Genomic DNA, 72,089 nt, shown 5'->3' on the forward strand with positions numbered 1-72,089 from the left:
TAAAGAATTACAACATCATCCCTTGAAGTATCATTAATAACACAAGTACCCTTCAAGTATGTAGTGATTATCAGAAACTGCTACTTTCTCCAAAACATCAATTCCTACAACACATCATCCCTTGAAGTATCATTAATAACACAAGCACCCTTCAGGTATGTAGTGATTGTTAGGAACTACTGCTTTTTTTCCAGAACATCAATTCCTACACATATATGGGGCGGAGATTGACTGCGTGCAGCAGTTGGAACGTGTCAGGACCCTAAGTGGGGGAGAGTTGGTGAATCAAGGAGAGAGGCTATAGTGTGGACCAGCTTTGTGTTCGGCAGCGAGGGTTAGACGCTAACTCCAATAGGGTTGCGAGGGTATGTTGCCTACATTATGGATACCCAGGATGCGGGTAAGGCAACCGTGAGTGATGTGTCAGTTGTGCGAGAGTACCCAGATGTATTTCCAGAGGAGTTGTCTGGGATACCTCCAGAGAGACAAGTGGAGTTCAGGATCGACCTAGTCCCTGGTGCGGTTTCGATAGCCAAGGCACCATATCGGTTGGCTCCTCTCGAGATGCAGGAGTTGTCTACATAGCTGCAGGAGCTGTTAGACAAGGGATTCATTAGGCAGAGCAGTTCGCCTTTATGATCCCCGATCTTGTTTGTGAAGAAGAAAGGCGGGTCGCACCAGATGTGTATAGATCACTAGGAGCTGAACAAGGTAATGGTTAAGAACCGTTACCCACTCCCGAGGATTGATGATCTCTTCAACCGGCTACAGGGGGCATCTTGGTTTTCCAAGATATATTTGTGTTCAGGCTACCATCAGATGAGGGTCAGAGACGAGGATGTGTAGAAGATTTCTTTTCGAACTCGTTACGGTCATTACGAGTTCGTGGTGATGCCCTTTAGCTCACGAATGCTCCTGCCGCATTCATGGATATCATGAACCGCGTATGCAGACCGATGTTGGATCGGTCTGTGATAGTCTTTATCGATAGCATCTTGGTTTACTCCAAGACGCAGGAGCAGCACGAGGAACTCTTGTGGGAGGTGTCGGATACCCTGAGGAAGGAGAGCTTGTACGCCAAGTTCTCCAAGTGTGAGTTTTGGTTGCGCGAAGTGCAGTTTCTGGGGCACCTTGTCAACCAGAACGATATTTTGGTTGACCCGGCCAAAGTGGATGGTGGTTGTTGAGGCCAACACAAATAATAACCCTAAATATTACACACTAAAATAGTGTATAGCGGTAAAGGGATCGAATCCACAGAGATTGGTTCGATTTGATAACTCTATGAAAAATCTCTTTGTAAAAATACTTGGAATATGACAATAAATTAAAAATGGGGGTTTTGATGTTTTGAAATACTTGAAACAAACTAGAATTAACTATGATTTAAATAGACAATTGTAACACAAATAAGAGTTTGATGTAAAATCAATAAGAGAAGGATGATTGACTTAAGGTTTCCTCACTTTGACTTTTGATGAACATATCATTAGAATTTAATAGTGCAATACTTGTTTTAAATCCTCAATTTGGCTATAGTAATCCAAGAAGCTTGAGATTACCTAGACTTTTCTTAGTTGTTAAAATGGTTAGAGAAGCTCATAACAATTTCCTTAGTCAAAGTCACAATTTCCATTAAGCATGTAATTAGTGAAAGTCAACTAGCATTAAGAACCAAAAAGTCACCAAATCCAAGAGGGGTCAAATGCTTTCACCACATGTTGGAAGAAATGTTTTTATGATTGTGTGAAGCAAAAACAACACAAAAATTATTTGTTGCTTGCTAATTTGAGGATCCTTTACTTAATCAAGAAATTAGCCAACTAATCACCACAAACACATTTAAACTCATGAACTAAAAACATACTAGTAGTGATAATATGATAAAACACAAAATATTTCCATAAAGATTTAAGAACAAGTTCATGGATTCTTCAACATTCAAAAAAAGTTCAAAGGATTCAACAAAAGTCAACCAAGATTAGTTTAGCCAAGCATGGCTAAACTCAAAGAAATTAAACAAAGTTAGAGAAGATTGTACCAAACATTAAGCAAGAATCAAGAGGTAAAAAGATGATGTTCTTGAGGTGTTCTTGGCCTTGAAAAGTCTTCAAAACTCCAGAGAGAATCTTCAAAAATCGGATGTCCAAGAGTATGCAAAAGATAGGCACTAACCTTCCCCATATAGCTTAAAACATGAATTCCTAGAAATGCCCCTGCAGGGGGTTGAGCGACCCGCGTGCTGTTGCGCGGGTGGGTTGCGCGGGTGGTCCCTGTATGTAGCATCTTTGAGGTCTTGGGCCTCCATAGCTTAGCCCACTTGGCCCAGATCGAATCCAATCACCTCCTAGCCCATTTTCTTCAAGTTTTTCTTCATTTTAAGCCTAATTTGACCTCTCCAAATCCTCCAAAACTCGTGCACTCTCCCGATTAACAATCTACGCACGCTTGAATAAACTCCCACATCTTGCAAATTTAAAGTTTATTTCTCTCCAAGCCTTCCAATAATCATCAAGCTGGCTCCATGCATCATCTCCACAATCACCAAGCCTAATATCCTTTTTGTATACCAAATCCCATCGCTTCCCATACGTCCCGAACACTCCCGCTCCGCTAGACCCGAAAACCTGTAATTATGCTCACAAGATTCGAAAGTACCCGAAATAGTCATAAAATAACAAAAAGGAAAATATGCATGGAAATTATCTAAATTATGAATGAAATATGTTAAAATAAACTATAAAAAGTAGTAAACAAAACTAACTATCAGTGGATGTCATAATACTAGCAGATGTGCTTATAGGATAATCCTGGCAGTTATTGTCTTAATGCCAAATAAAAAACCCTGACAACTGTTGTCTTAGTGCCAAATAAAGAACCCTGTTAGCTACTGTCTTAGTGCTAAATAAAGAACCCTAGCAGCTATTATCTTAGTGCCAAATAAAGAACCCTGACAGCTACTGTCTTAGTGCCAAATAAAACCCTGGCAGCTACTGTCTTAGTGCCAAATAAAGAACCCTGGCAGCTACTGTCTTAGTGCCAAATAAAGAACATTGGCAACTATTGTCTTAGTGCCAAATAAAGAATCATGGCAGCTATTGTCTTAGTGCCCAATAAAGAATCTGGGCAGCTATTGTCTTAGTACCTAATACGGAGTGAACGAATAGATGATTCTTAGGGTAGACCCTTAAGAGTAAGGAAGATAATGGGGATAAGTAATTGGGTTGATTGTTTGATGATTAAATATAATAATTATATTATTGTGGGTTGAAAACCCTATATGCTCACCAGGCTCCCAAGCCTGACTGTCATAACCTAGAAATTTTTGTGCCTTGTAGATTACAACAATTAAACCAAAGTGTGAATCAAAGACTCAAGAGCATGTATGATGCATACTCTATGACAATAAAATTTCAATCAAACACATCATACAAGCACTACAAATAGTCAACAAGCAATTGGAAACCCTAGAAGTCCTTGTTTAAGTCTATTTTGGACTAGGACTTCCTTATTGGGCCCAATGGACCAATAAGCTTCCAATTTGACCATCTTGGGCTTAGAACTCTTAAATGGGCTCTAATTGGACCCACTTTCATTTATTTTACCATGTTGGGCCATATTGGGCCTAGAATGAAATAAATTATTTAAATGAACCAAATTGGGCCATGAGGCACCCTAGGAGTCCAATGGGCCGAAAAACAATCAACATGGGCCCATGATTTGGATTTAAGCACCAAAGGCCCAAGTCTCCATCTCTCCCCTCTATCTCTCGGTCCAAGTAGAAAAAAAAAGAATTTGAGAATTAAGGAGGATTAGCCACCTCCTTAATACCTATGGGATATCCAAGCATATCTCACATGTATCCATGAATATCCTCTCACTTCTCTCTCTCTCTCTTCTTCTATTACTCTCGGCCGAGAGTATCACACACCCACACATAATCATTCACTTAAACACTCTCAAGAACACACCACAAATCCCTTCACTTTCCCTTCAAAATTTTTGAGATTTAAGGACTTTGCAAGGAGGATTCTTCACAAAAATCATCATCTTAGGTAAGTTGATGCTTGGATCCACACTCTAGACTCTTTGTTCTATCAAAAATCTCCTCTTAACTCATATGAATTCATGATCTTGTATCTTAAAACCCTCTAAGTTCGAGATCCATTCAAGAAACTTGCTAGGGTCGAAAATAGCAACAAACTCTTCTCTTTTCTTCTTCAAATCGAAACCACAACTCAAGGTGAGCTTCATACCCCCTCTTTTTCGATTTTTATAAGTTTTACAGGGGAGAATACAAGCAAATGTGTAGATCTATGAGTATATGTATGCCTTGTGTGATTTTTATGCTTATATGTATGATCTTGTGTGATTGTGATGTTTAAACTAGCCACACGAACCTAAAAACCGAGATCTACTATATGAAGAATGAAATAAGTATAACTTATACCATTTCACACTAATCAAGTCTAGAAAAATAATCTAGTTGGTTAATATGAACATTTTTGGACTTAAAAAGCCATTTTTGGGCTCAAAATGCTAAAAATACAAAACTAAGGGGGCCAAAACGACAAAATATAAATTCCGAAGGTTGAGATGAGTCTAAACAGTTTCTAATATGTATTTTCTGAATATTAACACTTTTGAAGGGTTAAAAATGTGAATTTTAAACATAATGGGCCAAAATGGACCTTTCGGCCCAATAAAGCCCCAAATTGCGAGAATTTTGATTTGGAGGGGTTGAAACTGCACATTTATGTAAAACAGAGGATTACTAGTGTACCAAATCTATTTCAAGGATCAAAAATGCTTTTCAAATTAAAAAGGGACCAAAGATGCAAAGATTTTCCATTTTGGGTCAAAATTGTAAAAGTTGTGAAAATGGAGGTTTCAACTGAGAAAATTTCATTTTTGAAGGACTTAAGCTGTTATCAAGTAAATTTGTGCTAAGAATGTCTTTCCAATAAGTTTTGATACTAAAGTGTCAAGAAAAATAGTTTACGGACTAAACCGGAAATTCTTTTATACATAAAGGGTTAAAAGTGTAAATTTTATCCGAGAAAAGGGCTTAAGAAGATAAACTCACATTCTTAAAACAATAGACCCCTTAAAATAAAAATACGAGTATTACGTCTACCGGCGAAACGTAATAATAAATACACCTTCAACACCAAAATCGTTACCAAACGAATTGATTCGGTCTCGAATCAATAACGAATTAAAAATCAATAATCAATGATACTTCAATACACACGCGGAAATTTACGAGAAGTCAATACACCATCTTTGGGGTCGAAAGTTTCAAATCGTGCTTGTTGTGCCTAGCTAGCCCAATGACATGATCTTTAGGCCCGAAGGGAACGCGCTTACATGTTATTGGGCCATAAATGACCTAATTCCGTGTAAAAGGACTTTCAATAACTTTATTGTGTTGTTGGGCCCCAAGGGTCCTTTGGTACTGCTAGCAAAGTCGAGAAGTTAAATGCGAGTCGGGCCAAGTGCCTTTCGCATTCACGATAGCCTTGAACGACTTATGGAAATAACGGGGGCTTTGCACCCTCTTTTCTCCTCGGTTGTGGGGCTATGAGAAGACAGGGTGGTTGGATTAAGTGAGTAGTACGGACGACGCCTAAGGGATCGTTTGTATAGTTGTAAACTAGTCATTTTCATTAATGTGTGATTATAACGACTCACAACGCATAATTAATCCAATGTCACCTGGAATTATAGAAAACAACGTCGTATCGGGACAATACTAACTAAGCCACGTAATTTGATGTATTGGGGAAAACATCGGGTTTTCCCTGGGGAATTCAACACTCTTAACTATGTGATATATACAAAGTCTAAAAATTATTCACGTTTATAATAATCAACAAGCATACTTACGGATCTTCACACTTTTTCTTATATACAACACTTTTTTTTAGAAAATATCGAATTTTCTGTGGTTTTCAAAATTATACAAATCATTTCTTTTCAAACCATACTTATGAACTCACCAACATTTCATATGTTGACGTTTTTCCAAAATACTTGTATTCTCATGTAACAGGTAAATCGAAGCAAAATGTTGATGTCATAATGTTTGTTTAATTAGTATCGAACGGTTTATGTTTTGGAAAATTGAATGCTTTAGACAATGTACTGAATGTAAACAATATCGGTTGTGATATTTCAATGCATGGTGGTGAATGATGTTATGATTCATGTATATTCATTGTAATGGTATTCAATTAAGTCACAATAGCCCTCGGACGTTTCCGCCGTCTGGTTCGAGGGTGTGACACTAACCCACTCAATTTTCTTTGCATTACAGGTAATGGCACAAGAGTATAAGTTGGTGGACTTAACGAGAGATTTTGGATTATAGATCAGTAGTTATAAATAACTATTGTAAGGTCTATTTTATACTGTTTATGCTTTTGGTCTGTATCGGAACATGATAAGTTGATATTAAAGAAAATTGTATATTTTTAACACCTTCCCTCAACCTATACTTGAAAAGGATTATGTAAATTTAGTTTATTACAAAAGAAATTATGTTGATTAATTCCAAGTGACTTGAGCAATATACTAGTCACTTGATCATCTTAATCAACTTTTACCACCTTTACCACTCCATCTGAAATTATGTCATGAATATCAACTTCAATATGCTTAGTCCTTTCACAGAAAGGATTTTCCGTGCACAAGTTTCTATCATGGAACAACAACAACAAATGGAAGAACAAAATGGAAATGGTTATAAGAATGATAAAATATATCTGGAAATCAACCCTGTGGTTCCCCCGATAATCCACCCGAGGACAATTGATATGTATTTTGGAGCAACTGAATTTGTAAACACTTGTACTGTTTGCTTGTTTTGTTATGCTTAATTTGTATGGTATCTGAGACATTTGAATGGTATTTTGAGACAATGGAATGGAATATATCAAAGTTGATATTAGGGACATTTTTGGTGTATTTTGGACAAATTAAATTGATATATGGTATTTGATAAAAAATGGAAATTTATAAATTTTTAAAATTTTATTTTTTGATAAAATGAAATTAGCTACAGAAATCCGTCGCTAAATAGGTCCGTAGGTATTCCGTATGAAAAAAGTCAAATTTAGTCAAACTTGAATTCCATCGTTAATTCATTGGAAATCTGTAGGTAAACAGTTCCGTTGCTATTCCGTAGAAAAAAAAAATCAATTTTGGTCAAACTCGACTCGCGTAGGTAATCCGTAGGAAATTCGTAGCCATGTGATTCTGTAGCTATTCCGTAGGAAAACAGTTTCGTCAGCAAGACGTTATGTATTCCATAGCAATTCGTGTCATAGCTAATATGTAGGTATTATACCTACGGAATTGGCCATAGCTATTCCGTAGAAAATATGCAGGTATAAATTTCTCACGATCATTTATGCTACAAGGTATTTTCCGTAGCAAATCCATAGGTATCGTGTTAAACCTATTGAATACCTACGAATTATGCCGTATGGTGATAAGTTAGTGGCGCATAGATTGGAGGGAGACGACGGATTACTTGCATGTCTATTGTTGGGTCCATCAAGAGTTTCCTCAATTGGGGGTTGAAGGTGTTTCTTACATTATTTGATGATTTTCATAAATGGATGACGCGGATTTCCATCATGAAGCATAAAAGTGGGTCAAATGAGATTTCAAAAGTTTAAAGATTGTTCAAGCATTACTTGCATTTTTCATCTTTGAAATAAATTTTGCATCCACTTTGACAATTCTTAGTAAAAACATACAACTTATTAGGCTCTTTAGCTGATCATATTTTCAGTTAACTAATGGTTAGCTTTCAAAATCTTTCAACGATTGGGTTTTATTGTATCAGGATGGGCCTGGGCCTACTTAGAAAGCATGCAATATAGTAGACAATATAAGCAAGTTAAAAAATGGAGAGCTCTTGTAGTCTTTTCATATATATAATAACGAATACAAAATTTCAGATGAGGAAAAGCTTTAAAACACAACAAATTGTCTTTCTAAAAGACAAACTCTGCATGTTTTTCTTCCCACACCATTTTCAAAACCATACCTACATTTCTTTCTCTAAGTTTCACAAAGCTATAAAGAAACTTCAAGTGCAAGGGCCCTCCAAGCAAAATATTTAAGCTCCCGAATGTTGCATAAGCTCAAACCACTGCAATTGAGTAGGTAAGATAACATGGTGGTTAATAAAATTTTCCAAAAATGAGAATCTATAAGATAAATAAATAAATAAAAGATTATATAACAATTATGGCTTACTTGTCTTAATAAATCAGCAAGAGTTCTTGGAAGAGTTTCGATATCCTTCAAGATGACAAAATATGGGAACGGGAAAGAATCCATGTATTTACCTGTCTCCAGCTTCCCATCTTCAAATGTCGCTTCCTGAAAAAAGGAAAAAATAAATCTTACATTTTACATCCCAACTTTTTACAAATTTGCCCTTCATTTATATTTTCCTCACTTTTTTTCCCTGAAAGTTAAATATATCTCCAATGGACACGTATAAAAAAAGGTGTAAACCTTTTTAAAAAAGACACTTTGCCCCCATTTTATAGTTTTTTATCAACTTATTCAATTCTCATACCACACCTTTCATATCCAGCAAAAATACCATGGGGGTGTAAATGGTAAATATTAAAAAAAAAAGGGGGGGGAGGGAGTGTGATTAAATAATTAATTACCAGAACTTGTGTTATTGATTCGGCTGGGTTGTTATCCAAAATGAGAAAAGCAACCATTCGTTTTTTGCTCAAAAGATCTCTAACACAACGCTTGAGCTTCTCCTTCTCATGGAAAAGGCCATCAGCTATGATCAAAACAAGCTGCTCTAATGGATTTTGTCCAGATGGCAATCTTGCATTCATTACAGCAGAATCCAACGTGTTGTTTATGTATTTCAGTAAATCAGCCATGGGCTCATCCTCTATCGTGTTCTCTTGCTTGAATGTCAGACTCGAAAGCATCTGATTCACTCAACAAAGCATGGAATAATATTAATATTAAATAAGTTGTATATCCTAATATTGATTGATTATTAAGTGAAAAACGAACCTTGACTCCAGATTCACCAGTGAAGGGGTGATCAAAGTCGTGTAACAATTGAATATTTCCCTTTTTCCCAAAACTTGCAACTGCTAAATTCCCAACTTCCAATTGAGACATGGCACGACAAACAGTGACCAAAGCTTCAATAGCAACATTCCCACAGTTGTTCTCTGACATGCTGCGGGAATCATCCACAGCAATCATGACTTGATAGTTTCGTTTGTTAGGTCGTGTTCGCCTCAACCATATTTTATCTTTCCTATAATGACTCGCAATGTATGGAATCACCTGTCATAACATATCAACCACCAAAATAAATATCTATATAGTCGTTTTACTTACGGGACCACATTTGCAAAAGTCAGCTACAGTCAGGTACCAAAAATGTAAAAAAATCATTATTATACCTTTTTCATGTTGATTCGTTTTCCGGTTTTATAATCCCCTTGAAGCTTGCTAGCAAGAGTAGGTTCCATCACCAAACGCAACTGTTCAGCCAACTCCTGTGACAATCTTGTTGTCTGCAGTTCATATTTTCTCCATAAAGCAGTGGCAGAATCTTTCATATCATGAGAAACATCTTTGAGTTCATGTGCAATCCCCATATCATCATCTCCAACACAAAGTTTACTGAGTTGATTTATGCCTTCTGTCATATAAGATCTTTTCATAACCACCGAACTCTCTGTTTCCCTACTGTCATCATGTTCACCATGGCTATCAACTTCTAGGGTTTCATCTGGAATCTCGGTTTCTTCAACTTGTGTTTTCTCATTTATAATATTCCCAATGCTTAAAAGATTCTTGATGGGTCGAGCTGAATCAACATGCTGTTCTTCTTCGATCTCCATTTCAGAATCATCTTTCTTGTCTGTAACCTCCCCATCTGTGTTTTTTCCATCATTGGGTTCTTTTCCATCCATGTTTTTATCAATTTGGTCTGCGGTTGCGGGTCCCAGCGCTTGAGCGGATCCTTTTTCCAACCCGGAAGTAAACCCGTATTCGTCTGCATCTATATCTGCATTTTCATCATCCATGGCTTCATCCTTCTTTTCTTCCAAGTCAATTGACACTTTTGCCCTTTCTTTCCACCCATCAAGTGCATCGCCAATGTTACGAAACGGGTTCGGTTGACTTTTTTGACTAGATGAAGGGTCAACCTCTGGCAGTTGACTTATATGTTCATCATTTAGTTTCCCGCCTTTTGAAGAATCAGCTACAGTGACTTCGTTTTCTGAAGAGTTAGGTAAACCGCGTATAGGCGCCATGTCACTTTGCATATCATTGCTGTTTAACCATGTGGCTTCTGGTGCAACATCTCCCATGGATGCCCCGTTTGACCCTCCGTTTGCCTGAGTGGCAGAGTCTGCGTTTGGTTGGATTTCATTGCCAAAATCAGTGGTGACAGGTGTACTGTTGGCATCTTTCTTTTGTTCATCCACGTCAGCATCGCCATTCTTTTCTTGGTTTTCTTCTTCAGCATCCATGTCAGCATTTTCTTCAACTGAATTTGTGTTTTCATCTTCACCATTGTTGATCTCATCTGACTCATCAACTGTTTCCGTTTCACCATCTTCATTCTGATCATCATCTCTCTCTTGTTGATCCATGTCAATATCTTCATCAGAATTGACATTAGTTTCATCTGGTTTTAGACCTGTAGGTTCAGAAAATGCTTCGTCTTTATCTATATTCATATCTTCAACCTCATCAGTATCATCAGGGACGTTATCGTCATTTTCATCCTTCTTTTTGTTGGATTCATCAGGATCTAATTCTCCAGGCTCATCATCACCATTGTTGACATCATCATCCTCATCTTCCTTAGCTCTAAGCTCTCTTCCACTCTCATCATTGTCCTTAACAGAAGGTCCAGTTTCATATTTCTCATTCTTCTTTTCATTTTCGACATCTTCATCATCTTTATTATCACGAAGCTTCTCATCAACAACTTCACTGTCATCTCCAGTCTCTCCCATGGCAGAATCCAGCTGTGGCTCTTCGTTTTCATCATCGTTCTCATCATCACTTGAATCCTCACTAACACTGAATGTGTCAGCTGTGAAATCCTGTTCCATTTCTATGCCTTTATCATTTTTACTTGGATCATCATTCGAGGCATCTAGTTCTTCACCCTAACAACATAAAAAGAAATTATAAGTCAGACAAAAAGGGAAACAAGATGACAAGGTAAGGGCATATTTGGAAATTGACTAGGTACCTTTTCAGTTCCAAGTAGTTGATCTTCATCTTCTATCTGTTCACTGACATCTTTAATCCCAGCACCCTCACCCATACCAGTTCCAGTAGTATCTTTTGTATCATCACCACCATTTTCTTCCTCTTGGGTTTCTGTGGGGCCTCCAAAACCTTGGGAGTATAATGAAGCAAAAATCTCCGCAAGAGCATGAGTAACCATAGACAACTGTTCCAAATGTAAACGATCATTATAGTTTCTTAAAGGGATAAATCCTATATGCAAGAAATAGCAATACACTTTCAAATTCTTTCTTATTAAGACATTATTCTATGAATTATCTATCAACCCAATTTATAGAAATGCCCAACCCTGTTACATTTTTCAAAGTGCAATGCCCAAATAAGAAAAAAACTCATAGAAGATCAAACTTACAGTTCTGTTAGCCACCATAAAGTCCTTAAGAAGACCATTGCCAAAGGTTATCATTAGGTCCAATAGTGAATATAGATGCTTCAGTTGTGCCTCAACAATACATACATTCGTCTCTCCATTCCCATAGAGGTCCACAAGTTGTCCCTGGGTAAATATATTAAATTAGATTAGTGCCTTGAAAAAATGAAAAAATGTGATCCAAATTAAGAATAAAAAAGAAACAAGACACTTACAGCAAACTCGAGTGTTTTCACTAATTCATCATGTATGCAGTTCAACTGGAGATTCTCTACTCTAGAAGCAAACAAAGTTTGCCATGTATTGATATTTCCCAAGTAATCTTCCGTAGAATCAAGATTGTTATTCACCGAGTTGACTCGATCAAAACCATCAACAATATGTTTGCATGTTTTCCTAAGGGACTCGGTGAACTCAGTTTCAGCTTTCGAAACATCATCGACATCTTGAATGTGAACCCTTGCTTCCATAGCAGAATTATAGTATTCATCTAACAGGTTACCCTGAAAAGTGGCAGAAAAAGTATGTTACTTAAACTGTACCCAAAAAAGTCAATATAACTAAAAAATACAAAACATACCTTGGCGAAGATCTCCTCAAAATGGTCAAGAAGAACATCTTTAGCTAATCCTGAAGTCACATCCTGCTTACGAATAGCGTTTAATTGCTCCTTAAAATCCTTAACTAACAAAAGGTTTTGTTGGACAAACTGTTCCATTTGCTTGGTGATGCCATGAGGATGAAGTACAACTTCAGTGCTTAATACACCACCACAATCACCAAAAAGATAACCATCCAACAATTCCTTCGATTTCTTGAACTCAGGAACAAATTTCTCTAGGAAAAGACGAATTTGCCCAGCACCCACTCTAACATTTGAGCAATTGTTTAGATGGTTGTTTTCAACAGTCTTTAGCAACAAGCATTCATCGTTTAACGTATCACACATAGCATCAAACAGTTGCTGCAACAGTAAAATTCAAATATTAGCATCATTCATATAAAGATTCGATAGTAAGCATTGCATGATAAAAAAAAATTAAAAATTAAAAATTAAAAACAACCTTTTGTCGCCACATGCATTTGGAAATGATGTCCTGATTGTGAGAAAATGAGCTTGAGGAAAGATTCTGTAGTGGAACACTTTGCTTCTTTAAGCGATCCAAGCCATTGTAGAAGTCATAGGCTGCAGCTCTATGAGATTTTTGTATCTCAACAAGATGATCAAGGTAAGAAATAGACCTACCAACCTACAAACAAAATAACAATCATTCATGTGGTTAAAATGAAAATATGAGTAAAATTAATTAACAAAGTGGAATCGAACATTACCTGTTCAGTTGTAAAATCTTTGTGAAAGTTTACGCTGACTTGTCGAAGATGGTTTAGGGAAGATATGCTTTTGAAGAAGTATTCATTTGGTGTTTTCCAGTCCGTTTCTAGATTATTATTATCCATGGGAAGCTTTTGGACCTTCTCTAAAGCTTTGACATCAAGGTCCTCAGAGGGTAATCTACTTTCATTAAGTAGCAAATGCTCAATCACATATGATGGTTGGAGAGACCATGCTTTATCCTATATTGTGCAACCACCAGAATAATAAACATTAGATACAGATACAGCATTGTACTTTCAATGTCTTTCTTAATAAGACAATGTTGTAATAAACAAATAAATCAAAGTAAATTGCTATTTCCTGCATTTAACCCTATAAAATACTCAGATTTCAACATGGACAAAGGACAAGGGAAGTATTATTCCAAACTAGAAAAGCAAAACGCATTTAGAAAAATAGCCAGTATTTGTGAAGATATGATACCTCCATGGATGTAGATCTATGCTTAGACAACCCAAAACTATCCAACATCTTTAGTAGTTCAGAGAGAGCCCTTCTCTTTCCTAAACTCTTCTTTTTTTCATCCTTCCAAAGTTCTCCACAATAAACAAGATTTGTGCTGATCTTTTTAAATGTGTGCCTCACTTGTCTCCACTCTTCCTTAGTAACACCACTCAATGATTCTAAACCTATCAACTTGCTCACAATATCTATATTGCCTGCAAAAGCAAAAACAAAAACATGAATACAAAAAAAAACATGTGAAGATGGGTAATTACAGTGTAAGAGAAGAAATGAACCTTGAGCTTCCTCCAATGGGACACATGGGTAGTCAGAGTTTATAATACACTTTGCAAAACGTATATCTCCCAATGCAAGATCCACTTTATTTCTCCAAGTGGAAGGCCATATGAACCTCTTTTTGTTTTTAAACTGAGTTTCATTGCAAGAAACATCAAGAACTTGCTTGTATTTCTCAAAAGAATCGCTAAATGAAGCAGAAGTATGAACTGCTATTGTTTTTATTCCACTTCGAGCAGCTTCTTGTGTAAGTATAAGCACCACAGGTTGCTTTAGAACATCCTGTGATTTCAAACACGCTATTGATTCTTAAAAATGCACAAATAAGAAAGAAAAAAAATTATAACAAAAAATCCACAATCGTCACTCACAGTATACTTCTGAATCAACTTCTTAAATTTCTCACGTGTCCGTTTTGATGTTTCCATTGTCATAAACCACTCATTACGTTCCCATTTACACAGCTTCATGAGTTCACTCAACTCCACCTGAATGCTCTTTCTGTTATCTGCTAACCTCTCCAGAATACTAAAACACAATGAAACATTGATCGTTTAACACAAAACATAATTTAATAAATAACATATAGCTAAATAATATAATAATATGTTAGAAGTGCACTTACATAGGCAGAAACTGAATGTGGAATCCGAATGTATTGTACAAAATCCTCACATTGTCCTCATGGCCACGACTGTGTATAATAAAAGAATGCATAAGGTAAAACCACATACAATAATAGAATAAAGCAAATTTACAGAAAGAGAGAAGAACCTTAAATTTGATCCCTGACTAATGCCAGTGCTGATGTGGCCATGGAAAGCAGAGACAAGTTGAAGACGCTTTCTGAATTCACCAATGCTGGAAGTCCGAATAAAATCGTCCAAGCTGTATTAAAAAGTAGATATGTTTAAAAATCTTTTGATTTATTTATAATATATATATACTTTTTATTAAATTACAAGCACTTGCCTCGCAATGGTGGATTGACTATAGTCATCAGTATCTGTAGACTGACTTTGCCTAAGAACCGAGTACAGTGGAAACCATAACTGAAATGGAATTCAAAAAGAGTGTCAATTTGGTCTTTTTACTTATATCTTTGTAAATCATAATTGTTTCCAAAAAATGAAGATATTTTACCTGGGCAGCATTAGTATCAAATCCAGCTTGAACTTCATCAAGTAAAGCAGGCCATGATTCAAACTCCAATTTTTGCCATGAGGACACAAGACCAATAATCGGATCCAACTGATCTGCAAATTGCAAAAGGTAGCGGAAATTGAATAGAAAATTAGAAATTAATGATATAAATATGTTCTTTATGTAAATCTAAAAGAAGTAAATCAAATATTTACCAGAAAGGGGAAACTTTGAAACAGTTTCTTGAAGGTTCCGGACCCTGTTAAGTAAGAACTGCAAGGCTGACAAAGCCTACAAAAGAACAAAAACAATGTACACATATATGAGAAGATGTAGTAGAAGTTAAATTATATTATTTATAACCCTGATTATCAGTTAAATGAAGAAAAAAGTGTATGACCTTAGCAAGAGGGGTGTTCATAGGTATAGACAAGATCATATCAATCACATCCACAATTTTCTGAAGAGCAGGATGATCATCCCATTCGCTTAGAAGATGACGAATCCGATTTTGAAGATTCATAACTGGATCCACCATCTTGGCCAACATGGAAGCATTTGAATCCTATATCACCACCAAGAGAAGTTAATTAACAACTAAAAAGTAAAACATATAATCTAACAAACAAAAAAATGAAATAGAACACAAGACCTTGTAGAAATTGTAAGAATTTTTCGGTAGATGAGATGACATTGATTTCCGATCATGCTCCAAGGAAAGGCGTAGTACATGTTCTGGAATAAGCTTGGAGTCCAAATTCCAACATAATAAGCCCTCCATATCTGAAAATAGTAATAAAAATATGAGATTTGTAATTGTGTATCTTAAAAAGGAAACCCTATAATCCGAAAAAACAATCACCTTTAATTACTCTTGTACCCATGGCATAAGAGTCCGAGAAAGAACCTAGCCTATCAGAATCAGCTACTTGAACAAATCCAGCCTGAATAAAAGAAACAAAAATTAGAACTACATGAAGAATATATACAAGAGAACTCAGAAGAAAAAGTCAAATAAGTCAACTGACAGGTTGAAGGAGATCTGTCGAGCCAAATACTGTAGTATAGACATTGATCATGTCATTCAATGCGGATTCCAGCAGTAGACTCCAATCTTTCTCTAACATTTCATCCTCTTCTTCAGTATTTTTCTACAAGAAGCAACTTCTTCCATTAGTACAACTGAATTAACAAATTTTACCAAGGGGAATGCTTCTATCATATAGAAATCATACCTTTTCACTTTCAACAGATGCTTCTTCTGAAGCCAACTCCTGCCACTCTGAGAAAGCTTCATTGGCAATCGAACTTTCGAGGGTAGATACGTCCATTTCAATGACATTTTTAATGTCAAAAGCACGAGGTCTAAATATGTACTGTTTTGAATCAAGCTCTTCTTTGGTTCTAACTTGAATCTTCATTTTCATCCAGAGATTTGCAAATTCATCAAACATCCTATCCATGAGCTGATGTTGAGAAACATAAAATAGTAAGTACACAAGAATGTTGCACATGTCCTAATGTAAGAGTTCTTTAAAATATTTACACTCCATCAACAAGAAATTATTACCTTAAAAGATACATCATCAAGAAAATGGGCTTGGGCAACATAATGCAACACGCGATGAAGAATATTTTGATGAATTGAAGCTTTTAGTTTCAAAGCAGATGCCTGTTACAACATGAAACATGCATTTGTCATTTTAGATTCCATGGAAAAAATAAATTAGATTGTACATTATACTACTGTAAGATGTATATAATAAAAGACATTAACAGACCACTTCATCACTATTATTGTCTTTAGCAGAAGTAACCAAGGTTTCCACCATGGCCATGTCAGCTTCCCCAATGTAAGTAGGGAAGGCTTTATCAAAGGATGAAAGCTTGGCATGGAAACTGTCGTCTACACAAGAATCAACTTTTCCAGATATGCCCCTAGGGAACCTCATAAACGAATAAATTGCCCCCTGACATTCATGAAGTCAGTATCAAGAATCAAAAGACCAATTATGTCAATAATATTGTTTTGACAAATGTGATAAAAGATTTATATATTACCAAAACAACATCAATATCTTTCTGGCCAACTCTATCCAAAAACTGATCACTTAGGCTGTTTGAAAGAACCAATGATAAGCCTAATTTCATCTCATATATTGCAATCTGAACAGGTTGAACAATATCAACATACTCCGAGTATTCATTGGATAATCGATCCACAAAACGTGTTGCAGTTTCCTACAAAAAATAGGAGATTGACATATACATAAGAAAAATTCCATAGTGGTGGATGTTGATTCACCTTTACAAGTAAATTACATTCAGATAAGTCATCAATACCTGCCAATTATGCACTTGGTCAGCAACCCGTTGCATACTCAAATTCCCAATGTTCTTTAAAAGATCAAATGGTGTTGCGACCAATTTCATAAATTCATCACATTCGGATCTCAGCTTCTTAAATTTCCTAGGATCAGATCGAAACACAACCTGAAGATAAAAAAGCACCACATCATGCAAATGTATGAGCATATTTATATACAGATGGAGAAAATTTTGAAAAACAACTAAACATTACCTGTTTTTGGAGTCTGTTTCTTTCAGCTTTTAGATCGTTTAGTAATTCTGTTCTTTCCTTGTCAGCCTCGCTCAAAGAGAAACATCCTGCCAGCTGGACACACTCCTTACGCACCTGTATGAAGTTGAACATTGTAAAATATCTGAAAATAAAATGACTAATATCATATTAAGTTATGCAAGAAAAAAAAAGTACTTCTATATCAAGTTCAAGTGATGCAATCCTCTCTGTCAGTTGAAAATATTTCAAATTTTTCTTGACAGCTGGATCCACATCATCACAGCATAGTAGAAGATGATAACGTAAACCCCCAATACGTAGCCAAGCACACCCAAGATCAAACAAGGAATCTACACACACAAAAAAATGGTTAAGTAATGGACTAATATAATAGAGCACAAATCAATTAATTATTATCTATTTACCTGTAGAATTCTTGACATATAGCGCATGAAGCAATGGCTTGATAAATGGACTTATTAAGGACTTCAAAACATGGTGGTTTGATGATTCTAGAAGAGATATAATCACACGCACATCCGTTTGCTGTTATAGAAGAAGAAAATGTGAAGAATATACGGTTGACTTTTGTTTTCAGATAAAAATATTTTTTACCATAAGAAAATTTACCTGAGCTGAAAAGAATATAGATTTGATCAAGGAATATTTATCAGCTTCAAAGGACTTCTCGTGGGCAAGTATTATCTGGATGAAAACACACAAAAAAAATAAATAAATAAAGTGGGAGCTCCTGTAAACAATATGAAACTTCTTAATAAAATATATACCTGCTGAAAGAGAGATCTAGCAGATGACAGAAAGAAACTACGGGAATCAGCAACATGTGGAGAACTTAGCCAAAGATTACAGGAAGCCACTCCAAGTTTCAAGCTATGTGCATTAAGATCCTTGATGCCAATTGGATTCCCCCTTCATAAAAAAAAATTAACAAATTAAATGTGATAACCAGAAAGAACTACCAACTGAGACTAACAACTCTACACAATCTTTGTATAGAACTCCTTACAGAATCTTGTCTAGAGCCAGTGTTGCCACAGGCTGAAAAAGCATATCAGGTACCAAATCTGCATTGCCATGTTGGCTTGAATTTTTCTGCATCACATAGACAACAAAGTACAACAAAAAAAGTAACTTTCTGCACAAATTACTAAATCACCCTTTTTTATTTATAAACTACAATGCATACCTTCTCATGATTCGAGTGATGCTTCCACAAAGATGTGTGCCAATTAAACCACATTTCAAGAACAGTACTAGAAATGCTTGCATGTGCTGTAAAAAGATTTATAAGCATATACATTTAGGTATTTTAAGGGGAATTGAAATCGCCTCTGAAGGGAGAAAGTTGCACTGACCATTATTGACAGAGGTCCAAGCTTCAAGAACCCATGAGATTTTTTGATAAGGAGAGAAATCGGTTGGAGGCCTTGAAGAAGAGTTTAGTGAAAACTTCAAGGTAGATTCTAGAAGCCAGCGTAAACGAGACAAACCCTAGAAAACAAAGTAATGGTCATGTTATTGATAGTAAATGTAAATCGAAAGTATGATACATTCACTAACAAACACAAAAGCCATTTATCTGATACAACAGCAACAATACCCAAGTCCCATAAGAAAAAAATGAGCTCACACTGAAGAGGACCAAGGGTAAGAAGGTAAATATTGAATGGATACATAAACACTGCAAGAAGATACTAGCAATAAAAGATGGCATTGAATCTTACGGATTCCAGTTCCTTCCCATCAAGAGTGATGATATTGGAAAGCTCTTGAAGAAGCCTCATATCAAGACCAAAACTATTGTTATCATTTAAAGGCAGAGTATCAAGCCAACAGTTGAAGCCAGAAGGTAGGCATAACATGTCAGGGTTCATTGTGCAACAACTAGATAGAGCACCAAAAAGAGAAGCTATGTCATTAGTCCCAGCATTCCTTTCCAACTTGTCCTTTTCGTAATGGAACTTACTCGAAAGAACCTGCAAAATTAACATAAGCTTCCACTTTTTATCGTTTCAAATCTTCGTATACAGAAGGAAAGAAATAGAAATTTCATGCATGATAATACCTGATACATCTCCTCCAACTGATTTAAAACATCATGGTCGTCTTCATCTACTTTGCTCATGATAAATGCAGACATGCAAACACCTTCATACAGAAAAAATAATAGTTCATGATGAATGTACAAATGCTTCTAGATAGATTGCTACATTATGTAGCATACAATAAGTAAGAAATTAACAACCAAAAAGTGTTAATACTTTACCTTGCATGGCAAGAAAGCGTAGTTCAGGATTGGTAGCAACAGCAGCCTCAATATAGCCTTTATGGGCTACAAAAACAAATGCAGAATAAATAACAATAATGAGTAGAATAGACTTGTAGCAATTACAAGAAAAAAATTAAGATGTACCTGATTCCTGCAAGTTGATGTTTTTTGTCCAAATTGAATGACAAAGATTGACAAGCTGTTGTTGCTTTCTATATATCTCAACAGAAGAAGGTGAAGACGGATGACCACCATATGCCCACAGCAATGACCTCTGTGAACTCAAAGACCAAGAAAGAACTCTTTCCAAGTTCTTCATTTCATCCTACACAATATTTTAAGTCCATACTTAGACAAATGTGAATAAGAAGATTAAGGGTGAAGTGGTTTTAGATTAAGAAAGAGTACCAGAAAATTTTCCACTTCATTTGCACAAAACTCCTTCAGCTTTTTAGCATCTTTCACCAAAGACCTCCATGAAATTAACATGCAGTCATACTGAGACGAAACTAACCCATTCCAAGCAGATAAGTGATCATTAATGAGCTCTTTATAAAGTACAAAAACCACATCAAAGAAAGGAGACCCAACAAGCATATCAAGAATTCTTTCTTCAAGCCTTTTTAAAGATTGTAAGACAGGAATGAAACACCGAGTTTGTTCACTATACTTAAACTCACTCTCATTATGCCACTGTTGATAACTAACCCTCAACAACCCAACACACTTCACCGCATTAGTAAGATTTCGGCTATTAGACTCTGATTCTGATGGAGTTGATTTTCCAAAATCCAGTGAAAGCATTGGTGATGATTGTGCTCCATGAGATGTTCTAATGCAGGTCCAAATAGAATGATCCAATTCTTTTTCCAGAAGTTTCAGGAAAGAAGAAAAGAATGAACAATGTCTGTTTAAATGATCACCTAACCACCCGAACCATAGAAGATACAACTTAAGGTCACTTTCAGTAGCCTGTTCCATGGTCCAATTTGCTGCAAACAAAAGCCTTTTGTTACTGAATCCAAAATCGAATCTTGTTTGGTTAACTTTGTCCAACCCTGCCACATCAGCTTTTGGAAATGTCATGGCATGCAATGTCTCTAAATCCACCAAGTATCCCCTCATGGAATCACTTGGACATTGAACATTATCCATTCGACCCAAAGAAGCCCGAAATGAATGTGAGGCCATTTGAGCACCAAGATACTCCAGATACATACAATTTTGTTTTACAGATGTTTCTCTTGAGTACCATACAAAATCACGTACATTCAAGGTTGTGGGCCACCCGCCAGGTAAGCATAGAGAACTGCAATTGTGAAGTTCAGGTGTTGACAAGTAAGAACCGATTGCTTCATTAATAATATCCTTCCCTTCAATTTCTCCCAAAGAGGAAAGATACGTATGCTCAAAGCTAATTTTCAAACTCCACATTGCCTGATTTCCATTTGTAACAAGTCGTTGAAATAACTGTATCCACCGCATAAGCTCAAGGTTTGAAATGCTAACATTATGTTTCAACCCATCTCTTTTAGCAGAAAGATGTGCTTTAGCCATTGCATTGACTAAATGTTCACCAGGTATGTCTGAAAGGGCTAGAAATCTCTTCACATCTATGAGTTCATTCTCACCACAAGGCTGCATCATGTAAATTTCAACACCTCTATTTCGCATTGCTCTTGATACTTCACCATATGTAGGGTTTACAGTGAGGAACATCCGAAATTGAGGGTGAGGATGAAGAACCATTGGTTTTCCTTCTATGGTACCACATTCGTTAACTGTTATAGATCCGGATTGTTCAACCAGAGAGTTGATTCTATCAAGAACCTATTAAGAGAAAACCAAAAAAGGTTAATCAAGGAAATCACACTAATAATCAAACATTAAACAGATTTACATACCGTAGGGTTGCAAAGATTTGCATTCTCTAGAACAATCCACTCTCCATTCTCTATAGCCTTGATCAACAATCCAGTCACCCATTCAAACTTTGCAGGATACAGCATCTTCCTTTGATCATCTTGCAACTTCTTAACAGTCTTCAATAATCTATTCAGATGTTCACTATCGTTTTCCAAATCCAGTAGTAGATTCTCTATGATATCAACCAACAATGGAAGAGATCGGAAGACTCCCCTACTCCAATTTTCATTGGTAACAAAACTCACAGAACTGTTATCCAAACTTGATGAGAAGGCAAGCCAACGCCCAATCAAATCCTTCTGTTTTGTAAACTCTTGGGTTGACTTTTCAAACTGGCGACAACTGTATGCCTTTATGTAACGCTCAACATGTTCAATAACAAGGCGATAATGGCGAATAGCATTGTATTGTTCAAAGCATCCGAGTAACTCAGATATATCAGTAGAAGAAGAAAGGTTAAGTTCATGTAGGATGTTTCCAGTGAGATGTGACATTAACCTTATCAAAGAAGTTTTACCAGATCCAGCTGGACCAATCAGCAAGACCAACCATTGATGGTGCAAACATCGTGCCATGGTTTCCAAGCTTTGTCGGACACCTGGCAGGATTTTTAGGTCACAAGAAGATACTGTTGATGATTGCATATTAGTCCTTTTGACATGTGTGTTTCCAACTATCAAATTCTCTGGAGTAACCTGCACCCTAGGGTATAGATTAATGACTGGTTTAACTTTAAAAATCTGTTCATATAGCTGAATGACTTGTTGACGATCTGTGGATGAACGCATTCTTTGGATGTATACAGTGTTGAGAAAGCAATCGGATTTTGAGCCTTCAGGAGCCTCTTCTATGATCTGACATGAACGAATAATATCTCGAAGATTGAACTCCCATGGGGATCCATCTTGTCCAAATTTATGATTTACCATTGTGTCCTCATGCAGACGCTTATTGAACCTAATCAGATTTGAAAGCAAATCCTCTGGGACAGATGGGTGTAAAGTCCCACAGATGTACATATGATCTTCTTCTACCAATTCATCAACATATACTTTGGTAAAGCGGTTGAGAAAAGATTTAGGAAGGCCTTTCCTCCCACCCCCTTGACTGGTAGGGTTTTGACATGCAAAAACTCTGAAAGATGAAGGGCACTTGAAAGTATGACCGAGCTCTGGTATAAAAACTTCTGCTCGATGATCTAAAATGGCATTCAAACCCTATTGCAACAAATATGTTAGTACAGATATTGGCAAAATTTAAAACTCCACAGGAAAATTAAATGGATATAAGTCAAAGTCAAACCTCCAGAACAGATTGAGGAGCGAGATTGAGTTCATCCAGCAAAACCCAAGATCCATTCTTCAAAGCCTGTATCATACTCACAAAGTTGATTATAAAATCTAGAAGAAAAAAGGATGAAATATTCTTTAGGGTTTAGGGTTTAGTAGAAATTGTTACTAACCTGCAACAGGATGCCATCAGACCAAGCAAACTGCATTCCTTCATCGCTTTCAACAGGTAAGTCAGATCCCAGTAGATCCATCATGTCAGTCTATGGTTTTAATTAGACATCGTACGTATTAACATCAGTATTTAGAAATAACCAAAATACACACAACCAATAAAAATGGCAGAAATTTAGGGACCTGTTCTGATAAGTTAATCCGAACAACAGAATGTCCAGAGAATTTTCCAAGAGCAAGGACTAAACTTGTCTTTCCAACACCTGGACTTCCTTCCAACAGAACTACAATGCATAATAAGATACAGACAAGTAAGAAAATCATGTAACTGTAAACACAGTAAATAGTGTCCAAAATTATAAAACACATCATTAGAAAGAAGAAGGAAAAAAATACCAGGCTTTTTAAGCTGCATAGCACGGAGTACACGCAAGGAATTTCTGCGGGTGGTTGGTGCCAGAAAGTCAAATCCTTTAGTCTCTAAATGGTTGTCACCTAAGGCACAGAAAAATACCTCGTATTAAATATAAGTATCTTAATAGCAATTGAAGGTCAACATATATCAAAATTAATGGTCAACCTTTTTCAATGTAGAATGGATGAATTCCAAAATGAGTGTCGATTTCCATGCCATTACTAGACAGTGCCTCACCAGATTTCAGAAGATCAGACCAACCATAGTTTTCATCTGTCAAAACACTTACCTGATTCAATCTCAGTTTGCTCTCCTGATGCAGCAAATATAAATATCAGTTACTCAGTAACTAATTAACAATAAATAAAAAGATTTGAAAATAGTCAAAATACATTACACAAGTGATTAATATAATGAACATTTGAACAGTACCTTTAATTGCTCCATAAGAAATGACAAGCATCTTTCCCTCAAGTCTTCAGCCTCCTTTTTCGAAATTCCTGTACCTAATAATAAGAAAAGCAAACACAATATGAACATAAGAAATAGAATGAAGAACAAAAATTATGTTAAAGTGTGTTTCAGTGAAGCAATCACAACTAGTTACTAGAGGTGAAAAGATCATTTGAAATCATACCTAAGCTTAATCCATCAAGCAAAACAAGAAAAGCGCCATGCAACATGGAAACTTCCGGACTTAAACTTCCATCAGTCACATTAATAAAATCTATCCAAGACAAGAGATCTCTCACTGTAAGTGTTCTTCCAGTTTGTAATCGATTGAACCACTGCAAACAACAAAAACCATACACTCATTAACCAACAATAAAAACATTTACAATATGAAACTTATAATTTCTAAATTTATCATACCTCCCAGAAATTTATCATAACATCCACCACGAAGGAGATTTCAGGATTTGAGATCCTGCAATTCGGGACATGCATTAGGGACTTGTAAAGTACTCACAAAATACATTGCACAAGAGATAAAATAAATGACATACTTTTCTAATGCTATACGTTTGAGCTCACTCATCTCACTCACAGGTGGGACCCATATCTCAGTAAACCTGTTCCGAAGTGCAGGGGATAATTCCTTTTTACCATAATCGCCCCCAGGATTCATTGTTGCGAGTATGAAAAACTTTGGATGTGCTATAATCTTCTCAAGATCAGACCCACCTTTCTCAGCCAAAGACTGTTGAATAGAAGAAATTAGTTTCAATACATAAAGATTGAATAAGACAAAATATATGAAAGAAAAACATACCAATTTCCTTTCAGGCTCCAAGACACTGTTCAATCTTTCAAGAACACTATCATCTGCCAATGAAATTTCATCCACAAGAAACATGTCACCATTCTTCATTGCTTCAACAAGAGGACCATCTTGCCAAGTAAAGATCGTGCCCCACTTCTGATGAAGTAAAGATAAACGATTCCTAATTTCTTCAAAAGTATCAACTTCATTTTGGGTGACATCAGCATGAAGGACTTGAGCTTCCCTGTAATATTTTATCATCTTAGTCACTTGCTCAAGTGTTGTTGAAGCTTGATTAATGTCCAATGAAATCATCTGTAACAATATAATTGTATTGTTAAGGATCATAAATACATCAAAAAAATCATATATTGTTTTAAAGTCAAAACTTACAGCATCATTAGGGAAGTGCTTAAAAGCTTTTGAAGCCTGCAATTCCTCACACAACTTTTTGTAGTCCAAAGATATTTCTGATCTTTCTCGAACAGGATAGAATCCCTGTTGCATAAGAATATGTACATTATAAACAACTCAAACATTCCAATAGGCTTCTTATACTCAAAAATAAAGATAACTTAAAGATTGTTTCTTTATTTACTCATTAAGTCATGTATGAGTAAAGTGGCTGAATGGGTAATGACGTTTGTATGCACAAAATGTTTGTATACATAAGGTACGTTTCTTTTCTAGACCGAATAAACCATATGATTAAAGTGGCTAAATGACCATTTTACCCTTACATGCCAAAAAAATACAATGTTCATCAATTCTAACAGTCTTCATCCAATTTAATGTGATATGAGTTATGAGGAAAAAAAGAATAGGCTAATAGGTAAAAAGTTAGTGTCATCATCATACATTAACCTAGGTTTCTGAATTAGCCCATTAAGTCATTCTGTTCAAGTTAAGTCAAAAAGAAACAGCCATGTATAGCTTTCCAGATCAAGTGATTAGAGCCCATTAAGCTTATTAAGTAAAAAGAAACAACCCCTTAAAAGAGAATAATACTAACCCCAAGAAAATCAGAAGTTTCTGTGTATTGATGGCAATTCAATATATGTAACTTGGACCCCAAGGCAATACTTAACAGCTGGCATACTGTTGTCTTCCCACCACCAGTTTCTCCAACCAGAAGCACCGGTTCACGTAACCTATAACACCGCTCAACAAGAAAGTACAGCCTCCACATACTATCAGTCCATACAACCCTGCATTACCCAAAAAAAAAAAAAGTAAGACAAAGTTAGCGAAAATTAAGGAACATAAACAAATATGAAACACATGCCTTCCAAGATCCCGAGGAGTAGCCACCGAATTTTGCAAGTTGAGAGATTCATCCTCCTTGTACATTACACTTCTACAAAGCTTAATCCTCAGCTTATTCTTCAAAACTTCTAGAACAACTTCCTTGTCCACATCATTACGCAGTCTTTCAGCCAACAGATAATAACCGTCGCGCCCTAAATCTTCATAGGACTTTCCAAACATCCTAAACCGATCAGCCCACCGAAACAAATCACGCGGGGTAATATACCCGTGTTTTCCCGCAAAAACTTTACTACTTTGTCTATGTTTTTGCAAATCTATCATGACTTCAATCATCTTCTTCGCATAGCTACCCGGAATTTTGCAACGGTTTTCCAAAATTGTACTCAATTCATCTTGTGGGATTTCATCAACATGGATTTCAACAAACCGATTCCGGAAAGCTCTAGAAAGCATCTTTCGTCCACCATAAAATGTCGGTGGATTCTGAGTAGCAAAAAGCATAAAATCTGGATGTGCGTGAATAGTTTCACATAATTCAGGAACATAAAGCTCACGATTATCATCAAGCAACCGATTTAAAGCTTCCAGAACATCAGAAGGGGCGAGATTAAGTTCATCAAGAACTATCCAATGACCATTTCTAACCGCTTTAACCAACACCCCTTCTTGGAAAACAAGTTTCCCACTTGCATCAGTTATATAAGAACCCAAATACTCCTGTAAATCAGTGTGTTCATGGTTGTTAATTCGAACAAATTCATGCCCAGTGATTGCAGCAAGATACTGAACAAGGCTAGTTTTTCCACTGGATGTGGGCCCCTGTAAAAGAACCGGATACCTTCCTATGAAAATAGCACGTGCCAAGTTGCTAAGTTGATCTCTCACACTTTTTGTCAAAACATAATTCTCTAAAAACTCATCATTTTTGGTGTTTTTCCCAACCACAATGTACCTATCGAATGACACATGTGTGGGGTCTTTTCCATCTAAAAGGTATCCTGTAATTAACTTCTTCATTAAGTTAGCACTTGGAGGATCTAACATTGTAAGAAAGAACATAGAAAATCCATCATAAATAGCTTTTAAAAATCCAAAAGCTCGCCTTGCCTTCTTTGTATATTCCATTGCACGATAAAGAGACCTTAAACTGTATTGTGGTTTTTGATTTGCCCCATCTTGTAGCCTCTCTTCTGATTCCTTTTTTGCTATTTTATAAAATTTCAAGATTTTGGTTGTCATATCTTTGACTGAACTGTCTGCTTCCATGAACCGATTGATGAACAGTTTCAAATCCTCATCTTCCAACACATCATCCATAAAATACTCTGTAAACCGGTTTCTTAAAAACAATGGAAGATCTCTTTTTCCAGCATCAGTTGCGGGATTCATACAAGCAAATATACGGAAATTCGGGTGTCTAGATATATAATCAACATCTCCTCTTTCAGCTAAACAAAGGGACCCACCTTCATCTTCAAGAACACCAATTACTCTCTGAAGAGTCTCTGGAGGGGCTAAATTGATCTCGTCTAGTAATATCCAGTCACCATTTTTCAAAGCTGTGATAAAAACTCCCTCTACAAATGAAAAAACCATCCCATCTGAAGCATTCATCTGACCCTGAGCTGCTTCAAGTTTTAAAGAGAATTTTTCCCATGATTTTATTAGGTTTTCCCCTAAAGGTCTTTTCCTTTTTACACCAGGCTTCTGCTTTCCAATTTTGACCACTGTACGAACACCCTTTTGTAAACCACTAAATAACACGTTCCAATTCTTGTCACTGACTGATTTTCTTAATATGGCAAGAAAATTCTCATTGTCCTGCATTTGATCACCAAAAGACATTAGGGTTTAGTGTTTAAGCTAGGGGTTTTTAGGGTTTAGATAGACTGTACCTTTGAAGAGAATGTACTTCTAAAGAGACTTTCAAACTCCTGATAAAGCGGAAGGCATAGAAATTGTGCATTCATAGGTTTAAAACCTCCCAACAGATCTGCAACATCACTTTGCTGGCTCAAATTCTGCAGCATAAATTTCAGCAAAAATATATATTATAAGCTATTTATCTCATTGAGGAAAATTTAATCAGATTCTGTTAATAAACATACCAAAACTGTAAGTTTTTGACCAAGTCTTGCAGCTAGATTCTGTACTAAAGTTGTCTTTCCAGTACCAGTTTCACCAACCAAAAGAACAGGCTCATTATACTTAACAGATCCAGCTATTCTTTCAAGGATATGCAATGAAGTACGAATCTCAACGAATGATTTGTTCACAGAAGATGACTATAAAAACCACATTACACATATATAATTAAAAGAAGCAAAAGGTATGAGTATACATTTTTTTTAAATATATTTATACTAAATAGTATAACTTACAGGCATACGTGTGCGTTGAAGAGTAACTCGGCCAATACGTATATCAGACCTCAAGTCCTGCGGATGTTTAATGTATGATATTAATAAGAGTAACTAGATTTTCTGGTATCAATATATTATATATCTCATGTTATAAAAAGAGAAACCTGAACAACAGGCTTATCAACAGGAAACAATGTCTCAGCATCTGAAATTGGTATTCCCCAAATCTCTGCCAACTCTCTCATTATTCTCATTCGTGTTTCCACTGAGCTTGAAGAAGTTGCAAAAACATCAACAGCCTACAAAACAACATCATATTAGTAAATCAAGAAAGTTAGAAATATGGGGAAAAAGAAGAGCAAGAGTTTACTAAAACCTCTTGATAGATGCACTTGGACACATGACCTGACAGCCTTTCACCCACAAAATGAAAACCCAACCCTGCAATTCTCTTGCACCACTTCAAAAGATCCCTGTACAGAAGGGTAAATAAGTAAATCACTATCAATAAATAAGAAACTAGTAATCTACAATCATGGCTAAATACCTCAGTGAAAACCTGCCAGCAGATGAGAGAGTAACAGAAGTTCCTGGTTGAAAGCCTGTGAGATGATTAACCTTTTCAAAGGTTTCTGCAAGATGTAAAATGATTTTAATATATTGGTTTATGCCAAAAAGGATGAAGCTTTTCAAAGTAAAAACTTTAATGAGCACCTATAAGTTTTCCACAAAGAGATTCCAAATCAGGGTACCAGGCTTTCAAAATATTTTCTAAGTCACTACTACTTGATGGACCAATCATTACTCTCCTCCATAGTGCACCAAGGGAGTTCCTACCTACATATCAAATGACAAAAAAGAAAAAACAAATCTTGACCATTAAGCCCTTCACCCACAAAATGGAATTAACTATAAACATGTGATCACAGACCTGTTGTCATAGAGGATGCATCTAATCTTGAGCTTGATACTGTAGAAAAAAGCCTAAAGCTTTCACTAACCCTTATTGCCTGCATATAGTGGGAAATGACTCAAAGTGTATCCTTGAAGGAATCCTTTGTATAAACTAGGTATACTTATTATTGTCTATTTTAAGAATTTAACTACAACAAACCTCCCCATGGCCTGTTAAGAATGAAGTAGCACCCTCTAGCAAAGGTAACAAGATGGATTGTACATCCGCAGGAGCTTTATCAATGTCCTCAAAAACAACCCAAAGTCCATTAATGATTGCCTATAAGTAGCAAAAAAACATCCCTATTAGAGTTATAGCAAACTAATAATTACAAAATAAACAAAAAAAAAAAAAAAAAAAAAAAAAAACTAACCTGAGTAAGGGAACCAGGCTGCCACCTAAATTCACCAGGTTGTTCAGCACATACATAACTCCCGATTAGTGTTTTTCCATCAATTTGCTCATCCATGTGAATAGAAAGAACTAAAAGAAGAAAAACATCAGATATAATCATACAAAAGGAAAAAATTTAAAGCTGTGAAAGAATTAAGAAATTCAAACAGTATAAACAAAAATAACATACCTTGACTCCCATGACCCTGGGCTAACCTGCTAATGAGAGCAGTTTTGCCTGAGCCAGCTGGACCATAAAGAAGAACAGGCCACCTCTGACTCACTGCCAACAATACCATCTCAAAACTTTTCTTCACAGCAGATGTTAAAACAAAAGGACTTCCAGTTTTAAGCGTATCCCTAATAGCATAACAAAATAACTTCAAACAGTATAAAAGGAAAGAACAAGAGAAGACATCAAGAAGATATGTTGCATATAAAATAATTAGATTAATAATAATAATGCTTTACCATTTTGCCTCCATATTGCTCCAATTTGGTTGCCCTACACTTGTGTTTTCCCTAACCGGTTCAAGATACCAACCAGCCTTCTCTAATGACACATCCTGAAGAAATTCCTTCCACCTATAAACAAATAAACACAAATAATATAAGAAGTGAACAAATCAGAAATAGATTTACTCTGTCACTGATGAAAAAACTAACCTTAATAAACACCCATATGCTTTTTCATCATCGAATCCAAACTCTGATGTTGCCATGTCACTCGTCTTACTTTTTCTAACAAACTTATCACTCATCTTCAAAACCATTGTTAATGTTTGCACTGCACACCACCTTATGTCCATCACAAGCTCTGTATTTTCTCCATTAAAACCAGTGATCTCGTGTACAAGGTCCATATAACATGACCAATCCCATAGCTTAGCAAAAACATCAGGCTCTGCTAAAAGGAGACGATATGATACTCGCACAGCATCTAATAGATGTGTTCCTGACTGATAAAATCAGAAACAAAATTAGGCAATTGCCATAAGAGGGCTTACCTGTATAGGCCAATGACGGACATAATCTCAAAGGAAATAGAACAGGGTAAGCTTTAGAAATAATACCTGCACTAATGACTGGGCCATTGATTCCTTTTCCATTATCCTTTTGAATGGGGGAGGTGCAAACTTAAAGTAATCCCTTACAGACCTGAATAAAGTAACCAGGGTAAGTTAGGGTGGAGCATAATTGAGAGAGAAGGGAGAGTGTACAGGTGAACTTACCCAGAAAGATAAGGTAGCATATCAAGTGTTCGTGAAAATGCCAAACAGGAAAGCTCGTGAAGTCCCAGACCTCTCCCATATTTGACATACAAATTAATAACAGAAATATCTCGTTCATAATCTGAACTTTCAGTATCCTTAAATAATCTTCCATCATCGAACTCAATCATTGAATCGTGGGAATTTGATGTCAAATCAGGCACCAGATGTAGTAAAGCCACAACCCGGTCAACTATCTTACGTGCAATCGGACGAAAGCATCCCACTAATGGAATTGTATATCGAGGATGTAAAAGTAACTCAGCTACTCCATCAACCAACTCTTCCTCTGTCAAAATTTTCCCCTGTAGATAGCATATATGAAAAAACCCAAAATTAGAAGCGAGAGAAGAGCAACATGTAAAAAAGGTGCTTGGAGAAAAGATGAACTCTTCAATACCTTCTTGACTAAATTATCTAATTGGGGAGCAGCCGCAAGCTTGGGACACCGAAGAAGAAACCTTTGCAACTCATATTCAACACTAAAACTCCCATCAATCGCCATTTATGCTTCTACCTGCTTACAAACTGAACTCAAACTTCTCCTATCAGGTAAATATGCAACTTCTCGATTGCTGTGGGAATCAAAAGAGCATAAATATGTTTGTTAAAAGGGAACGAAATATGATTGTAAGGATGGTTTTCAGGTGAAAAAGACTCGATGGATTGTAGTAGGAGTGACTTGTGTTCTTACAGGGCAAAGGGTTTAGGGTTTAAGAGTAAAATAGCATTAAACACATTTCTGTGCGTATGTTAGAGACGAAACAAAATGTGCAAACTTGTTCGTCTTCAGTGGAGATCGGAGAAGAAAGCAGTGGCGGCGGCCGACGGTCGTGGTCTGCGATCGGAGAAGTCTGCGGCGGTTCTGATCGGTGAAAAAGAATGGTGTTTTGTTGCTGGAGCGAGGCTAGGCGGCGTCGAGGGGGAAGCTTCGAGGGTGTGAAGTCGAAAGAAGATGGAGGCGCCGATAATAGAATAGAAGCGTGTTTTTTTTTTTAAGGTTAAAAGTATTTTGCTGACATTTTTAAATCTGGGCACTTAAAAAAAACAAACGCACTGTTAGAATGTATGTCTGCGCGTGGTTTGCGTGGCGCAAACAAAAGTGATTTCGCAGATCTTCAGAAAAAAAACAAACACCACCTAAGGTGTTGTTTGTTTTTCTGAAGCCAAAATGTCTGCAGTCTGCGCGAGAAGAGATGGACCAAACGTCTTCAGTCTGCAATAAGAAGACTGTTTGTTTTTTAACGTCTGCAAACTGCTGAAATAAACAGAACTTTAAATATAATGATTTTTCAACACCAAATTTTTAATAATAATAATTATACAACACTGAAAATAAAATTTATGCAACTAAATTAGTTTTACAATAAAAAAAATTTGGTTTTACAATAACAATAACATTTAAAACAATTCAATATCTATTGTGCATCAACGACCACATTATTATTTTGAAACGAAACATTGGGTTCATCGTATCGTGCGAAATGCTCATCACCGAGTCCTTTTTTCCTTATAAAATTATGAACTGCAAAAATTAGTAATATATTAGACAATTCTTATTAGAATAGAAATTATTAATATACAAAAATTATTAATGACTTATATAATTTATATTAGAATCGAAATGCATTGCTTTTATAAAAACTTTAATATGACTCAGTTTTTTGGGCATATCACTTTTTTTTTTTAAAATTTGGTCGCAATCATAAAAGTAGAAATATAGTTTTATGTTGTATTTTTTTCTTTTAATATTATTGAGAAAAAATTAATAAAAGATATATACATTAATAATTAAATAAGCATAAAAAAAAAGTTATAATCACTTATAAGCAAGAAATCTAAAAGGTGTTTTCTTTCAACATAATAGATGTGGGAGGCGGCCAAAGAAAAAAAAATAAGTATTTTTTTTTAAGTTTTAGTTTAGGTTTATTGAACTTGTGAAGACGTTAGAAGACATTGGTCCATGTCTGCGCCAAGAATACCTCGTGCAGACGTTTTTAGATCTGCGCACTTTCAAAAAACAAACAGTCTGCGAGAGCATATGTCTGCGCGTGGTCTGCACGGCGCAGACAGAAATGATCACGCAGATCTGCAGACAAAAAACAAACAACACCTAAATGTCTAACGAGCCGGGTCTTACCGCCTAGAGTTAACGTTCGGCCCATCATCGTCATTTGAAAGTAAATTAAAGGCAATATTTGTAAAAGTTTTAAAATAATAATAATAATAATTAATATAGTTCTAAATTTTTTTAAAATAAAAAAATCATTATTATTCGGTTATATAATTTTATACGATGATCTGTTATTTTCTATTATAATAAAAAAAAATATTAATTTAGGCAAAATATTAATTACACATTATATTTTTGTTCAAAAAAATATGAATTTATCAAAAATATTCTAAAATAATTGAATTTTTTTGTATATTTTCAAATTAATTAAAATCATTTTTTCCAATTGTGTATGTCTCAATGAATTTGATACTAGTCCTTTTCTATAATTTTTAGAATTTTTTTTTTTTCATTTGTCTCTTGTGTTTTTCATTTCTCATTTAATTGTCACATCATTTTATTCATTAAAATAGCAATTTTAACAATAATTGTAAATTCGTTCATTCTTTTTTATTTTATTAAATGTATGACGTTATTTACAAAAGTTTACATTGTCTAATTACGATGATTGATATAATTTTTTTAATAAACTCGTGTAATACATGAGTCTCACACCTAATTAAATTATATACAAATGTATTTATATCTATCTTTTTTAATAAACGTGTGTAATACACGGCAATGTTTTATGTAACACGAACACGACACGACACGATATCGTGTTTTTTTAACTAACATGAAAACGAACCAATTAAAAAAAACAAACACGACACGACAAATATGACATAAATAACAATTAATTAATTTAATTAATATTTAATTATACATAACACGAAAAGCACGACAGACAAATGTTAAATCGTGTCAATTACGTGTCGAATCTTGAGCACGAACACGATACTGTATCATGTTTTTTACACTTGACATGAACACGAAACGAACATGAATTCGAATTTCAGTTTCATCCCAATTTTGTTTTGTGTCGTGTATTTTTGTCGCGTCGTATCACTAATTGTCACCCCTAGCAACATGTCTCTTTTCCACACCATTTCTTTGTCGCGTGGCAATTTTCTAAGCCATCAGCAAATAATTTTATCGCACATATATAACCTAGAAACTAGAAATCAAAATGACACTCGTATCAAATTTAAATAATTTTAGTATACTAATCAATAACTTAATCCCAGATTTTTGGCGACACAAATCAATTGCTCCAACAAGTAACTGCCTCTAGATTTGAATCGGTTGCTACTTTTCTTAAGCGTAGATTTAAAGTTAAGTCGTCTAGCGTTTTGTTTTATAGTTTTACTTAAAAAAATTGAGTATTTTATTGATGATTAACCATATTTATGTACGGGGAATTTAGCTTCTGGTATTGATTTCTATCACTTTCTGAAGCTCAAGCCCATCAATTTCTTGTATCTCCATCCTTCTCGGTTGGTAACCGACGCTGAACCTTGTTTTCTGTTTGGATTGATCAAGTAAACTATGTCCTTCTCTTTGTAATTGGAACTTCGATATTGTGATTATGGCTTCTGGATTTTTTTATCTTTCAAAGAAGGTTCAAAGTCATCAAGAGATTCTTTTATCATGTCACACCCCAAAACCAGAACGGTGGAAACGTTTGGGGGCAAATGACGTCATGTATAATATTACAACAATTGAATAATATTAATCAAGGTACACCAAACATCATATTGATGATGTATAGTTTTTACATCTGGATTCAAATCATTGTATACTTGACACCAAAAATGTATAGCAAAAACTAAAAGACGTGACTCTATGATACTCCGTCTTCTCGAAAACCTGTGTGGATACCTGTCTATTGATCCCCTGAAAATACAAGTGATTTTGATAAAAGTGTCAACAATTAAATTTGTGAGTTTATAAGCATTTTTGTATTAGAAGTATGTCATTTGTTCCTTGAAAATGTAAATATGTTCTTCCAGAAAATCTTATATTTTATGTTGTAAATGCATTATAGTCTTAGTACCTTAAGACCAAAATATGTAAGTATTATTGTACTCTGAAATAGTATAATGTATTTTTATTATTGAATAAAATCATATAAAAATGAATTTTCCCTGAAATGTAAGTTTCGTTGTACTGGAAAATAGTGTTATGTAATTGTACTTGTATGAAACCTTTTTGAATGTATGTGTCTCGGACTACCAGTTGTACTGTAAAATATTGTATTGTATTTTTATTATTAAATAAACCTATTTGAAGTTAAGTATGCATTCGTACACTAATCATATCGTTCAATATCAAATCGTGAGTTATTATAATCATGCTTGATGACCTAAGATGGCCTAATACGACGTTTTTCAGGCATCGAAATTGGTATGATATTTGTCACCCCAGGCATGCCGGCCTAACTATAGCTAACAGTTTAGGTGCGGGATTGTCAGTCTCATATAGATTTATACACAAGTGTCACGCTCTCCTTCCAGGAGACTCTGGTTATAATTCATTACTTTTGTAATAAATAAACTATAAGTGTGTCTCCATTCTTAGTGTAATCATAGCTTAAATAATTATACTTTTATATAATTATTTTTGTATTGCATCTTTTACTAGTAAAATGATATGTATGTTCTACATACTATACATAGTACAGTTTAACGAGTATGTTCTGTTGAAATGAAAACTTTTGTAATTTGACAACTTTGAATGTGTATATTCGTAATTCTGAGGTAAAGATATTTCGTGAAATTAACATTTTGTACAAACCGTAATATAATAAGTAGCGAAAATATTCTTTTTGTTTAACGTGTTGAAATAATTTTTATACTTATATATATATATATATATATATATATATATATATATATATATATATATATATATATGACAAAACTTCAAAAATGGTCCTGTGGTTTTCAAAATATCAATTTTAATCCCTAAGTTCAAAAAACCTCACAGATGGTCCCTGTGGTTTCAAAACTTTTTAACATATGGTCCTTTTTGCTAACTCCGTTAGTTTTCGGCCGTTAAGTAAAGGGCATTTATGTCTTTTCACTACCACAGGGACCATTTATGAAGTTTTGCTTTGTTAAAAAAAATAAAAAATTTTATTTAATATTACAAGTCTCTCTCTCTCTCTCTCAAAGTCAACTTATTATTCCTTGACCTGCAAATTCATTTACCATGTTTCAAAACATCATCGAATCAACATACTGAAATTTGTTCCAGCAACATGGCCTCTTCGATTCAACCCATTAAACACAAACAAGAACTTCAAATCAAACACTGGGTATCAAAGTATCATGTCGTTCTAAATTTTTTTCTCAACATGAACTACATTCAAGTCCAACATCTAAATTGATACTACCATAGAGACTGACAACAAATTGAAAGCCATTAATCAAGATCCAAATGATTTAAACAAACTTGAAGATGACAAATTCTGGAAAATGAAAGATACAAGGGGAGGAAAAAGAAAAATCCTAAAATCGGCCTTATTCTCTCTTCTCTGTATAATCAACCCATCATGACTATCTCTTACCTTCCTATGTCTATATCTGATACTCCTTAGTGTTCCTTCCCAAATCAGCTTCCTCCCGTTGGTTCCAACCTCTAAACTATAGATGTAATTCATTGCATTTGCTTCATCCCCCATGAATCGAAGAAATGCCATGTAAACAGGTGTCATCCCTAACTGAAACGCCTCGAAGTGAAGACATAAGTACTGCCTAAAACAATGGAACACCTGCCAAACATAAAACATTACCCCGATAAAGAAAAAGGAAAAAAACCCTAAAATCGGAAATCAGAAATCAGGGGAAAAGTTAAGGGAACTCACTGTTAGCATCCAAGTAGTGTTTTCAACTTCACGGGGGTTGGATTTGACATAACTATGGTTAAAAGTACCGCATGTGTGCATGTTGACTTTGTGGTCGTCTCTGAGATGGGTAACCAGAAAAGGAATGTCTATGGTGACTGAACATTTAGATCCGACGTATGGGCAGTTGTAGGGTCTGAAGTTACATAAAGCATCATGCTTGAGTTTGATGTAAATATGGGAAGATTTTTGGACATCCCAAAGAAATATCTGGTGCACAATTGCACATGTCGAGAGAGATAGATAGATAGAGAGAGAGAAAGAGACTTTTAATATTAAATATTTTTTGTTAAAAAAATAAGGCAAAACTTCATAAATAGTCCCTGTGGTAGTGAAAAGACAAAAATGCCTTTTACTTAACGGTGAAATGCTAACGGAGTGAGCGGGAAGGACCAAATGTTAAAAGTTTTGAAACAACAGGGACCATCTGTGAGGTTTTTTGAACTTAGAGATTATACTTGATATTTTCGAAAACCACAGGGACCATTTTTGAAGTTTTGTCTATATATATATATATATATATATATATATACATATATATATATATATATATATATATACATATACATATATACACACACACACATATATATATATATATATATATATATATATATATTGAAAAGACAGTCGAATAAATGATTCTACCCTAAGCCCGTATATATATATATATATATATATATATATATATATATATATATATATATATATATATATATATATATATTGGTAAAAATGACAATTGAAACAGTTTTGAAATAGTTTAGATATTAACACAAGATTCATTGTGTTTTACTTGTACCCCCCCCCCCCCAAAAAAAAAAAAAAAAAAAAAACATAGAACTTAGTGAGAATGTAGGAGTATGAACTCACCTCGAGTGTGTGTTCTTGATTGGGTACGATGTGGTAGTGACGTTCTTCGTGTTAGAACATGCGAAAATAATTGTATCCTAATAGTATTTAACACATAATATATATTTAAACTAGATAAACTAACCATTCAAATGTTAAATAACACTAATTTGTGTAAGATTACTTACAAGGTATGAAAGAGTTCCTTGAAATTGTTTGAATGTTTGGAGTTGTTCTTAAGAAGATTTGAAGATAATTTAGGTAATGATATGAAGATATGAAGGTTCTTTTATGAATTTTGAGAGCAAATTTGAGAAGTTTTTGAAGTGAAATGTGAGAAATGAGGAAGAGATTTCGGTTGGCATATAAATATCGGGTAAAATATGATGTGACACTTACCTCGTAATGTGTAATTTATCTCATTGGAATATGTGCCACCGATTAAAAGTTTTGAGATTTCGGCATATCCTAACCGAAATCTCTTGATTTCGGTCTAAAGGTTTCAATTGAAATGTAGTTTTCGGTCGGGATTCTTGGTCCAAGTGGTTAGCGGTCAATAGGGTTTTTGGTCCAAAGAGTTGGGTCTCTCAAGGTGATTTCGGTCTCGGCTGGAAGTGTTTTCAGTCTCCCTTGATTTCGGTTCTACTTTTTGTTTCACAATTGTGTTTTCAATATTTATATACTCCAAAATACAAATTAGGATGTTAATCATATCTATCACATTAAAACTCGAATTTTAACAATTCAAAAACTAGATAATCACTAAAAGTTAACCTATATTCGGATTAGGTAGATAAAAGACAGGAAAAACAAAAAATGCAAAAGGCATGACGCGTCTTTTTCGATTTTTTTGTTTTGTTTTGCTCATCTCATGCGTAATCAATTCTTAGACCAAACTTTGCTACCACTAATGGATTTCATATGTCACAAAATAATGTACATACAGAAAACTCTTAGCAATTAAGGGCACATGCAACCTATTAGATTTATGTCTTAACATATTGAAAGCAAAATAAAATGAAACTTCTAGAATGCTAGGTTATAATCGAAATTCACAATATTATGGTTACATACCTTTGTATTGTTATAACAAACAATGCTCTTGATTCCCTTATTGATCTTTAGAAAGCTTTAGCACCAAAATGATGATGCCTCTAATGACTCACATCCAAACCCTATAAACTAGAAGACAAAGGAGGAAAGTTGAACATCATAAGAATTTTTGGAATTCTCTATGTATGTGTGTAGGCCAAAAATGCAAAGGGTACAACCCTTTATATAGCTGCTTGGAAACCCTAGATTTGAACATATAATAATAATAATAATTCAAATTCAGTAATTATCTAGTTTCCTAATTATCAAATGGAGGCTTCAAGAAACCCGAATAAGACACTCCAATAATGTCTATCATAGGAAGGTTTTGTGCAAAACATCATTTCTATGGTGTACATGCAAACCCTAATAGCTTTTGGATCTAGTTTGTCTAATGAACATGCAATTGAATATCCAAAGCTATAAACCCTAGATCTAGCATACAATTAATCATATTAACATAAGATTGGGGTTTAGATCTTACCTTGATTGTTATGTAGCAATAACAATCTCAAATCCTCCTTTGAATTGGATTTAGAAAGCTTAGAGTCACAAGTGTCACTCCTCTAATGGCTCACAAACACCAAGAGCAAGAGGATGAAGAATGATAAGAGAGGTGGCACCCAAAAACGTGTAGAAACCTTATGGAATTAGTTCACCACGTTTTTAAGTCTCAAGGGTCCTTTAAATAGTGAGGCTATTAGGGTTATCTAACAAGGAAACCCTAATTTGACTGCTTAGGCCCTAAGCAACCCATGGACTCCCTCTTTAGAGGCCTTGGACGACTTCTAATAGGGTTCCCCATAGAATTCGTCCACCCCTCTAATATGGAGTCCATTAGCCCAATATTCAACTATCATACAATTGACAGTTCTAGTCCCTTAAGTTTAATTGATGTCTTTTAGCCACAAAATTAATTATTATTAATTATTGACTAATATTAATTAAACAATATGATTTCTCCTTTAATATATTATTCTCATAATATATTAATAAATCATAATTATTCCTCTATCTCCATAATTCATCCCATCAAGTTGCTTTGATAAAGGCAACCCAAAAGGACCATGCACCATCGGGTCACGTACATACCAAAATAGTTATGGACTGAGACACTAATCCAACAGTCTCCCAATTGGATAAGTCTAATAACTATTCTACGTATGACTTAAGATCCTCATCCGCAATAATAGCTTTCAAAAACCGTTGTCAACTCTGATCTTATCAGATACGCGTCCTTTAGATAAGGGATCATATATTCCTCCATTCTAGATATCGTATAGACTGAGACATGGATTTAAATCATTCTCTCTGTCTATGTGTTGTTTCCTGATTTCCGATTTATGATGACTGACAACAGACTACAATTGAACACATCAAATTAGTCCCGACTTGGCCAAGCGCTTAGGTGTCATCACTAAATCATCGAGGGGCCCACATATATTGCTTTCATCCCATTTTGGATAAAAGGAACGGATAAACTTTGATTCAATGCTTGCTTGCACTCACTCACCTAATCACACACAATAATATGTTTTATGACACCAAGTTACTGGTGCGTTTGCATATTATCAATGTATAACCGACTCGCAAGATATAACTCACACATCTCGGTTTCAAGAATATAAGATATTATCGTCTCACCAATCACTCGTGATTAAATCCATGAAGTGATCCAAGTGAGCTTGGGTTTAATCCAATGCTCAGATCATATTCATAAGCACTCATGAACGTTGCAGCAAACATTTACTTATGTCTAATACACTTTATACAATCCACACACCAGTTCACAACAGTCTTCATTCATACCTACTTCCAACATATGAACGACTGTGATCCGTTCGAATAATTTGATTGTTTTGAACCGATTTAGTTATTCAAGAAGTCAAAACATGCAAAGTGAAACACAGGAATAATACTAATCCCATATGGCCCCAAACTCTGGGTATAAATAAAACATTTTATTTAATCACCATATTGATTACTCATTATTTGTTGTTTCGGGTAATTAACTTCTTACTTGAATTATTACTACACTTGTCCAATGCTCTCAGCATGCACACAAGGTGTACCTACGGTCCTTACTTTGTGAAATAGATCAAATGAACACATTTCCAATCATACTCATTTCACAACTCCCAATCCTTATCATAAGCATAAGAATATCAAATTCTTGTTATTTATGCTAGATTCTAACATTTTATGCAATGATTCTTCCATAAAGTCATAGCTCAAAATCATCAAGACTTGGCCAATCTCTATCAGAAACAATTCTATAGATATGATGTCTCTCATTCAAAGCACATTCCTTTGAACATCCTTCTTGCATAAAAGTTTCTAATCTAGATATAGATTCTCAATATCCAACTCACAATATGGAAACATTTCCATATTTTCCACATGACAATTCATTCTTAATAGAATCTTATCTATTCATAATAATGTCGATATGATCCATCCAATACCATACTTCCAACTACTCACAAGCGACCAATCCTCAGCGAACTTTGGATCGTCCTTTGATAGTTGTTTAATTATCTTAGTCAAAACCGATTATAGTCCTTTTTCCCTCTAAATGCGCTAGACATTTGGAAAATTTTAGAATGGTCAAATATAATAGCACTAGCAATTAATCCTATACCCAAAGCATATGGGACACAATGCATAATGTCTTACATAAAGATATGATACTTTATTAATCTTATGCCATAATATTTTATGTGTCTCGTTCTTACAATTCGAACTATGAAGAGGGATACTGTAATCATAATCGAAATTTAAGCACACACTATGTATCCTTTGACTAAATTTATTAAAATTTCTCAATCTAAGCTTTAGATTTTTAAACGAAGTACAATATTCTCTCCCTTAATTATAGCAAAACAACTTTTCAACCCTTACGACTTTGCAAAGTATAACTCTTGTTTTCTATAATTAATATTGCTAACTTGCAATACTTGCCTTAATAATCATACAAGCACAACATTTATGCTCCTACTATCATGATGATTATTATCATATAAGCTTAACCCTTATCCTTCCACTAGCTTTGACACGTATTTAGGAACCAGCTAAACTTCTAGGAATCAATACTTATTGACTTCCAAAGTTCATTGTTTCTAATACGATATGCTTCGATAAGCCTTTATCTAAGCTTCTCAAAATCATAAACATTTCCTTAGATACCTTAGATGTGTGTCTAAACTAATTCAGAACTTATTGCCAAATCTCACAATTCTAATTATGGAAAGGGATACCGTTACCATAATCAAATTCGAGAATACAATTTTCACAATCACTATCTTCTTAAAATCTCTCTTAGTGAAAGCATTTCCTCACAGTCATTTTCATGAAGGAAGGAATCTTATGACACTTAGATTTTAATGGTGTATGTGTTCCTATCCATGCGAATTTGTCAAAACCAAAGTTTGCGACAAATCCAAACCCATATGGATTAAAGTTTCTCAATCTTGATTTCTTGCCTTATGGTAACATGAGTGCCCACCATGTCTTCCAAGTAGTTAAGCAGCTCACCCTTTTCCTATCAGTGTACTTTTCATTGATCAAGGTGCTTGCCTTTTATGCGTTCAAATGAGAACTCATAGAACTCACATGCATAATTAACTCAATTGGAATGGCACAGAAACAAAATAATGTCAACACGATAGGTTGTAATCCTCAAGTCGTGTGCTAGTGATGATCGAGAAGGTTTATTCTTGATTAGTTCTTGAAACTTTTCAAGACCATTAAGACTCCCACTGACTCCTTGACATATAAGATTCTTTTGTCAATAAACATTTCTTGACAAACAAATATTCAAGAGTTAGTGTAGCTTTTATCAAGACAAAACACTTCACAAAATTGGTCCTAGTTGGTCTTTGTCTTATCCAAGACATCACAACTTTCCAATTTCAAATGTGCAAGAATAAGAAAACCTTTTTTTCAAATTCCACATTTGATGAATGTTATAAACCTTCTTAAGACTTGTCACTCAATTCACAATCTTAACTCTAAGACTTGATATTGGAACGAATTATGATTGACTTCTTGATTTAACCATTTCTTCAATTCTTGATTCCTCTTCTCAGACATACAATTGCACTAAGACTCACTTAGACGATCAATTGAGATATGGTTCTTAATCATTAAGACCTATCATAAAACATAATAAAAGGTACTCTCCCTTATTCTTAGAATAGAGAAACTTTTATCTTTCTGCCTACTTGATTCTTCTTATTCGTTCTGCTATTGATTTAAACTCTTTCAATCAACTCAGAATTACACTTAATCTTATAAGTATAATCATATTTACTAAACCTTTAGTAAATCACGATGAATATCTTTGTCACTTTTGTGGTGGACTTGATCAACACACAACCTTGTGTACTCGATCTTCTAGTCCTTCACTTGACACTTTGTCAATGAATTAGTCTAATTTCCAAATATGAAATTTCTCATTCATCATGCAACCAAGTTGTATAATTCAACGTTTCTGTCCAATTGAAACTTGGGCGATGAGAAACTTTCCCTATTTGGTAAATTCTTGACTTTTCCACAAATAACATAATTAAGAATCAAATCCATTATTGCTAATAATAGAAACTTACAAACATCAATTTTTCATACATGCCATTGCAAGGATAAATAAATAATATAAAATCAAAATTTATTTTATTGCGGAAAAATTTGTCCTTCCAATGCAATTCAATTGAAAAACTATGTTGTTACATATTCCTAAGCAATCTATTCTAACTCCAAGTAGTAGCTTAAGAATCTAATCTTCAAGCAATGCGATCGAAATCCATTTCTTCACGATTAGATTCAGATCACTTCTTCCTTAAGCTTCATTTCTTTTCTTCGATCATACAAAACATTAAAATGTAATCTTATCACATCATGTATTAAGAATCTAGAATAGGAACTTAAAAGAGTTAGTTAATGGATTTTACCTAAAGTAGAGCCATACATTTTGACTCTCCCATCTCTTAGATCTCTTAGGTAAATAGGGCGGCTTCGTCTCCAATGCTCATTCTCTTGGAAATAAAAGCAAATTGACTCTTTTGAAACAGTACACGAAACTACTTCTGACTTTGCCTTTCTCTTATGATCAAACTTTTCGATCATGGCATACCTTTCGTTGCCATTGCCTATATCCATAGAGGTCTGGAAGGCAGATCCACCAATCAACTTTGCTTTTCCAGTGCGCCAAATCATTGTTGATTCATCAGCAATAAGCATATAGGTGAGATCGATGAGGGTTACATCGTGGTTCATCATATATTACTCTCTTACGAACTCACTATATGAGTCAGGAAGTGACTGAGGAACCCAGTCAACAGCCAACTCCTCACAGACAACATATCCCAACATTCTTAACCTATCAATGTGTGACTTCATCTCTAGGACGGGTGCACACACTGACTTTCCTTCTTCATGTTTACTTGCCAAAAGGGCTTGAGTGAGTTTGAACTTTTCAATCTTTTGAACTTGTGGGTTAGGGAGAACAATAGGAGGAGGTGGAGGAAGTGAAGCATGATCTCGTGTTCCTCGATCGAATCGTGGAATATCATCTTCATGTGAAAAGCTTGTTCCACGGGATTTGGGAAGACCATAGTTGTCATACTTTGACATCTACAAAACGGGAGAAAAATTCAAGTTAGTTGATTGATTGAGTCCTTAATAAATCACCCAAATGAGATATTAAGGCTAGGATCCAACACAATACTCTACAACTTAGGAGAGGGATGTTGTAACCCAAATTGCAGAACATTTGAAGGTAAGTGAATGACGATTCACTAATTTCCACCATGAACGAAAAAGAAATTTAATTTTTAAATCTATTGAAAATTCCTAGATCTTTTGAGATTCAGTGAACTTTTCAATGGCATGTTTAAATCTCGAAATGCCCCTCGATTTGTGACTGGGATGCCGAGGATCACAAAACAGGGTGTGAATAACCATGCAAACTTACATGGTTCCCCCAGATGTTACAGTCACCTATTCAATGTGCCGGTTAACCACACACGCTCCACCGAACTATGACAAACAATGAGTCACCCTTTGCTACCTTTGCTTAGAACCATTTAATGTGCCGGTTAACCACACACGCTCCACTAACGTCTTCGCAAGGGCACAAAGTGTAATTTCATGGAATTGTATCAATTCACTTTTGCCTAAAGTAACTAAGATTGGGAATTTTGTAAAAGCATTTAGTTACTTCTGTATTTCATTATACTTATAATGGAAGGTTTCTGTCCTATCCTACCCATTCGGCTAACGAACCTCCACTAGTCAAGAGTGCGGTGGGTAAGAGTGGATACCCATTCAATTGCCATTTTATAGGCAATTTCCTTAAACACCCCTTATAGACCAGCTTCGTGAATGAGGCCTACTAACGGTAAGATTGACTTTTAATCATACATATATATAATGTTAGACTTTTAATGTTTTATATAGTATAGGGTGTATTTTACACTTTTAAAATACTAGGTGGTCTAATTTAATAAATTACACTTTTAATTTAACTAAATGTGAACCTAAACTTTATGGATGTATTAAATCTCATTTAATTATACACCTTAATTAATTAATAAAACCATAAGGGTGTGATTTGAATTTTTTCAAAACAATACTAGGGTTTTAGAATTTAACATTTCTAAATTAAACTTTTAATCAACTTTTAAATTCCAAAACTTGAGGGCATGTTTTGAAATATTTCAAAAACATTAGGGTTTAACTTATTTAAATTTAAAAAACAAAAACTTTTAAGTTCAAATTTAAACTATAAAACCTAAAGGGATTAATTTGAACCTTTTCCAAACTTTGTAAAAAATATTCTAGATCACAAAATTCAGATAAGGCAATTAACAATTAATTGGTGGTTATCTAATTTGACCTATCCAAATTCTTGCAAGATAATTCACCAAATAATTCAAATAATTAAATTAAATCATATAAGGAAACAAATATTTGATTAATTGGTAATTATCTTTTATTTTGGTAAGGATACTCACCCAAAATCAATAAAAATCGGGTTTTTATTCATCAAAAACGTTTTTGGTAATAATCCTAAGCCAAAATAGCACAAAATCCCGATTTTCCCTCTTTATGACCAGCTAACTCGTCGAGTCAGGCATGAACTCGGCGAGTTCATCTATGGACTCGGCGAGTTCATCCCCCAGAAAGCCTAAATTTCAAATTTTAAGCAAGGATAATTCACAATAGCATCAAATACATCAAACAACCAACCATGGCTCTGATACCACTGATGGGTTTTGTGCAAAACATCATTCCTATGGTGTACATGCAAACCCTAATAGCTTTTGGATCTAGTTTGTCTAATGAACATGCAATTGAATATCCAAAGCCATAAACCCTAGATTTAGCATACAATTAATCATAGTAACATAAGATTGGGGTTTAGATCTTACCTTGATTGTTATGTAGCAATAACAATCTCAAATCCTCCTTTGAATTGGCTTTAGAAAGCTTAGAGTCACAAGTGTCACTCCTCTAATGGCTCACAAACACCAAGAGCAAGAGGATGAAGAATGATAAGAGAGGAGGCACCCAAAAACGTGTAGAAACCCTAAGGAATTAGTTCACCACGTTTTTAAGTCTCAAGGGTCCTTTAAATAGTGAGGCTATTAGGGTTATCTAACAAGGAAACCCTAATTTGACTGCTTAGGCCCTAAGCAACCCATGGACTCCCTCTTTAGAGGCCTTGGACGACTTCTAATGGGATTCCCCATAGAATTCGTCCACCCCTCTAATATGGAGTCTATTAGCCCAATATTCAACTATCATACAATTGACAGTTCTAGTCCCTTAAGTTTAATTGATGTCTTTTAGCCACAAAATTAATTATTATTAATTATTGACTAATATTAATTAAACAATATGATTTCTCCTTTAATATATTATTCTCATAATATATTAATAAATCATAATTACTCCTTTATCTCCATAATTCATCCTATCAAGTTGCTTTGATGAAGGTAACCCAAAAGGACCATGCACCATCGGGTCAAGTACATACCAAAATAGTTATGGACTTAGACACTAATCCAACAAGGTTTGGAACCTCGTATTTGTTCAACTATTGAACAATTGATGCTCAACCCTTGCACTCTTAATTAATTATAATTAACCCAAAATTAATTTCCAAATTAGTTCTTATTAATTCTTAATTAATTATTACCATTTCTAATTAATTTATTAATCATACAATAAACTAATAAATTATTTTATCTCTCTCTCTATATAAATGTCATTCTAATCAATATCTAGTTACTGGGGCAACCCAATAAAAAGACTTTACTTTTAATAATATAACAATTTAGTTATGATCTTAGACACCTTAATCCAATAATTCCTTCAATCCAAGAACCAATGGACATTTTCTGTTACAACAAAGGTTTGGTTGCTTTGACCAAAGAACCAAATGATCATTGTAGATCAAGGCACATCGACAGAAAATATCATTACATTCGACATCGAGTAAAAGAAGGAAAAATCGTGGTGAATCGAGTATCATCATAGGATAATCATGTCGATCTTCTCAATAAATGGATTAAGCAAGATCATACACTTCAAGCATGCTTGGAGCATTAGGCTAAGAGATTATGTTAGATTCTAAATTTTAGTAGTTAGTTGATATTTTGAAACAATGTAACATTAATAAATTGTACTTGAATGATGATTAATTAATGGAGATTTATTTATTTTCAAAGTGTGTGATACCATTTGTCAGTTAATTTATTATTGTGTTTTTACATGTTTTACTTCCTGAATATTAAGTTATTCAAAATGCCATAGTTGGTCATACTTCTGGGAAGTTAGTATTGATTTAATATTGTCATGTGTGGATTATCCATAGGTATTGGACATTGCATGAGGATTGTTGCAATATTAATGAGTACTTAGAAAATAAGGATTGTGAGTATTGGTTAAACCCGCGTTTAGATATTGCTTCATGGATTTTAATCACGAGTAATTTTAAAAACAATAATATATTTTATTCATGGATTGTTGCAATAATATTTATAAGTCATAGTTTGCAAATTTATTGTGCATTGGTTTACTCTAATGCATCCATAACTGGATGTCATAAAGTATAATTTCATGCATGATATGCCAAGTAAAATGTATGATTATATAGTCAAAGTTTATTCGTTCATTTTGCCTATTAAAGTAAAAACAATATAATTGAACCCCCTGGTGATTTGACGTTGACATTATAAGTGTCATCATAAATCTGGAAATCGAGAAACAAATTCTTGGACCATGAGATTTATTCTAATCCATGTCTCGCGTCCATACGATATCAGGAAAACAGAGAAATAACTGATCACTTATCTCAAGGCTAATGTCTGATTTAATCAGAGTTTGGCAGTGGCTTGGAATGCACTCTTTACTAGTTACTTAGAGAATTATACTTGAAATTGTAGTTGACAATTTATCCAAGTGGGAGACTATTGGATTAGGGTGTTTAAAGTCTTAACTAAATTGGTATAATTAGTTGAATAATAGTAAAGTCCTTTTTGAGTTTCCCTCACAACCAATAAATGTATGGATTGATATATATAAATAATGTGTTAATATATTATTTGATTAATATATTAATTAGAAATGGAAGTAATTAATAAAGAATTAACCAGAGTTAATTTAATTAATTGTTATGGATTAATTAGAATTAATTATTTAAGGGTTAGAGTGCAATTGTTCAAAAGTTGAACAAAGAAGCATTCTAGAACCTCCTCAGGAGGGGATGGTTCTAGGAGTCATTTTTAGGGCTTTTATAAGTCTCGTTGGTTGAAAAGGAAAGTGAATTTGAATTGTAATATAATATTATTATCTTGAATTCAAAGTAGGGTTTCCTGCAACTATAAATAAGGAGCACTATAAGACTCAAGAACCTTGTGCAATCATAAGGATTTTCGAAATTCTCCTCGCTCCCATTTTGATCCTAGGGTTTTCCTAGTGTTTTGGTGTGATTCATTAGAGGCTTTCACGCTATCAAGGCTAACATTCCAAGAAGGGGTTTTTCAAAGTATATTGTAATTTGCGATAGTAGCAATAAGGTATGGGTTTAAACCTTTGTGATTTTCGATTTTGTTAAGGTAATTTAGAAGTTTCAAAGTATGTTGCTATTATGAGAAAAACCATAGAATTTTATAGGATTGTATGCGACCATAAGTTAGTTATGTGAAATTTTACAAGTACATTGAAGTAATCTTGAAAACCCATCACCGTTATGCTTTACTAATTTAGCCTACCAGATCTATCACTATAAATCTTTACTTTTTCATAAAAATGCCCTAGACAAGATGTAACACCCCCCTCTGGCACGTATCACAATATTGTCCGCTTTGGGCCACTCGACACGAGGACTTCTCAGGGGGTCACCCATCCCGGTACTACTCCCGCCCGAGCACGCTTAACTGCAGAGTTCTTATGGGATCTGCTGCCCTCACGGCTTTAAAACGCGTTGTGTCAAGGAAGGTATCCACACCCCTTATAAGTAGATGTTTCGTTCTCCTTCCAAGCCGATGTAGGATCAGGTGCAACCCACCTTCACCCCCCATTATAGGGTTCGACGTCCCTGTCGAACACATCGACCCGTGCCCTAGCTCTGATACCATTTGTAACACCCCCCTCTGGCACGTATCACAATATTGTCCGCTTTGGGCCACTCGACACGAGGACTTCCCAGGGGGTCACCCATCCCGGTACTACTCCCGCCCGAGCATGCTTAACTGCAGAGTTCTTATGGGATCTGCTGCCCTCACGGCTTTAAAACGCGTTGTGTCAAGGAAGGTATCCACACCCCTTATAAGTAGATGTTTCGTTCTCCTTCCAAGCCGATGTAGGATCAGGTGCAACCCACCTAATCCTACATCGGCTTGGAAGGAGAAAGTGGGGGGGGGGGTGAAGGTGGGTTGCACCTGATCCTACATCGGCTTGGAAGGAGAACAAAACATCTCCTTATAAGGGGTGTGGATACCTTCCCTAACACAACGCGTTTTAAAGCCGTGAGGGCAGCAGATCCCATAAGAACTCTGCAGTTAAGCGTGCTCGGGCGGGAGTAGTACCAGGATGGGTGACCCCCTGGGAAGTCCTCGTACCGAGTGGCCCAAAGCGGACAATATTGTGATACGTGCCAAAGAGGGATGTGACACAAGACATCACACTTTTGAATTGTAATATAATATTATTATCTTAAATTCACATTAGGGTTTCCTACAACTATAAATAGGGACCTCCATAAGACTCAAAAACCCTGCACAATTATAAGGATTTTCGAAATTCTCTTATCCCCTCTCTCATTTCGATCTTATGGTTTTCCTAGTGTTTGGGTGTGATTCATTAGAGACTTTCACACTATCAGGGCTAGCATTCCAAGAAGGGTTTTTCAAAGTATATTGTTATTTGCGATATAATAGCAATAAGGTATGCGGTATAAACCTTTGTGATTTTCGTTTTTGTTAGGGTTATTTAGAAGTTTCAACGTATGTTGCTATTATGAGAAAAACCATAGAATTTTCTAGGATTACATGTGCCCATAAGCTAGTTATGTGAAATTCCACAAGTATATCGAAGTAATCTAGAAAACCCATCACCTTTATTGTCACACCCCCGAACTAGACGACGGAAACGTTCGAGGGCTCGTGTGATTTAAATTGAAATATCATCACAATGAATATACATGAAACATAACATAAACATCACCATGCATTAATACATTACAACTGACCTTGTTCACATCAAGTACATTATCTAAATATTACATATCCATATCATAGATTTTTTGAGAGTTTTCAAAACATAACATCCTAACACACCTGGTATTGTTCTTCAGCTTATATGTTACCTGAGAATACAAGTTATTTTGAAAACGTCAACATATAGAATGTTGGTGAGTTCATAAGCAGGTTTGATATGAAAATGTTTTGTGTAGTTTATAAAACCCAGAAAATCCGATATTTTCTGATAATATCATAGCTGACAGCGGCTTTGGAAAGCTATGATTGCAGATCAGGATCTGAAGTCATACGCAGAATAGTTATTAAACTTATCCAAGTGGGAGACTGTTGGATTAGTGTTTAAGTCCATAACTATTTTGGTATGTACTTGACCAGATGGTGCATGGTCCTTTTGGGTTGCCTTCACCAAAGCAAATTGATAGGATGAATTATGGAGAGAAAAGATTAATTATGATTTATTAATATATTATGAGAATAATATATTAAAGGAGAAATCATATTGTTTAATTAATATTAGTCAAGAATTAATAAGAATTAAGTTTGTGGCTAAAAGACATTAATTAAACTTAAGGGACTAGAACTGTCAATTGTGTGATAGTTGAATATTGGGATAATGGACTCCATATTAGAGGGGTGGATGAATTCTATGGGGAAACCCATTAGAAATCATCCTAGGCCTCTAAGGAGGGAGTCCATGGGTTGCTTAGGGCCTAAGCATCCAAATTAGGGTTTCCTTGTTAGATAACCCTAATAGCTTCACTATTTAAAGGACCCTTGAGACTCAAAAACGTGGTGAAATTATTCCTTAGGGTTTCCACACATTTTGGAGAGCCTCCCCTCTCCCTATTCTTCATCCTCTTGCTCTTGGTGTTTGCGAACCATTAGAGGAGTGACATTTGTGACTCTAAGCTTTCTAAAGTCATTACAAGGAGGATTTGTGATTGTTATTGATACATGATAATCAAGGTAAGATCTAAAACCCTTTCACATGTTAATATGATTAATTGTATGCTAGAACCAGGGTTTAAAGTGTTGGATGAATTGCATGTACAGTAGAGAAACCTAGATCCAAGCATTAGTGTTTGTATGAGCACATATGATGTTCTTATGGCTAAAACCCATCAGTGGTATCAGAGACTAGTTGGTTTCTATTGTATTAATGCTTATTTGATCGAAATTATCACTGAAAATCGAAATTTTTTGCTTCTGAGTGTTTGACTCGCCGAGTCAGCTGTACTCGACGAGTCCAAGTCCAGACTCGACGAGTCAAAGGGTCTGACAGCTCGTTTTCGCGATTTTCTTCCTGTTTTGGCTTTGGATAATTACCACATGTTTTTATAATAAAATCCGACTTTTTCAATATTTGGTGATTATCCTTACCAAAATAGAAGATAATTGTCAAAATTTAGATAATCATTTGTTTTATTAGATAAAGTTTGATTATTTGTAATTTAGATTTGAATTATCCTGTGAAAAAGTTTCTATTTTCCCCTTTAGGTTTTATAGTTTAAATTTGAACTTAAAAGTTTTGTTTTTGAAATTTAAATAAGTTAAACCCTAATGTTTTGAAATGTTTCAAAACTTTCCCTCAAGTTTTGGAATTTAAAAGTTGGTTAAAAGTTTAATTTAGAAATGTTAAATTCTAAAACCCTAGTATTGTTTTGAAAAGTTCAAATCACACCCTTATGGTTTTATTAATTAATTAAGGTGTATAATTAAAGGAGATTTAATAAATCCATAAAGTTTAGGTTCACATTTAGTTAAATTAAAAGTGTAATTTATTAAATTACACCACCTAGTATTTTAAAAGTGTAAAATACACCCTATACTATATATAACATTAAAAGTCTAACATTATATATATATATGTATGAGTAAAAGTCAATCTTACCGTTAGTAGGCCTCATTCACGAAGCTGGTCTATAAGGGGTGTTTAAGGTAATTGCCTATAAAATGACAATTGAATGGGTATCCACTCTTACCCACCGCACTCTTGACTAGTGGAGGGTCGTTAGCCGAACGGGTAGGATAGGATAGAAACCTTCCATTATAAGTATAATGAAATACAAAAGTAACTAAATGCTTTTACAAAATTCCCAATCTTAGTTACTTTAGGCAAAAGTGAATTGATGCAATTCCATGAAATTACACTTTGTGCCCTTGCGAAGATGTTAGTGGAGCATGTGTGGTTAACCGACACACTAAATGGTTTTAAGCAAAGGTAGCAAAGGGTGACTCATTTTTTTTCATAGTTCGGTGGAGCGTGTGTGGTTAACTGGCACATCGAATAGGTGACTGTAACATTTGGGGGAACCATGTAAGTTTGCATGGTTATTCACACCCTGTTTTGTGATCTTCGGCATCCCAGTCACAAATCGAGGGGCATTTCGAGATTTAAACATGCCATTGAAAAGTTCAATGAATCTTAAATGATCTAGGAATTTTCAATAGATTTAAAAATTAAATTTCTTTTTCGTTTTTCATGGTGGAAATTGGTAAATCATCATTTACCTACTTTCAAATATTCTGCAACTAGATTACGACATCCCTTTTTATCAGTTGTAGTGTATTATGTTGGATCCTAGCATCGATGTTTCATTTGGGTGTCACATTGAGGATTATAATCAACTAAATTGAATTTTTTTCTCCCATTTTGTAGATGTCAAAGTATGACAACTATGGTCTTCCCAAATCCCATGGAACAAGCTTTTCACATGAAGATGATATTCCACGATTCAATCGAGGAACACGAGATCATGCTTCACTTCCTCCACCTCCTCCTGTTATTCTCCCTAACCCACAAGTTCAAAAGATTGAAAAGTTAAAACTCACTCAAGCCCTTTTGGCAAGTGAACATAAAGAAGGAAAGTCAGTGTGTGCACACATCCTAAAGATGAAGTCACACATTGATGGATTAAGAATGTTGGGATCTGTTGTCTGTGAGGAGCTGGCTGTTGACTGAGTTCTTCAATCACTTCTTAACTCATATAGTGAGTTTGTCAGAGAGTACTATATGATGAACCACGACGTAACCCTCATTGATCTCACCTATATGCTTATTGCTGCTGAATCAACAATGATTTGGTGCACTGGAAAAAGCAAAGTTGATTGGTGGATCGGCCTTCCAGACCTCTATGGATATAGGCAATGGCAACGAAAGGCATGCCATGATCGAAAAGTTTGATCATAAGAGAAAGGCAAAGTCAGAAGTAGTGCTGTGTGTTGTTCCAAAAGAGTCAATTTGCTTTTATTGCCAAGAGAAGGGGCATTGGAGACGAGGCTGCCCTATTTACCTAAGAGATCTAAGAGATGGGAGAGTCAAAACGTATGGCTCTACTTTAGGTAAATTCCATTAACTAACTCTTTTAAGTTCCTATTCTATATTCTTAATATATGATGCGATAAGATTGCATTTCCATGTTTTGTATGATCAAAGAAAAGAAAGGAAGCTTAAGGGAAGAAGTGAGCGGAATCTAAACGTGAAGAAATGGATTTCAATCGCATTACTTGAATATTAGAATCTTGAGCTACTACTTGGAGTTAGAATAAGATTGTTATTAACATAGTTTTTCAATTGAATTGCATTGTAAGGACAAATTTTTCCGCAATAAAATAAATTTTGATTTTATATTATTTATTTATCCTTGCAATGACGTGTATGAAAAATTGATGTTTGTTAGTTTCTATTATAGCAATAATGGATTTGATTCTTAATTATTTTATTTGTGGAAAGGTCAAGAATTTACCAAATAGAGAAAGTTTCGCATTGCCCAAGTTTCAATTGGATAGAGACTTGGAATCATACAACTTGGTTGCATGATTAATGAGAAATTTCATATTTGTAAATTAGACTAATTCAAGTGAAGGACTAGGAGATCAAGTACACAAGGTTGTGTGTTGATCAAGTCCACCACAAGAGTAACACAGATATTCGTCATTATTTACTAAAGGTTTAGTGTATATGATTATGCTTATAAGATTAAGTGTAATTCTGAGTTGATTTGAAAGAGTTTAAATCAATAGCAGAACGAATAAGAAGAGTCAAGTAGGCAGAAAGATAAAAGTTTCTCTATTCTAAGAAGAAGGGAGAGTACCTTTTATTATGTTTTATGATAAGGTCTTACTGATTAAGAACCATATCTCAATTGATCCTCTAAGTGAGTCTTAGTACAATTGTATGTCTGAGAAGAGGAATCAAGAATTGAAGAAATGGTTAAATCAAGAAGTCAATCATACTTCGTTCCAAAACAAGTCTTAGAGTTAAGATTGTGACATTGAGTGACAAGTCTTAAGAAGGTTTATAGCATTCATCAAATGTGGAAACTTGTGATGTCTTGGATAAGACAAAGACCAACTAGGACCAATTTTATGAAGTGATATGTCTTGATAAAAGCGACACTAACTCTTGAATATTTGTTTGTCAAGAGATGTTTATTGACAAGAGAATATTATATGTCAAGGAGTCAGTGAGAGTCTTAATGGTCTTGACAGGGTTCAAAAACAAATAAAAAATAAACCTTATCGAACATCACTAGCACACGACTTGAGGTTTACAACCTATCGTGTTGACATTATTTTGTTTCTGTGCCATTCCAATTGAGTTAATTATGCATGTGAGTTCTATGAGTTCTCATTTGAACGCATAAAAGGCAAGCACCTTGATCAATGAAAAGTACACTGATAGGAAAAGGGTGAGCTGCTTAACTACTTGGAAGACATGGTGGGCAGCCGTGTTACCATAAGGCAAGAGATTAAGATTAAGAAAGTTCGGTCCATAAGAGTTTGGATTTGTTGAAGACTTTGGTTTTGACAATTCGCATGGATAGGAACACATACACCATTAAAATCTAAGTGTCATAAGATTTTCTACTTCATGAAGATGATTGTGAGGAAATGCTTTCACTAAGAGAGATTTAGAAGATAGCGATTGTAAAATTGTATTCTCAAATTTGATTATGGTTACGGTATCCCTTTACATAATTCGAATTGTGAGATTTGGCAATTAGTCTGAATTGTTTAAGACACACATATGAGCTATCTAAGGCAAAGGTGTATAAGTTTAAGAAGCTTTGATAAAGGATTATAAAAGCATTAGGTATTAGAAATATGAACTTCAGAAATTCATAAGTATTATTTTCTGGAAGTTCAGTTGTTTTCTAAAACATGTCAAAGCTAGTGGGAGCATAAGTGTTATGCTTATATAATAATAATCATCATGATAGTGGGAGCATAAATATTATGCTTGTATGATTATTAAGGCAAGTATTTCAAGTTAGCAATATTAATTATAGAAAACAAGAGTTATACTTTGCAAAGTCATAAGGGTTGAATAGTTGTTTTGCTATAATTATGGGAGAGAATATTGTACTTCATTTCAAATCTAAAGGCTTAGGTTGTGGAATGTTAATAGATCTAGTCAAGGATACATAATGCATTCTCAAAATTTCGATTATGATTGTGGCATCCCTCTTCATAGTTCGAATTGCGAGAATGTGACACATAAAATATTATGGCAAAAGATTGATAAAGTATCGTATCTTTATGTAAGACATTATGCATCGTGTCCCATACACTTTGGGTATAGGATCGGTTGCAAATGCTATAATATTTAACCATTCTAAAATTTTCCAAATGTCTAGCGCATTTAGAGGGAAAAAGGAATATAATCGGTTTTGAATAAGATAATTAAGCAACTATGAAAGGACAATCCAAAGTTCGCCGCGGATTGGTCGCTTGTGAGTAGTTGGAAGTATAGTATTGGACGGACCATATCGACATTATTATGAATAGATAAGATTCTATTAAGAATGAATTGTCATATAGAAAATATTGAAATGGTTCCATATTAAGAGTTGGATATTGAGAGTCTATGTCTATATTAGAAAATTTTATGCAAAAGGATGTTCAAGGAATGTACTTTGAGTGAGAGACATCATGTCTATGCAATTGTATTGTAACAATATCAGATAAAGGACTTTGTAATTTCATTGACAATAGTCATTGTGACTTTTGTACTATGACATTATGAAAGGATCATTGCATAAAATGTTAGAATATAGCATATTCTATAAGTGGTAAGAATTTGATATTTTTTCACTTGTGAAAAAGAATTAGGAGTTGTGAAATGAGTATGATTGGAAATGTGTTCATTTGATCTATTTCACAAAGTAAGAACCATAGGTAAACATTGTGTGCATGCTAAGAGCATGGGACAAATGTAGTAATAATTCAAGTAAGAAGTTGATTACCCAAAACAACAAATAATGAATAATCAATATGGTGATAGATACAAGATGTTTTATTTATACTCAAAAGTTTGAGGCCATATGGGATTAGTATTATTCTTGTGTTTCACTTTGCATGTTTTGACTTCCTGAATAATTTAATTGGTTAAGAACAGTCAAATTATTCGAACGGACCACAGTCGTTCATATGTTGGAAGTAGGTATGAATGAAGACTGTTGTGAATTGGTGTGTGGATTGTCTAAAGTGTATTAGACATAAGCAAATGTTTGCTGCAACGTTCATGAGTGCTTATGAATATGATTTGAGCATTGAATTAAACCCACGCTCACTTGGATCACTTCATGGATTTAATCAAGAGTGATTGGTGAGACGAAAATATCTTATATTCTTGAAACCGAGATGTGTGAGTTGTATCTTGCGAGTCGGTTATACATTGATAATATGCAAACGCACCAGTAACTTGGTGTCATAAAACATATTGTTGTGTGTGATTAGGTGAGTGAGTGCAAGCAAGCATTGAATCAAAGTTTATCCGTTCCTTTTATCCAAAATCAGATGAAAGCGATATCTGTGGGGTCCTCGATGATTTAGTGATGACACCTAAGCGCTTGGCCAAGCCGGGACTAATTTGATGTGTTCAATTGTAGTCTGTTGTCAGTCGTCATAAATCGAAAGTCGGGAAATAGTATACAGAGAATGATTAGAATTCATGTCTTATATCTATACGATATCTAGAATGGAGGAATATATGATCTCTTATCTAAAGGACACACGTATCTGATAAGATCAGAGTTGACAGCGGCTTTGGAAAGCTACGACTTCAGATCAGGATCTGAAGTCATACGCAGAATAGTTATTAGACTTATCCAAGTGGGAGACTGTTGGATTAGTGTAAGTCCATAACTATTTTGGTATGTACTTGACCCGATGGTGCATGGTCCTTTTGGGTTGCCTTCACCAAAGCAACTTGATAGGATGAATTATGGAGAGAAATGATTAATTATGATTTATTAATATATTATGAGAATAATATATTAAAGGATAAATCATATTGTTTAATTAATATTAGTCAATAATTAATAAGAATTAAGTTTGTGGCTAAAAGACATTAATTAAACTTAAGGGACTAGAACTGTCAATTGTGTGATAGTTAAATATCGGGATAATGGACTCCATATTAGAGGGGTGGATGAATTCTATGGGGAAACCCATTAGAAATCGTCCTAGGCCTCTAAGGAGGGAGTCCATGGGTTGCTTAGGGCCTAAGCATCCAAATTAGGGTTTCCTTATTAGATAACCCTAATAGCTTCACTATTTAAAGGACCCTTGAGACTCAAAAACGTGGTGAACTTATTCCTTAGGGTTTCCAAACGTTTAGAGGAGTGACATTTGTGACTCTAAGTTTTCTAAAGTCATTACAAGGAGGATTTGTGATTGTTATTGCTACATGACAATCAAGGTAAGATCTAAAACCCTTTCACATGTTAATATGATTAATTGTATGCTAGAAATAGGGTTTCAAGTCTTGGATGAATTGCATGTACAATAGAGAAACCTAGATCCAAGTATTAGCGTTTGTATGAGCACATAGGATGTTCTTGTGGCTAAAACTCATCAAGGAGGCCCAATAAACATGTATTATTTATGTTAGACCCAAAAGTCAAGTTAATGGGTCACGAAGGCCCAATAAGCATGATTAGAATCTTTCTAGCCCAACAATTAGAATGTTTACTTGTTTTGTATAGTATTAGTGTTGCGAAGATGTTTAATCGATATGTCGTAATGAGCACCAAATTGTTTTATAACGATTCATAGATTTATAAAAACATATATATATTTTTTCTATTTAAACCCACAAGTTATAAAATTTGGTATATTTTGACCAAATTATTTTGTTATTAACATAATTGACCAAAAATGTTAGTTTGACCAATTCAGCCCCTTATTTTGGTAAAGTTGGCAATTTTAGTCCTTTTTATGAAAAATGACAAATTAAGTCTTTAAACTATTTGTCTTGACATTTTTGCCCCAAATACTTATTTAAATAGTGTTTTCCACCCAATGTTTACTTTTTTGGCAAATTTAGCCCCTTTAGTAAAAAGATTTTCATTTATAATACAAACTTTTCGCAACTTTTAAAACTTTGACCCAAAATCCAGAAACTTTACATTTTTAATCCTTTTTGGCAAATGAAGTAATTTAAACCCATGAAATAGATTTATTTACTTTTCTACCCACTGTTTTGAGAAATTTACCATTTCATCCCTTTAAAACCATATTTTCGCAAATTTGGGCCTATGGGCCGAAAAACCCAAAATTTTAGCCCAATGGGCTATAATTTACATTTTTAGTCCTTTGAAAAGCATAATGCTCATAAAAACTTATATTTTAACTATTTTGACCTTTTGAGCCTTGTAAAACTGTAAATGACAACTTTTACCCCAACTTTTGTTTATTTGACAAAAATAGTCCAATAATGAGTTTTATGTTGTAACACGCTTATTATAAACCTTATATGGTAGTTTTTCTTTACTTGTTAAGTGTAATACATCCTAGATCACATGTTTTTCCTTCTTGAACTATAGATCTCGAAATATCTTTCATTTTTGGCATATATTTACCACATAAACACAAGAAATCACACATAACATACAAATACACATAAATCTACACATTTTACTTGTATTATCCCCAATAAAACATGTGAAAACCGAAAATAGAGGGGTATGAACTCACCTTTGCTTGTTGTTTTCGGTTTGAAGAAAGAAATGGAAGAGTTAATGCTATTTTCGGCCCTAGCAAGCTTTCTTGGGTGGATCTCGAACTTAGTATGTTTCTAGGAGTATGATCACCAAAAATTTACTTAGAATGAGTGATATAACATGAAAATGAAGTTACACAACCTATGTTTGGTAGGACTTACCAAGAATTGGTGATTTTTGATGATGAAACTCTTCTTGAAGATGTTCAAATTCTCGAAAATTGGAGAGAAAAGTTAAGAGTGTTCTTGTGAGTGTTTGAGAGAATTTAAAAGAGTGTGGGTGTGTCTGATGAGTAGCCTCGACCGAGAGGAAGAAAAAGAGAGATGCGAGGGTGAGATGAGTTGACATGCATAGAGATATGAGAATGGTGCATGGATATGTTGGATTAGTGTCTAAGTCCATAACTATTTTGTTATGTACTTGACCCGATTATGAGCATGGTCCTTTTGGGTTGCCTTCACCATAACAATATGTAGAATGAATTAAGGATAGAAAGGATTAATTGTGATTTATTAATATATTATAAGAATAATATATTAAAGGAGAAATCATAATGTTTAATTAGTATTAGTCAAGAATTAATTAAGAATTAATTTTGTGGTTAAAAGAGATTAATTAAACTTAGGGGACTGGAGTTGTAATTATAAGATAATTACAATTGCGCTATGGATTACCTAATAATATATAGGTTGGACGAATTCTATGGTAAGCCCATGAGGAATTCATCGAAAGGGATATGTTAAAGGAGTCCATAGGCTACTTAGGGCTTAAGCAATCAGATTAGGGTTTCCTAGTTGTAAACCCTAATAGCCTACATGTATATAAAGGGCCCCTATGCTCCAAAAACATGGCTAAGAGTTCCTTTAGGGTTTCCAGTCGTTTTTGGTGCCTTCTCTCTTTTCTCTCTTCATCTAAGTTGCCTAGTGGTGTTTGTGACTCCATTAGAGGTGCAACACTTGAGGCACTAAGCTTTCTGAAGCCAAAGAATTGATTGTTATTGCTATATAACAATCAAAGTAAGATCTAAACTCTAATTCATATGTTAATTTGATTACTAGTATGCTAGATTTAGGGTTTGTAAGTCTTGGAAGTTTATTGCAGGTTCAAAGTAGAAAAACTAGATCCAAGCAATTAGTGTGCATGAACACCACATGATTGATGTTATGCTCAAAACCCATCAGCGGTATCATAGCCTAGGTCGTTTTTATATTGAATAGATGCATAATTGGACTTTCAAAGATTAGAAAAATCGAAAGTTTTGCTGTCTGGAGCATGAAATCGATGAGTTTGGCATGAACTCAACGAGTTCTAGACCCAACTTGACGAGTTTGCTTGTCTGTTGCCAGGATTTTCGATTTTTTGAGCAGATTTTGCTAGGGATGAGCAAAAGGACCGAACCGGCTGGAACCGGCCCGGAACCGGGAACCGACTTCGGCCAAAATCAAGAACCGAACCGGCCCGACGGTTCTATTGGTTCCGGTTCTACCGGTTCCCGGTTCCTACCGGTTCTTGTCGTGTCTTCAAATGTTGGAACCGGTCCTTGAAAAATAGCATAATACGGTTCCGGTTTTTGCCGGTTCTACCGGTTCCGATTATATCGGTTCCGGTTCCTACCGGTTCCCGGTTCCAAAAATCCACAAAAATAACGTCTCGGTCCCGGCCCGACCGGTTCCATCGGGTTCCGGTTCCGGTACCGGTTCCGGCCGGTTCCCCGATCCATTTGCTCTTCCCTAGATTTTGCTAAGGATAATTACCAAAACTCGTTTTTATTGCCTAAAATCGATTTTTTATGTTTGGAATGTTTATCCTTATCAAAATTAATGGATTTGGTTAGATATGGATAATATATGATTATTATTGGATAAATATTTGACCTACTAAGTTTGAAAAGTTTCAAGTTGTACCCTTTAGGTTTTATAGTTTAAATTTGAACTTAAAAGTTTTGTTTTTGAAATTTAAATAGTTAAACCTTAATGTTTTGAAATGTTTCAAAATTTGTCCTCAAGTTTTGGAAGTTAAATTTTGATTAAAAGGTTAATTTTGAAATATTTAAATTCTAAACCCTAAGTTTGAAAAAGGTTCAAAACTTGCCCTCAAGTTTTGTATTTTAAAATTTAATTAAAAGTCTTAATTTGAAATTTTAAATTTTAAAACCCTAGTAATTTGAAAAAAATCAAATCACACCCTTATGGTTTTATTAATTAATTAAGGTGTATAATTAAAAGAGATTTAATAAACCCATAAAGTTTTGGTTTACATTTAATTAAATCAAAAGTATAATTTACTAAATTAAACCACCTATTATTTAAAAGTGTAAAATACACCCTATACTATATAACATTGAAAGTCTAATATTTTATATGTATGACTAAACAGTCAGTCTTACTGTCACACCCCGAAACCGATGACGGAAATGTTCCGGGGCGGAGGACGTCATGTAGTATCGCAACCAATGTACGTAGTAAGCGTAGTAAACACAACCATTACATTACATAGAAATATTTACATTGTTTGAAAACAAAGTGTTATAGAAGTTATACATTTATATCATATGAAAAAAAGTTAAGACGAGTCTTCTATACGCTCCGTCTTCTCCAAAAGATCTTTGTGTACCTGTCTAATGTGGACCTGAGAATACAAGCACTTTGAAAATCAGCATAAAGCTGGTGAGTTCATAAGAGGTTTGTTTTCTGAAAATGTACAAGTTTCCTTTGGTTTTCCGAAAAAGTTTGTTATCCAAGAAAATCCCATATTTTCTTATAAGTAAAGTTTAGTTATCCGTTTGTTATACGATCCGGTTATGTACAGTTTGTTATCCGAGGAAAAACCCTTATTTTCCTTAAAAGTTTGTAGTCGGTTATCGGTTCTGAAAGTAATGTACAAGTGTCTACCATACTTTATGTGTTCGTGTGATGTTTCCTGAAAACCGGTTTATCCTTAAAAGGTAGATTAGTTTTAACACATATATAAAACTAATAAGTAAGCATAAAAGTATTCATAATCTAAATTGCGAGTTCCATAACCATACAATAGACTAGATAAGGCTCGAAATAGGGGCCAGTACCTTTTTAAGACTTTTGTCACCCTTGAACCTTTCGGTTCGACTGTAGCTAGCAGCCAGGTGCGGGGTAGTTAATCATGTATAGATCTATACACTCAAGTCACGTTCTCCCTCCAAGAGATTCTGGTTACGGGGGTAGTCCTACACTCTTGTAACTAGGGGGAGTGTTACAAGGACGCGTCTCCAATCTTAAGATTAATGAATTAAAAGAAAATAAAACGGGAAATTCTGTTTTATTAGTCCTTCACTCTCGTAACTAGGGGGGAGTGTTATCAAGGACTTGTCTAATGTTCTAAGTTTAATGTTATTATTTCTCCACTCGTAACTAGGGGGAGTGGTAAAGTTCTGAGTTTAATGTTATTAGTCCTTCACTCTCGTATCTAAGGGGAGTGTTATCAAGGACATCTTAAAGTTCTAAGGTTCATGCTTTTAATAGTAATGATGTGGAAATTCATTTTTTAAGTATAAAATATAACATTTTAAAATGAGTTTCACAAATAATATGACGGTTTACTCTGCAGATTGAACGATTGGTTAATACAGTTTTTCGTGTTAAAAGCATACGAAATATGAAACAGTTCAAATGAAATCATAAGTTTGAGTACAATATTTCCTTGTACTTTTGCTTGTATCCCCCCCCTAAAACATTGAAAACATGGAAAAACGTAGGGGTATGAACTCACCAGTCAAGAAACGTGTCGGTTGGATGCTAAGTGTCAGTTCGGGGCTTGAGAACACGTGAGGTTCCTATGTAATATGAAGAGATATATAATTTGTATCTAATTAGACCTTGATATATTAATTAAATAAGAGTAAACACTTCTAAATGCGAAAACACTTCAATTCAAGTGTTTGGAGTGACCCGGGTAGCATCTAAGGGTGTGTAAGGGTTGGATATGGAGTTTGCTCTTCAAGAGTAAACTCCTAAAGGATTTTACGGCCCAAATGACCAACTCCCCGTGAGTTTACAGCCGTAAACTCATGGTGGGGTGTTCTTGGTTGCTAAATGGCTTTATAACACTTGAGGGGTGATGCTAGGCTTGGTTTTAAGGCATTAGAAGGTAATTTGGACATCATAAGGACCATTTGAGGAGTTTACGACAGTAAACTAGGAGTTTACGGCCGTAAACTCTTATGTTCCCTTTCAAAGTGTGTTTTGGTGGTCCTAGGTCAATTACAAGTGTTTCTAGCTCAATATACAAGTCATAGGATGAATTTAAGGCACCATTTGACCAAGTTATAGGAGTTTACGGCCTAGGAACCTTTCCTTTGGGGGGGGGGGGGTTACGGCCGTGAACTCCTAAGGGAGTGATTTTCATCAAGTTTAAGGTCCCTAACACATTTGTGGTTGCTTCTAGACATTATACCAAGGCTTAGGATGTGTTTAAGGGACATCTTAACACCTTGAAGGGTGTTTACGGCCTATGAATTGGTGTTTACAGTCCAAGCATGTGCTTGGGCCGTAAACTCATGTTTACCCCTTAAATGATGAGTTTTTGGTGTTCCAAGTCAAGTATTGTAAGCCCCTAAGTCATATCTAAGTTCCAAATGTGGTTTGGAAGGGTTTTAAGGCTCAAAAACCCCATTTATATGAGTTTGCGGCCCAAGGGTGTTCCAGGGCCGTAAACTCATGTCCTTGGTCCTATTTCATGATTTAACCACGAATTTGCAAGCTAAACTTGTTAATCTATGAGTTAGGAAGGATTACATACCAATTTGGGGTTTGGAATGGGTGATTTTGGATCCAAGATTTATTTTTTAGAGAGAGAGAGTAGAGAGAGAGTGGAAAAGCTTCAAATGAAGCCCACTCAACTTTAAATAGGATTCGGGTTTGGGGCTCGGTGGAATCCTACCCGATACTGACGTTAAACGGTGCTTATGGTCGTACCCGATAAATTTGCCGTAATCGCGACTTAAATGGAACTAAAAATTTTCCAAACAAATATGGAAAATATTTTAATGTTAATAATATATCCCGGCACTTATGAAACCGAAATAGAAGTCGCAATTAAATTAATTTAAAACAAAGTTAACGTATAAAATTTGAAATATGAACGATTTTATTAACGGAAACGGGTTACGAGACGAAAAGTTTTCGGATTGTGACACTTACCGTTAGTAGGCCTCATTCACGAAGTTGGTCTATAAGGGGTGTTTAAGGAAATTTCCTATAAAATGACGATTGAATGGGTATCCACTCTTACCCACCGCAGTCTTGACTAGTGGAGGGTCGTTAGCCGAATGGGTAGGATAGGAAATAAACCTTCCATTATAAGTATAATGAAGTACAAAGTAACTACATGATTTTACAAATTCCCAAATCATAGTTACTTTAATAAAAATGTGAAATTGTATGTTAATCCATGGTATTACAATTCGTACCCTTGTCAAACGTTAGTGGAGCGTGTGTGGTTAACCGACACACTAATTTGGGGATGACATTGGTAAAGAAGGGTGGCTTAATGCTTATCATGGATCAATGGAGCGTGTGTGGGTAACCGGCACATTGATTAGGTGACAGTAGCATTGGGTGCACCACGTGATTCGTATGGTTATTCACACCTTATTTGTGATCCCAGCATCCCAGTCACAAATAGAAGGCATAATCGAGATTAAACATGCCATTCAAAAGTTCAATGAATCTCAAAAGATATAGGAGTTTCAATTCATTTAAAACTTAAATTTCTTTTCATTTTTCGTGGTGGAAATTGGTAAATCGTCATTTACCTACCTTCAAATATTCTGCAACTGGATTACGACATCCCTCTTATAGGTTGTAGAGTATTGTGTTGGATCCTAGCCTTGATGTTTCATTTGGGTGTTACTATTGGGTTTTGAGCATTCTAACACTCCTAAGTGTACATGCAACCCTAAATACATTGGATGTATATTTTCTCTATTATACATACAAATATGAATATCCAATGTATTACCCTATCTAGCATACAATCATTGATACTTAGGTAATCAAATGGATAGGATACATACCTTTGTTTGATGTAGCTTGTCTTCATGAAGCTTGAGTACCTAGTGCCCCAAGTGTGACACCTCCAATGGTTCACACAACATCATATGCACTTGGAAAGACTTGAGAGAATTCCACACTTCATGAAAATCGGCTAGCTCTTTCACTCACACATTAGTTGCCGATTTTCCCAATGATATGATCTTTATATAGTGTCACAATTAGGGTAAACCCTAAAGGTCATGGTCTTCTATTTCCTTGGTTCCATGGGTTCAAATACACCATGGAGAATCCTATGGGTTTTAGCCCAACTTGATAATCCATGGAGCATTAGCCCACTATACAAGTATGGATGATTTACACAATCAACCCATATATTTAATTTGTTTTCTTTTGATCACTTAATTAATTCTAAATTAATTATTGATCAATACTAATTAAATAATCCTATTAATATATTAGAACTTATAATATATTAATAATCCTTAAGTGTTATTTCTCTCATTTTAGTCTATCCAAGTGCATGATGCCATGCAACCCAAATGGACCATGCCGAGTTGGGTCAAGTCTTACCAATTATGGTTATGGACTTAGACATTAATCCAACAGTTACATCAAGGATTCTATTCAACTTAACTTAATTTTTCTCCCGTTTTGTAGATGTCTGAATCTAACGATGGTCTTCCTAAATCCTTTGGAACAAGCTTTCCAAATGAAGATGACGTTCCGAGATACGATCAAGGAAATGAGAGTCATGCTTCACTTCCTCCACCTCCTCCAATTGTTCTCCCTGAACCACAAGTTCAAAGGCTTGAAAAGTTCAAGCTCACCCAATCCCTTTTAACATGTAAACACGAAGATGGGAAACCTGTGTGTGCACACGTCTTATAGATGAAGTCACACATTAACAAGTTAAGGATGTTGGGTTTCTAAATTTCAGGCGAGTTGGCTGTTGATTGGGTTCTTCAGTCACTTCCTGAATCATATAGTAAGTTCGTAAGAGAATACTATATGATGGAACCCGACGTGACCCTAATTGATCTCACTTATTTGCTTCTAGTTGCTGAATCAACGAGGATTTGACGTGTTGGTCAAGTAAATTTGTCTGGTGAGTCAAACTCCCAAGATTCAATGGACACTGGCAACATTGGAAGTCTAGAAAGGACTCAACATGAGATTGTCCCATGTAATGTGCATAAGGAGTCCATTTTCTTTTATTGCCAAGAGAAGGGGCATAGGAGACGAAGCTGCCCTGTTTACCTGAAAGATCTAAGAGATGGGAGAGTCAAGACATATGACTCTACTTCAGGTAAAATCCATTAACTAACTCTATACGATCCTATTTTTGATCCTTAATACATGATGTGATAAGATTACATTTTGATGTTTTGTAGGATCAAAGAAAAGAAAGGAACCTTAAGGAAGACGCGTGTTGAATCTGATCACGAAGAAATGGATTTTGATAAGTCTATTTTATGAATGTGTTAAATTGTAAGAATTATGTTGAATTGATGTGTAATTGCCCAAGAATGGCACAACTTTGATGATTTGTTGAACTTCATATGCAGGTCAATATATCGTACTAAAAGTGGGCGGAACCTGCAAGTAAAACGAATCGCTCAAGGAATAAATAAATGTTGTTGGGAAAGTTGACCACTATTCATTGTTTTGATCATATATCAAGTTCTGGAGCTCTGATTGACATGACTAAAGAAGCCGTGGAAACTAGACAAGATTTGCTACAGCTTTTGTGTTTTGTGTTTCTGCTAGTTATGTCGTTTTGACCACCAAAACTTGAAAATAATATGAAGGATGCCTCCAAGCGTCAAAGACGTCCCCTAGGACGTCCAGGTCAATCAGTCAACATCTGGGTGAATTTCGGAGCGGAAAGGAAGAGAGGACCCTGTCGGCGTCTTACATGGCATCTAAGACGTCCCCTAGGACGTCTGGGCGTTTTAGGGACGTCTCATGTTGGAAAGACATGTTTCAGAAAGTATTGAACTCAAGGAAGGACGTTCTAGGACTCGTCTAAGACGTCCCCTAAGACGTCTGATGTTTTTGGACATTTTTAGTGTATTTCAAGGACGACAGATGGCATGCAAGGACGTACAAAGAATGCATGGGCATTATACATGACATCTAAGACGTCTTCTGGGACGTCCAACGTCCCACATCGCCAAATTTCATTATTTTCTACCACACACTATAAATAGGGACCTATGCATTCATTTTTAGGGTTCCCACCTTCGATTTTCAGAGTCTTTTCCTGCATTTTTGAGGCTTCTAAACCCTTGGAAACATTAGGAAACACAAATCCATTCCATTTCAATCCGGATTCAAAGCAAGATTCGATTCAATTCATCATCAAGCAACATTTGAAGATCATTCAACCAGTGATTCTCATCAATTTTAGTAACTTTCAGAAACGATTACTTCTTCCCAAGGTTTATTTGATTCATATTTTGATAATCATTAGGTTACAATTGTTGGATGATTTTAAGTTTGTTTATGAATTCTATTATGCATTTCAATCATTTCATCAAAGTTAGTGTTTTTATGAACTCAATGGAAGGCTAAATCATTAAGGTTACTTTTGGGGATGTTTACGACTTTTTGATGAACACACTTGATTATTACTGGATTCTACTTAATTTCAATTGTTGTTTTATGCTTCATGTGATGATCTTTGGTAATGATACTTGAAATTGGGTTGTATGAATTTGTTTGATGTTATAATTAAGATAGTTTATTACCAATTCATCATTTGCAAGTTCAATTAGTTTAGGAATAAAGACAAGTGATTGAATCAACATATATTATTCCAATTTATGATATTGAATCTTAATATGGTAATAGGTAGTCGTAATACATTTTATTGCTAGTTCACTAATTGTTCCCAATTCATTTAGACATAAAGGAGTAAGACAATTAGTTGAATGAACATATTATATACCCAAACTATGTGTTACAAGTTAATAAACCCCAATTGCATCTAAGTAATTGAATTAGGATTCTAGGGAAGAAAGTGTGTGAATCTAAACTATCTATAACTGAACCGGGAGTACTCTAGTTTTCTCATTTTAATTAATAAATCTCCAAGTGTTTGTTTGATTTTTACTTTAATCTTTTCTGTGACAATTGCTAGTAATAGTTTTCTCTTTATTTATTACTTTGACACAATGTTTAACCACGAACTCCTTGTGGATTCGACCAGACTTACCCTGTCTACTTAGGTTAGTTGGTTTTTACTTTTGATTGAGACAACAACCTTGATCAAAATTTGGCATCGTTGCCGGGGAGATTGTGCGCTTGAGCTATTGTGTTTAAGTGGTTATGGTCTTTTACTTTCATTTTCAATTCTCCTTTGCAATTCATGTTTTGTTTTATTTGTGTTGTGCAGGCACACCAGTGCATGCATACGAGACATAGCGGACGCTCTTCACCGTTTTCATTTGATCCGGAAATCGAACGAACAGCTCGCTCAAATCGGGTCGCGAGAAGGAACATCAACACTATGAGTGTAGATAACGTTGTCGTGGAAGATGTGGTTTAGGGGCATGAGGATGCAGCCAACAATCCTCCACCACTAGTTCCACCACCAGCTCCTCAATTCCCAAACAACAACAATGGGAATAATGGGAATAACAACAATGCCGGTGCACCAATCATCATACCAGTGCAACTACAACCGAATAGAAACAATCGTGGCCAAAATGGTGGAAATGGAGGAAATTGGGCACAAAATATGGGAGGCAATGTAGGAAACCACAACGGTGGTAATGTTAGAAATCAGAACCAAAATCCTAGAAATGTTGGTCCTCAATTCAGTAATGGTGGTCATGGTGGTAACGAGGATGACTGGGATGTTGATCATGGAAGTGTCAACGAACTTGGTTGGAATCAGAACCACAACGGTGGTAATAGGCGGAATCAAGGCAATCGGGCTGAAAACGGGAACTACAACAATAATTGGAACAACTAGAATTTGCCCAATGGTGGCAACAATGACTACAATGATGGATTCGGAAATCAAGGCTTTAGGAATCAATATTGAAGGAATCCAAATGGTGGATTCAACAATGTAAATGGAGGATACTACAACGAAGGTAATCAATTCCCTCATCTTTACTTTCCGCAGCCTAATAGACAATCCATGGCGTCTCATTTTCATCCGGGAGAGTATGATGATGCTTCACCTATACTCTTCGCCGAAGGAAATGAGCATCATGTGCAAGTAAGACCACAACTAATTAGTGTCTTACCCATCTTTAGAGGGAATAAAATTGATGATCCATACAATCACCTCTATGAGTTCCTTGCAATTGCTAACGCGAATACTCCGCGAGGAACTAATAGATATTCATTTAGACTTCACTTATTTCTGTACACTTTGAAAGAAAAAGATAAGTAGGGTTCACTTCTCTTGCCCCCATAGTATTACTACTTGGGAGCAATTAAAAACTAAATTTTTGCAAGAGTTTTACCATGCTAGTAAAACAATGGAAATAAGAAAAGCGATACAAGATTTTGCACAAAAACCCAATGAAGAATTTCATGATGCATTTGAACGCCTCAAGGAATTGTTACTTTCATGCCCCTATAATGAATTTCCCCATTGGCAACTTGTACGTTTCTTTTATGATGGAGTTGACACTGCCAATCAAATCATGATTAATGACTCGTCTGGTGGCACTATTATGATGCAAGATAGTGAAGATGCTTGGCGATTCTTGGAGCAGTTGAGTCATGGTTCAAAAACAAATTATTCAGCTAAGAAACGGGACAACCCGATTTCATCTGCTGCTTCAGTTGGACTAGAAAAAACTGGAAAAATGAAGTCAAATATGATATTACTTCTTTAAATAAAAAATTTGACTTACTACTCTCTAGTCCAGACAAGGAGAAAGGTGTGTTTTTTCGCAGGGACAGAAGATATGTGTAAGCTGTGGAGATTCAAGACACATTGCAGATGAGTGCATGAGAAGTTAAGAGGAAATCAATCAAGTGCACGACTATGGTCAATTCCAAAATAATCGACGATCATTCAATCGGAACTACAACCAAGGCGAGAACTACAACCAAGGCGGGAACTACAACAATAATGGGAATTTCAACAACAACAACCGTCAAGGGAATTACCAAAACTAGAATCAGCCAAAACAATTCCAACAATCCAACTTTAACCAAGGTGGAACATCATAGAAGGAAGAAATGGATGGCAACAAGTTGGACAAAATCATGGAGTTTATAACTCAAACCTTCCAAAAAGCTGACACAAACTCCAAGTCCATAGCTGCTATCGAAAACCAAATTGCTCAACTGGCGGAACAAGTTGGGAAAAGAGAAGATGGAAAGTTTCCAAGCACCACAACAGTCAACCCATATCATACCCAAAGACCCGGAAAAGAGCATCATGTGAACGAGGTAATCACCTTGCATAGTGGGAAAAAGGCTGGCAACAAGGTAAGTGCTCCTACCTTAGATAATGATAGTGACACTTAAGTCATCTTTGATGAAAAAGAAGAGTTTGAGAAAGGTTTCAATTATGAAAAACAAAAAGTAGCTAAGGGTAAAAATGACTCTAAAGTTGGGGAGCATGGTGTGAAGGTTAATACTGCACCATACCCTTCGGCTTTAGAGAAACCGGCATCTTTCCCTTTTGGGAAGCGACGGCCGACAATGGAAGACATGTGGGATCTATTTAGTCAAGTTAAAATAAATATCCTGTTAGTCAGACTTATTAAGGAGATACCTTCTTATGCTAAATTTTTGAAGGATTTGTGTGTTCAAAAACGCAAACTCCAATCAAACCTCCCTAAAAAGATTGATTTAATCTAGCATGCGAGTTCCATAATATCAAATAAACTTTCACCCAAGCTTAAGGATCCTGGAGCACCTTTAATTTCTGTTACCCTAGGTAACATTAATATCAAAAAGGCGCTCCTTGATCTTGGAGCTAGTGTTAATATAATCTCGAGAAATCTTTTTGATCAACATGACTTAGACACTCTGGAACAAACTGATATTATTTTACGATTGGCCGATAAGTCAACAAAAATTCCCTGGGGTATATTATCAGATGTCATCATTAAGGTGGAAGATTTTTATTACCCAGTTGATTTTCTTGTTCTTGACACTGAAAGCACCTATAAAGAAAGTCAACCTTCTATTATTTTGGGTTGCCCGTTTTTGGCAACAATAAATGC

At 35.1% G+C, this 72,089-nt stretch overlaps 1 protein-coding gene, 1 non-coding gene and 2 pseudogenes across 3 annotated transcripts; all 4 read right to left on the bottom strand.

The window, feature by feature from the left end:
* Positions 1–7,909: 7,909 nt before the first annotated feature.
* On the bottom strand, positions 7,910–32,153 carry LOC145042827 (midasin-like protein). Its single transcript, XM_078991318.1, has 71 exons — positions 31,581–32,153; positions 31,142–31,485; positions 30,983–31,067; positions 30,576–30,868; positions 30,381–30,494; positions 30,100–30,269; positions 29,890–29,999; positions 29,676–29,795; positions 29,493–29,571; positions 29,276–29,398; positions 29,109–29,193; positions 28,938–29,034; positions 28,726–28,860; positions 28,580–28,636; positions 28,307–28,483; positions 28,094–28,219; positions 26,215–28,019; positions 25,942–26,137; positions 25,323–25,427; positions 24,939–25,244; positions 24,673–24,866; positions 24,539–24,593; positions 24,303–24,453; positions 24,098–24,171; positions 23,831–23,978; positions 23,647–23,745; positions 23,434–23,534; positions 23,250–23,339; positions 23,090–23,155; positions 21,766–23,004; positions 20,270–21,691; positions 20,006–20,186; positions 19,859–19,924; positions 19,658–19,740; positions 19,317–19,568; positions 18,948–19,083; positions 18,779–18,864; positions 18,599–18,684; positions 18,360–18,501; positions 18,202–18,276; positions 17,997–18,117; positions 17,767–17,921; positions 17,572–17,685; positions 17,334–17,483; positions 17,052–17,231; positions 16,772–16,960; positions 16,561–16,662; positions 16,226–16,456; positions 16,019–16,141; positions 15,853–15,934; positions 15,643–15,773; positions 15,391–15,555; positions 15,206–15,281; positions 14,991–15,103; positions 14,820–14,899; positions 14,622–14,735; positions 14,473–14,541; positions 14,219–14,375; positions 13,847–14,129; positions 13,530–13,765; positions 13,043–13,285; positions 12,775–12,960; positions 12,291–12,674; positions 11,926–12,213; positions 11,693–11,836; positions 11,282–11,485; positions 9,468–11,195; positions 9,067–9,348; positions 8,697–8,978; positions 8,272–8,397; positions 7,910–8,164 (listed from the first exon to the last, which is right to left on the bottom strand). The coding sequence occupies exons 1-71, from the start codon at positions 31,683–31,685 to the stop codon at positions 8,132–8,134; spliced, it is 16,149 nt and encodes a 5,382-aa protein (XP_078847444.1). The 5' UTR covers positions 31,686–32,153; the 3' UTR covers positions 7,910–8,131.
* Positions 32,154–36,649: 4,496 nt separating this feature from the next.
* LOC145040151 (E3 ubiquitin-protein ligase SINAT3 pseudogene) lies at positions 36,650–37,369 on the bottom strand (annotated as a pseudogene). Its single transcript, XR_013679866.1, has 2 exons — positions 37,102–37,369; positions 36,650–37,008 (listed from the first exon to the last, which is right to left on the bottom strand). The product of XR_013679866.1 is annotated as an E3 ubiquitin-protein ligase SINAT3 pseudogene (transcript).
* A 12,404-nt stretch (positions 37,370–49,773) lies between these two features.
* On the bottom strand, positions 49,774–49,901 carry LOC145044768 (5S ribosomal RNA; annotated as a pseudogene).
* Positions 49,902–70,385: 20,484 nt separating this feature from the next.
* On the bottom strand, positions 70,386–70,492 carry LOC145044665 (small nucleolar RNA R71). The gene has a single exon (XR_013681611.1). It is a non-coding gene; the product is annotated as a small nucleolar RNA R71 (small nucleolar RNA).
* Between the last annotated feature and the right edge of the window lie 1,597 nt (positions 70,493–72,089).

This window comes from Lactuca saligna, chromosome 4 (assembly GCF_052625555.1).
Source record: "Lactuca saligna cultivar CGN05327 chromosome 4, ASM5262555v1, whole genome shotgun sequence".
NCBI lineage: Eukaryota > Viridiplantae > Streptophyta > Magnoliopsida > Asterales > Asteraceae > Lactuca > Lactuca saligna.

Coding starts and splice junctions, on each gene's coding strand:
- LOC145042827 (XM_078991318.1), bottom strand. CDS start 31,685: ATGGCGATTGATGGGAGTTTTAGTGTTGAATATGAGTTGCAAAGGTTT. Junction 29,572..29,675: donor TCTTAACAGGCCATGGGGAG/GTTTGTTGTAGT, acceptor CACTATATGCAG/GCAATAAGGGTTAGTGAAAG. Junction 11,486..11,692: donor TTATGGTGGCTAACAGAACT/GTAAGTTTGATC, acceptor CATTTGGAACAG/TTGTCTATGGTTACTCATGC.